The sequence below is a fragment of the Diaphorina citri genome, unplaced genomic scaffold (assembly GCF_000475195.1).
Source record: "Diaphorina citri unplaced genomic scaffold, Diaci psyllid genome assembly version 1.1 scaffold66, whole genome shotgun sequence".
NCBI lineage: Eukaryota > Metazoa > Arthropoda > Insecta > Hemiptera > Psyllidae > Diaphorina > Diaphorina citri.
Genome location: NW_007377503.1, coordinates 214265 through 286353, shown reverse-complemented (window position 1 = coordinate 286353; position 72089 = coordinate 214265). Strand labels below are relative to the sequence as shown.

General features: G+C 33.7%; 1 protein-coding gene across 1 annotated transcript; it reads right to left on the bottom strand.

Annotated features, from left to right (window-relative positions):
* Positions 1-12742: 12742 nt before the first annotated feature.
* LOC103519615 (homeobox protein DLL-3-like) lies at positions 12743-51069 on the bottom strand. The gene is made up of 6 exons (XM_026831088.1): positions 50980-51069; positions 32134-32514; positions 15721-15987; positions 14962-15158; positions 13670-13933; positions 12743-13501 (listed from the first exon to the last, which is right to left on the bottom strand). The coding sequence occupies exons 2-6, from the start codon at positions 32459-32461 to the stop codon at positions 13178-13180; spliced, it is 1380 nt and encodes a 459-aa protein (XP_026686889.1). The 5' UTR covers positions 32462-32514; positions 50980-51069; the 3' UTR covers positions 12743-13177.
* Between the last annotated feature and the right edge of the window lie 21020 nt (positions 51070-72089).

Below are 72089 nucleotides of genomic sequence, written 5' to 3'. Positions count from 1 at the left end.
CAACATTTTTGAATTTCATCCATAATTTTCGGCACTCTATTGGGATCCGCCTTAGACTAAAGTTTATATGTATTTTATATACCAGACTTGATACACGTTCCAACACTTAACACCTATGGTACTGTATATCTCTTTTAAGTCAATCTGTCAATATTTCACTTTGGAGGAAATAAAATCTCTATCGTTTCAAAGCAGTAAATCTTGTAGAAACTTCCATTTTGTACATTTATGAAAAACACTTTTGAATGTTTTGATGATATTGGAACTGATTAATTAGTACTTTATGCACAGTGCACTTTCAATTCTGTTTTCACCTGTACAATACAGAACTCTGTATCTAATTGTTATTTTGTGACTTTACGGTATTGGCCTTTACCTACAATCTTCTCACCAGAATGAAGGAATACTGGAAAGTTTCATGTGTAAGATCAAACATAGGTACTCTTCTTGTATTGAAGAGATAAGTTAGAGGCATGTGTTCAGGTGTTTTGTTTCATTTCGTCACAAATAGATTGTTACCACGTGTTGCATTGATTTTATAGGAATGACCGAGAAGCGAGAGAATATCAATAATTTTATTGCTATTAAAACCAGCAATGATCTATTCCTATAAGAAAACCAAACAAAGTAGGAATAAAACAAATCGATAAAATTATTTGTGGAGTTTTTAATATTACCTTTTTATTATTATTTTTTGTTTTATTTTCAATCAAGGAGTGATATTTCTTGGCCCTCGTTTGCCCTCTTCGATCTCTAACATGGATTGTTTTGTGAATTTGAACAATTTGAATAAGAGAGAATCAACACATCAAAGATCAATGGAATGTATATTGATCAAGCCAACAATCAAAGGCCAGAAGTTCTTCAGCTAAAAGCAAATATTTGTTGTAAACTATGAACCAAGACCGTGAAATCCTTCAAATAAGTGGATTTGTATGCTAAAATCTTCTAAGCCTAAAAAATTTCCAATCACATCTCATTTGACTTTCTAGAACTCTTCGTTTCGGGCTTTTCCACATCACAGTAATTACAAATTTAATCTATTTGAGGTGGAAAGATTCTACTGAAAATTTCCCAACTGAGTGGTTCTTGTACTAGAAATTTTCCCCTGAAGTGGAAACGTAAGGACTAAATAAAAGTGGTTCCTCAGAAAAGAAATTTATATAGAACTCGATTGATGATAAAGATGTACCTCCTAGCTTTACTAGAGAAAAAGGCTACATTATTTGAAGCCATTAATTCAAAACTCTTGTCACCAAGTATAACTTAACATCGTAAAAGAAATTACAATAAAACTATTCAACTTGGTGATAGTTAAACATTATTTTATTTCTATGAACTGGACTCTCCGAAAACTCGAAGTGGTAACTAATGTCAAAGCCATTTCTACATTCGTATTCTCTTGATGAACTGATTATAGTAACTTGAAATGAGTCTTGAGATAAGTCACAGAAGGTACAGTTGGTTAGTATGTCATTCAATCTACGATTTGGCTTTCCAGTAAAAAAAAAGCGCCCGCCCGGCGCCTCAATGTACTAAACTTACCCGTTCACTATAGACCTCCAATACGTAGTTCTACATTCGTATTCTCTTGATGAACTGATTATAGTAACTTGAAATGAGTCTTGAGATAAGTCACAGAAGGTACAGTTGGTTAGTATATGTCATTCAATCTACGATTTGGCTTTCCAGTAAAAAAAGCGCCCGCCCGGCGCCTCAATGTACTAAACTTACCCGTTCACTATAGACCTCCAATACGTATGTATTTAATTTCAGAATAAGGATCCCACATTCACTTGGCGCTTGAAGAACGACTCGACTTTTAATGTGGTTCGTATTTTCTTCTCTTAATTGCTCTATTCTCTTTTCTAATTTGTTTTCTTAATATTGATATTTTATTTATCAATTTCAAGAATATTGTTTCCTCGGTGTTTCTTTAAATCTTAGAAGTTCTGTTCCTCTTATTCAAGATGTTCTTCTTTTGTCGAGAATTAAGTGTAGTGTAAAAGATAAAAGGGAAATATTTGAACCACTTTAGTAATTGTGAGAAACAGAGTTATTAGCATTTTGACAATGTTGTTAGATAAGAGCCGTTGTATTCTCAAGATATTATTGAAGGAGAATGAATGAAACTGTGAAAATTTATTTAATTATATAGTTTGACGATATATTTATGTAAATTTGATAAAATTGTATCCGGTGATGAGATTGTATTGGTAGTTGGAGGCTCTAATTGCTTCATCCCGACAGAGGAAAGATACTCAATACTGATGCTTGTGTACATATGAGTTGCAGACTTTACAATTAACATGCAGAATGCAGAGATTGAAAAGATTGAGATCAGCACTTCTCACTTGGAAGATGTTGCATGTCTGAGGATCAAGTTCAGTAATAAATCAATACCGGGGAAAATCTTTACTGGAATGACAAGCAATTTAATGGTCTGACATTTAAAATTATTAGTCCGCTCAAGTATGGAATCAAATTCCATGAAAGTCTTTTAGGAGGATGACTCAATTTTGAACTTACATTCTTCAGGAGGAAAAACAAACAGTCTGTATTTAAATCAGAGGGCTGATGTGACAACTAATGGTCACAAATTAGAACGGAAGTCTTTCAAAGGGCAGCAAAGAATTTGCAATTCTAATAGTAGACAAATAATCGTTCTCCGTCCAATATAATCTTCAATTTTATCATGATTGTTCAACCAAAACCATTCCCTTTGAATTTATTCAAAACACGGCAAGTAAAAGACGCCGAAAAAAATGTAGAAAAAAACCCTGAACATTTTGGTGGAATAATTAATTGAATAATAAATAAAAACCTACACGCCACACTCCACACCTCAATCTCGCGCTTAGCAAGACCTTAGTGACAAGTAAACTTCTAACCTGATAACGATGATAGTGTTAATTATCTCGTCTATAATTTTATTATTACCCTTGAATAATATTCCTTACTAGTAGATATAACCTACTAGCGAGCTTTAGATAGGTATACTAACTCTGAGATCAAGATACTTAGATTCTTGTAGAATATTATAAATTTGGCTAGTTTTATCAGCATTATACCACTATTTAAGTTGAATTTCTATCGCTAAATCGTTAATACCAATTGTGTGCATAGTAACTCATTGATTTTAGCAATACTAATAAGTTGTTGAAGTTTTTACCTTTCTAATTTCTCTTGACTCTTAGGGAATTGAATCAAAATTTAACCCCTTGGACGCTCTGAAAAATACTTAATACTGTCAGTGAATAGCACCCTTATAGGTTCATAATTGATTCCGAAAATGATAAACTAGGTGTAGGCTGGGACCTTATAGGATCAGTAGGCTGGTACCTAATTTGTTGCATTAGAAGGCGAAAGAACTAAATTTTGATTTATAAATTAGGATAGATTTAGAGTTCTGATAATTAAACAAATTAAAGGTTTATTATCATCGGGAATTAGAGCAGACTTTACGCCGACTATAAATTTAAAGTCTAACAATGTTTCAAATAATTGAGCGCAAATGTGTTACTTTCCGCCTTCGGATATGAAAATTTTAAATTATCAATATTTATGATTTTACACTGTATAAAAAATAGTATATCATTGGCGTAGGTATACGTTTTCAAGTGTTGAAGATAAGTTTGGTTTGATAAGGAGAGCAATAAACATCACAGCTACCTTTATATCTAAAAGTATGGAAGGGAAGAGATAACTAGAACGATGTACTGAACGGAGAGGAGTGTTCCTGAAATGAACGAAAATCCTCAGCTTGTACCTATTGATAAGGAGATTGGGATCCTCCTAAGCAGATAAATTGAACATTCCGAGATAATCTCAACCACTGACCCTAGATTTGGACTCGTACTCTGAAAATTTGCTCTCAGAGATGCTCCAAATTATACTGCGGGGGTGGGATATACGCCAGTGGTTCATGTAGAGTTGTAGACTAACTACTTATAAATAGATTAGAGAGACAACTTTACTAACTTTTGGTAGATCTTGCAATAATCAAAAGTTATCAGGTGTTTGGGCAGTACCTACCTAATTATCTACTTATGCCACACCGTAAACATTTCTTTTCCTCTAGTTTCTTCGGGTAAGGAAGCAACAAAAGTTTTTCTAAACATATTTCAAACAATATATTATCATGTTGCTCCTAAATTTTGAATGGACAAATCAAGATGAATATTTCAAGAGTATAATGCGGTGTGTTTGTAATGGTTTTGAAAATGATTTAACACCTCTCGTACTTCCTCCCTTTTGTTTTTATCAAGAAAACATTTAAACTTAATATTAAAGTAGCCAATAACTGGGAGGCATTCGGTTGTCTTCGATCTTGATTATTCATCTTGATACCCCAAACCCCCGGTACCTATTTCTTCTTCTTTACTTATCTGATTTGAACCCAAGTGCTTGGAGATGCACGCATATTTTATTTCGTATAACTATCTTCCGACAGGTTTTTGTCAAAGATAATAAAAGTGATAACAGAATTAAAGGATTATACTTAACACTTTGATTCATTTGAAAATCAAGATGGCCAGTAATTATTGCTTTTTATAAAACCATTAACCCGGTTGAGGCGAGTGTAGAAGTGTGCTGAGAAACACTAGGGCGATTCGGAAAATTTCAGGGAGAAACTTTTGTCAAAGATAATAAAAGTGATAACAGAATTAAAGGATTATACTTAACACTTTGATTCATTTGAAAATCAAGATGGCCAGTAATTGTTGCCTTTTATAAAACCATTAACCCGGTTGAGGCGAGTGTAGAAGTGTGCTGAGAAACACTAAGTAGGGCGATTCGGAAAATTTCAGGGAGAAAGGAAAATTGGCTTGTGTTTTCTTAGATGTTGTGCCGAATTACGAGTAGGTATACTTCATTAGTACCCGTATCTCTAAAATTAGAACCGTATTAAGAAATACCTTTAATCTTACAAAGAAACCAACGATATATTCAGAGAAAACTGTTTTTGATCTACAATATATTCATCTGAGAGTTAAAGAAAAAAAATCGTGTTAAATCGTTTTGCCTGGACTTATAAACCTCTAATCCAATGTAAACATGCGAAATAAAATGTCTGCTTCAAATTATTTGCTAGAATACAGAACCTCAAGGTCAGCGAAAAACATGGGTAGCTTTCAATTAATTTAAATTCTTTTTAAAAAGTGAAGGAAAAAAAATATTTCGTTTTAAAACACGATGTGTTTGTTAATTATGAAAAAATAAGGTCACATAGTAAAATATAAAGATTTAATGATAATTAATTATTAAAATCATGCTAAATTATAGATAACTAGATATGTTTGCATGTCTTCAAGATCACTCTGGAGATTTAATGATAATTAATTATTAAAATCATGCTAAATTATAGATAACTAGATATGTTTGCATGTCTTCAAGATCACTCTGGAGATTTTTTTTCAACATAAATGAAGTCTTAGCACAACACAGAAGTAAAGTTGTCAGAATTTCAAAGACTCACGTGTTAGTTAAGCTTGTATACCTCTTCTGAGACTTCTGGAATATTGTCTTCTGGTTTCCCTTCTTATTTGACATGATACGACGAAAAAAGAATATTCGCTAAAGCGAATCTATTGTTCAATATGTCTACTTGTGTTTACTGATGAAAAAAAAATATAACTTTTGAAAAATTTTATAGTATTGAAGTACTAAACCACCCTTTTCTAAAAAAAACATTGGTGACAAATTCATTGTATTTGGAAGAGTTGTACTGCATAAACTTGGTCCTTTGGAATATATTCACCTAACTCCTAACACCACAGCTTCCAAAACCCAAAATAATTTTAAAAGTAACTATGTAGAAATGTATATCAATAAGATATCCTAGACAAACAACACATTTTTACTAAAATCTAGATACAAGTATACCAAATAAGATCAGTGAAACTGAAGATATGAACTAGCAAATTATAATAATTACAGCGAGAAGAAAAAAAGTTTCAAATGAAAAGTTCATTTTATACAATCCTACTTGAATGAGTATTTGATTTAAAAACTAATCAGTTTAAAATAAATGCGAGCACAAGAGTAGTTAAATTACTTCGCTATAGTAGGATAGAATTTTTTCCAAACATGTAACCAAGACTGAATTAAACTTGGCATGTGCGCCAGTCACTGATTACTACTGAAATCTGAATTCAGTAGTTTTGTTAATTGCTAACAAACCTAGTTTAATTTCAGTCAGTGGAAACTGATTTGCCGAACCAAATCAATATTTTTTACCCAGGGATTTTTTGCTTGGAATATCCAATACCAATAATATACTAACTAATTAGAGCGATTAGTATTAATGTCTCGATCAGTAGGGATTGTGGGTACTATTCTGATTGGTTTGTTAACGTAAGGTCTCATTAGCCCGTCCTTCCTTTATTATTACGATAGTAATAAAAAAAGGTATAAGGGACGGGCTATTGTATTCACTTCGGTGTCGTCTGTCTGTCTGTCTGTCTGTCGGTCGGTCTCTCTGTCCCCATAGAAGGACTTATCCAAACCTAGTCGACCTACATATCAAATTAAAGGTCTTTTTACCAGGAACACGAAAGTGGTGGTGCAAATTTTGTCCAGAAATCCATAAATCCAACAAAAAAACTGGTTCTTTGGGGGATTTTTTTCACATTTTCTCACACAAATGAGCTCTGATCTTGAAAATTGTCGCGACGACCTATGAACTCAAAGCGAGAAAGTTTTAGATAACACTTCAGTCGATATTTTAAGACCGATTTTAACGTCACCTATGTTAAGCTACGCCGTGCAAGGCCAATAAATGGATGGGTGACTAAAAGTTAACTGAGTAATTGTGGGATTTTTTTTTTTTTACATTTTCTCACACAAATGCGCTCTGATCTTGAAATTTGTCGCGACAACCTATGAACTCAAAGCGAGAAAGTTTTAAATAAGACTTCATTCGTTAATTTTGTCGCGATGACCTATGAACTCAAAGCGAGAAAGTTTTAGATAACACTTCAGTCGATCATTTAAGACCGGTTTTAGCGTTACCTATGTTAAGCTACGCCGAGCAAGGCCAATAAATGGATGGGTGACTTGAACCTTATATTGGGAATAAAGGGAGAACGGGCTCTAGTCTTGATTTTAAATCATTACATGAAAGTAAAATCAAATCAAGAATGATAATAAACTGAATATTAAACAAATTAGGTAGATACATAGGTACTGATCGAATAAACTACGGGCTAAATAATTCCCGGAGGGACGGGCCCAGCTTGTTTTTTAGCCCAAATGGTACCTCTAATCTTTCAAAGAATTCATCCATAATCACAAATGTCGAAAAATTTAGCCAGGTACTTGAATATCGCAAAATTTTAGAGACAGACACACAACTAGTTGTGTGGAAAAGCTCCTCCAAGAAAACCCTGCCACTGAAAAGAAAGCCACAAAAAAAAAACTAGGATAAGAATGAAATCTAAAATCCCGAATCCACTATCCCATTGAGATTCCAGAGAAATTCTTCATCCTTGGTGTTTCAGCAAGACAGGATCCTAGAGCTCGTGGCTAGACGATTCTGTAGAAATAGCAGTAGTTTGCGTGTACGTCGCTCAGCGGTGCTGTATGTAGATCAACTTACATTATGGTTCATTGTACTTATGCAGATGAGATATAGGGTTGAACCTGTGGTTTATGAAGGTCTAGGGCCCAAGGAAAAGATTTAATTGAGAGACAGAATTCCGAAGAGCACAAAATTTCGCGTCGATCAAGATGAAGTGCCGAAAAAGGGCGTAAATCAACTTTAGCCCTTGTTCCACTCTGCCTTTCAATTGGAAGCCATTTATACTGATCTACGTTAAGCGAATGTCGTTCCCAAAGTTATCGACTCCCCAAATTTCACAACACCTGTCTGATTGATAAGAACCAAACACGTCCTCGATCTTTGAAGAGCATGACTAAAGTCATCATCATCAACATCATTCAATTGCCTCATTCCCTATTTCCTCAGAGCGGGTTGACATTTCCTATAGCCTCGTTCTATGGGCTCGTGCCTAGTTTGCGTGTACGTCGCTCAGCGGTGCTGTATGTAGATCAACTTACATTATGGTTCATTGTACTTATGCAGATGAGATATAGGGTTAAACCTGTGGTTTATGAAGGTCTAGGGCCCAAGGAAAAGATTTAATTGAGAGACAGAATTCCGAAGAGCACAGAATTTCGCGTCGATCAAGATGAAGTGCCGAAAAAGGGCGTAAATCAACTTTAGCCCTCGTTCAATTGCCTCATTCCCTATTTCCTCAGAGCGGGTTGACATTTCCTAGCCTCGTTCTATGGGCTCGTGCGATTGAAATAGATTGTCAGAGTAGATATTTCACAAAATTAATCACCTAATAAGTAGGTAGGTCAGGATTTCTAGTGACTTTTTCTAGTGTTGTGTAAGAGTTTGCATACACCCTGTATAATATTTACATGGGTAAAAGTCAAGTATTTTGCACGCTTCCAACTACAATCCTGTTTCTAGCTGTAAAATGTGACGTGCTAGCCTGTCAATCAAAAGTGTCCATGGAACTTTCATCGGCCCAATTACCTCTGTGATTCTGTACACAGGTGGTAACATTGCGACTTTACGCCGACTATAAATTTAAAGTCTAACAATGTTTCAAATAATTGAGCGCAAATGTGTTACTTTCCGCCTTCGGATATGAAAAATTTAAATTATCAATATTTATGATTTTACACTGTATAAAAAATAGTATATCATTGGCGTATACGTTTTCAAGTGTTGAAGATAAGTTTGGTTTGATAAGGAGAGCAATAAACATCACAGCTACCTTTATATCTAAAAGTATGGAAGGGAAGAGATAACTAGAACGGAGAGGAGTGTTTCTGAAATGAACGAAAATCCTCAGCTTGTGCCTATTGATAAGGAGATTGGGATCCTCCTAAGCAGATAAATTGAACATTCCGAGATAATCTCAACCACTGACCCTATAGATTTGGACTCGTAGGTACTCCGAAAATTTGCTTTCAGAGATGCTCTAAATTACCTATACTGCGGGGGTGGGATGTACGCCAGTGGTTCATGTAGATTAACTACTTATAAATAGATTAGAGAGACAACTTTACTAACTTTTGGTAGATCTTGCAATAATCAAAGTTATCAGGTGTTTGGGCAGTACCTACCTAATTATCTACTTATGACACACCGTAAACATTTCTTTTCCTCTAGTTTCTTCGGGTAAGGAAGCAACAAAAGTTTTTCTAAACATATTTCAAACAATATGTTATCATGTTGCTCCTAAATTTTGAATGGACAAAACAAGATGAATATTTCAAGAGTATAATGCGGTGTGTTTGGAGTTGTCAGAATTTCAAAGACTCACGTGTTAGTTAAGCTTGTATACCTCTTCTGAGACTTCTGGAATATTGTCTTCTGGTTTCCCTTCATATTTGACAAGATACGACGAGAAAAGAATATTTGCTAAAGCGAATCTATTGTTCAATATGTCTACTTGTGTTTACTGGTGAAAAAAAAATATAACTTTTGAAGAATTTTATAGTAATGAAGTACTAAACCACCCTTTTCTAAAAAAATATTGGTGACAAATTCATTGTATTTGGACGAGTTGTATTGCATAAACTTCGTCCTTTGGAATATATTCACCTAACTCCTAACACCACAGCTTCCAAAACCCAAAATGATTTTAAAAGTAACTATATAGATCAATAAGATATCCTAGACAAACAACACATTTCTACTAAAATCTAGATACAAGTATACCAAATAAGATCAGTGAAACTGAAGATATGAACTAGCAAATTATAATAATTACAGCGAGGAGAAAAAAGTTTCAAATGAAAAGTTCATTTTATACAATCCTACTTGAATGAGTATTTGATTTAAAAACTAATCAGTTTAAAATAAATGCGAGCACAAGAGTAGTTAAATTACTTCGCTATAGTAGGATAGAATTTTTTCCAAACATGTAACCAAGACTGAATTAAACTTGGCATGTGCGCCAGTCACTGATTACTACTGAAATCTGAATTCAGTAGTTTTGTTAATTGCTAACAAACCTAGTTTAATTTCAGTCAGTGGAAACTGATTTGCCGAACCAAATCAATATTTTTTACCCAGGGATTTTTTGCTTGGAATATCCAATACCAATAATATACTAACTAATTAGAGCGATTAGTATTAATGTCTCGATCAGTAGGGATTGTGGGTACTATTCTGATTGGTTTGTTAACGTAAGGTCTCATTAGCCCGTCCTTCCTTTATTATTACGAATAGTAATAAAAAAACGGTATAAGGGACGGGCTATTTGTATTCACTTCGGTGTCGTCTGTCTGTCTGGTCTGTCTGTCGGTCGGTCTCTCTTCCGGCCGCGCCCATAGAAGGGACTTATCCAACCTAAGTCGAGCCTACATTATCAAAATTAAAGGTCTTTTTTTACCAGGAACACGAAGAGTGGTGGTGCAAATTTTGTCCAGAAATCCATAAATCCAACACAAAAAACTGGTCTTTGGGGTATTTTTTTCACATCTTTCTCCACACAAATGAGCCTCTGATCTTGAAAATTGTCGCGACGACCTATGAACTCAAAGCGAGGAAAAAGTTTTAGGGGATAACACCTTCCAGTCGATTATTTTAAGAACCGATTTTAACGTCACCGTATGGTTAAGCTTAGCCGTGCTGAAGGCCATAAATGGATGGTGACTAAAAGTGTAACTGAGTAACTTGTGGGATTTTTTTTTTTTTTTTTTCACATTTTCTCACACAAAATAATGAGCTCTGATCTTGAAATTTGTCGCGACGACCTATGAACTCAGAGCGAGAAAGTTTTAGATAACACTTCAGTCGTTATTTTAAGACCGGTTTTAGCGTCACCTATGTTAAGCTACGCCGAGCAAGGCCAATAAATGGATGGGTGACTTAAACATTATATTGGGAATAAAGGGAGAACGGGCTCTAGTCTTGATTTTAAATCATTACATGAAAGTAAAATCAAATCAAGAATGATAATAAACTGAATATTAAACAAATTAGGTAGATACATAGGTACTGATCGAATAAACTACGGGCTAAATAATTCCCGGAGGGACGGGCCCAGCTTGTTTTTTAGCCCAAATGGTACCTCTAATCTTTCAAAGAATTCATCCATAATCACAAATGTCGAAAAATTTAGCCAGGTACTTGAATATCGCAAAATTTTAGAGACAGACACACAACTAGTTGTGTGGAAAAGCTCCTCCAAGAAAACCCTGCCACTGAAAAGAAAGCCACAAAAAAAAAACTAGGATAAGAATGAAATCTAAAATCCCGAATCCACTATCCCATTGAGATTCCAGAGAAATTCTTCATCCTTGGTGTTTCAGCAAGACAGGATCCTAGAGCTCGTGGCTAGACGATTCTGTAGAAATAGCAGTAGTTTGCGTGTACGTCGCTCAGCGGTGCTGTATGTAGATCAACTTACATTATGGTTCATTGTACTTATGCAGATGAGATATAGGGTTAAACCTGTGGTTTATGAAGGTCTAGGGCCCAAGGAAAAGATTTAATTGAGAGACAGAATTCCGAAGAGCACAGAATTTCGCGTCGATCAAGATGAAGTGCCGAAAAAGGGCGTAAATCAACTTTAGCCCTCGTTCAATTGCCTCATTCCCTATTTCCTCAGAGCGGGTTGACATTTCCTAGCCTCGTTCTATGGGCTCGTGCGATTGAAATAGATTGTCAGAGTAGATATTTCACAAAATTAATCACCTAATAAGTAGGTAGGTCAGGATTTCTAGTGACTTTTTCTAGTGTTGTGTAAGAGTTTGCATACACCCTGTATAATATTTACATGGGTAAAAGTCAAGTATTTTGCACGCTTCCAACTACAATCCTGTTTCTAGCTGTAAAATGTGACGTGCTAGCCTGTCAATCAAAAGTGTCCATGGAACTTTCATCGGCCCAATTACCTCTGTGATTCTGTACACAGGTGGTAACATTGCGACCAAAAGAAATAATTGTGTGCATAAATTAATACATAGCTCGAGACCTTGATAGCCCGAAGCAGAAAAGATCCGAACTTAATTTGGGTAACATGATGAGATCATGTTTTTTGTCGTCAATTGTAACCAGGAAGAACAGCGTTCTCCTAAAGTAGCTGAAATTGAAAATTGAGAAAAGAAGGAAGTTGTGCATTGAATTTAATGATTTAAAAATTTATATTTTACATTTTACTGTTTTATTATATTTCTCAAAACAATTTTACTAGCCTAGATGAGTATCACAAATTTACAAGGCAAAAAAACTGAATAAATTTATAAAATTAAACGTTACATTTTTCTTTAAAGAACCAAAATCAAACACTAACTAGTTCAGATAGCAGCAGAGAAAATAATAAAATTAAAAACTACCTACATAGGGATTTTTTGAACTAGGTAATTACCTAGGTAATTTTATGTACCTAGGTATGTACATACCAGCCTTCATTTACTTATTTAAATACTCGTACCATTTAGTAATCTTCTTATTTTCTCACAACGGAAAATATCGATTTTATATAAGGAAAAACAATTTGTTTATTCTAGGCTTTCATTTCAAATTTAATGTTGTTGATACTCGAATTAAATTTTCTATAATTTATTTATTTTTTATAATTATAATTCCAGTGAAAAAAATCCATTATAGCTAGGTATTGCTTACAAACAAGAAAAAAGATAGAGATCATTTTGAAAGTAAGGTTTACAAAGAAAGCGGTGATAATAAAATTATTGAAGTAGGTTTTATTTAGAACAAGGAAATCTATACACGAAATTTAGCACCATCATTGATATCATTTCTATTGAATTTGCACTCTTTCAATTGGTATTGATAAAAACAGCATGAAATGTGGAAAATGTAGAAAAATGAAATAATATCCACTGGTATTACGGAAAGAAATGCAGTTTGGTTAAAGATGATCAAGACCTAACAAGAACAACTTTGTGCATTGTAAAACAAAACTAGATACCTACATATCTACGTAATAATAAAACTAAACAAAAAATGTATTCAGCATCAATATACGAGCCAGCTCAGTTATAATAGCGAATTAGGAACAAGGGAAAAGCTATTAGAAGAAATGAATGAAAAACCAACTTGGTGTAGTTGATACAGAAGACAAATAATTTTTTACTAAGGATTCGAAATAGAACCTAAATGAATTTCTTCTATAGTAAGGAGACTTTACATAATTCGATTACTATCGTATTTGGTTAGGGGTAGAGGGAGAGGTAATGTTTGGTTTCGGAAGGACGCAAGGCTCCAACAGTTTTCCCTGATGTCTTTCCTATCATCTGTATCTTTGCTTTCATCTTCAATGTTAATATCTTCCTGACCTAACTGACCGTTATTCTCTAGACTACATTTCTTATATGAACTGTTGGAATTCTCATCATCTGTAGTGACATTGATCTCTTCTGATTCGTCAGATGAGGGATAATGCTGATCTGCATCATCAATATTATTGTTATTATAGGAGAGATGGGATAGAGACTTGAAGGCGCTATTCTCGCCTCCCATATGTCTCCATTGGACTTATAAACCTCTAATCCAATGTAAACATGCGAAATAAAATGTCTGCTTCAAATTATTTGCTAGAATACAGAACCTCAAGGTCAACGAAAAACATGGGTAGCTTTCAATTAATTTAAATTCTTTTTAAAAAGTGAAGGTGACATTGATCTCTTCTGATTCGTCAGATGAGGGATAATGCTGATCTGCATCATCAATATTATTGTTATTATAGGAGAGATGGGATAGTGACTTGAAGGCGCTATTCTCGCCTCCCATATGTCTCCACAGTGAAGGTGTTGAAGGAGATGATGAATCAGATGTTACTTGACCTTGGCCTGAAACATTTGCAGCATTCGCTCTCCTGGATTTCAGCAAATTCATTCTTTGGTGACGTCTCCACTTTGCTCTTCTATTTGAGAACCAAACCTAAAACAGAAATAATCGAATATGGAGATGAAAAATCCGCCTCATCATAATCTATCCGAAGCTATCAGTTGAAATCTACAAAATGAAGGAAGGGTTTGACACTAGCAGCACATTTGTACAAGGATAATAAATAAATCTCTAATTTATATCGCATATTATCTAAATACCCATTCTAAATCATTGTAGAACAATAAATCACGCGATACATAACTTGTTTTCATCTACTCTAGCCGCCCCTGATTTCAGATATAAGCAAATTAAGATATCTCTGCAGAAAACTTGTGTACATATTTCTTAGATTTATTTGATTCGAATTGATTTAAAGCTTTGCGAAATTAACGACAGAAATTGTACATTAGAATTTTATATTAAAACGAAAACATTGAAATCGAATTGATTTAAAGCTTTGCGAAATTAACGACAGAAATTGTACATTAGAATTTTATATTAAAACGAAAACATTGAAAAAAAAAAAACATCCAACACACAAGACCGAGTTCGCCTGTATAAATTTATACAAAGTAGTAAGCTTCTAACTTAACTGAGGAATACAAATATACAAGTAGATGCATTGCTACATACACTCCACTATCTGTTTTTACTATCATTTTATGTTCTATGTTCACTTTACCATTAAAAGAGAAACGACAAAAGAGTAAAAACATTCTTGAACATCAAAATTCAGAATATTCTGAGGCTCTTCTTACTGATTTAAAATGACCATCAGTTCTACCAATCCTCAGGTCCCAAGTATGTGATGGTGTTGGGATGATGGTCAAAAACTTCCCACAATGAGTAGTAAAAAGTACGAGTATCAAGTAGAAAATAAAATACATAAAAGTAGAATTTCTTTCTATTCTAGGTAGGTAAGTATGTGATGGTGTTGGGATGATGGTCAAAAACTTCCCACAATGAGTAGTAAAAAGTACGAGTATCAAGTAGAAAATAAAATACATTAAAGTAGAATTTCTTTCTATTCTAGGTAGGCATTTTCTTTTTTTCTAGATTTAGCTCAAAATCGTTCTTACCTGGACTCGGGCTTCGGAGAGGCTAGTTTTGGCAGCTAGTCTTTCTCTTGTGCTGACACACGGATAATGACTCTTGTCAAATTCCTTCTCCAACTCATCCAGCTGACTTGGACTGAAAGTTGTACGATTTCTTCTAAATTTGGGTTGCTCTGAGCCACTGCCGCTTCCTACGCTGTCATCATCTTTAGCATCGCCATCTGAAACAAAGCATGGAGTAATTGGAGTATGTTCATTATTGATGTGAACATGATCCGAAGTAGGAGAAAATGAATAACAGTGTCCAAATGGGACTGCATTAAGCAGAAAAGATTCATCCATAAGGCAATTCCCCTTACCTTGTGGATGGTTGCTTTCTGCTTAATGCTGTCAATTTAAAACACCACTAAAGCAGAAAAGATTCATCCATAAGGCAATTCCCCTTACCTTGTGGATGGTTGCTTTCTGCTTAATGCTGTCAATTTAAAACTATCAAATTTATTATAAATATAAATTAATAAACTAGGTAATTAAATTCATTCGTGAATAGGTATTCCATCATTATGAATGGATGTGCCAGAACTATACCACAATCTAATTTCAACAGGATAACAGGATGAAAGTTTCTAATGCAACAAAGAGGGGAATAAGGAGAAACAGAACACCACTAACCACTATTACCAAAACAGGCACAATAAAATAATATAAAATGTTGATCTTTAATATAAGTAATTGATAGATTCGGGAAAAAAAATCAATAGGTAATAGAAACTGCTTCCTTACCGAAAAGTCTCGGCATAAGTCCCCTCGGAGATCCGGCAGCACCTGAGCTAGGAGTAGTCCCTGGTCCTTGGTTCGACACCACGGGAGGATTATTCGGATTCCAAATCCCCGGATTCGGCCAATGAAAGCTGGCGTAAGGGTGGGCCGTGTGGTAAATGCCGTAGCCGGCGGCCCTGGCAAATTCTGCCGCAGCTCTTTCTGCCGCCCGATTCCGTAATATCCTGTTGATACTACTGACAGATGGGGCTGTTGCGTTTGTACATACACCTGGGGGACAGAGGAGAAGAAAATTTGTTAAACTGGATTAGAAAAATATGTAATAAATTGCAAGTTTTTATGTAATTAGTTATTTCTATTTTTGGTTGATTTGTAATTTTTGCAACTCTACTGACGTGCTTGATAACGAAAATTGGAAACGACTACAACATGTTATGATTATATTCTTGGAACGCAACATGAAAATACAATACCAGCTTCTTGAATAGTAAGGAATAGGTTGGGACAGAGGAGAAGAAAATTTGTTAAACTGGATTAGAAAAATATGTAATAAATTGCAAGTTTTTATGTAATTAGTTATTTCTATTTTTGTTGATTTGTAATTTTTGCAACTCTACTGACGTGTAATAGGTTGAAATAGAGCTGAATATCCAATGGAAATTAGTGTATTCTGTATTTATTTATTCAAAAATATAACAGAACCAACCTATTATTATTTATTCAAACAGTGCTCCTGAACTAAACTTACAACTCTAATAGGTACCTGGGTATAAAGTAAGTATTGAAAATAAAGATGGCCGTCTATTGACTTAGTAACTTTTATGCATCACGTTGTCAACAGACACTGACGTGTCAAAATTACTTTACAATTATTGGTGGATGTGCCAAAATTACTGATTTATACTCATTAGATATTGATTTCGTTTTAATCCAAAAGAAATTTGAGCATTTATGTTTCAGTTTGAGAAAACTCAACTTTGTCTTTTTCTTTATTTTGGTGAATGTGCCAAAAATTACAAACAATAGATTTTGATTCTATAATCTACCTTAATCCAAATCAAATTTGAGCTTCAATAGATAAGTTCGAGAAAACTCAATTTCTTCGTCTTTATTTTGGACTCTCTCACATATCTATCTAATATCGAAGGAACAATATCGCGCATTATATTTTCTGTGATCAAATGACTGTGAAAATGATGCGTTCTTCTTTGATATTTGTCGAGTATGAAAATAGCTTAACCTGTTAAAGCGAGTCTAATCACAGATCACACTACCTGCAATCATCTTCAGGTTGTAATTGGACGTAATTTTCATAGGAAATATATGTGGGACGGTTTCTAACACTGGCAATGTTCTGTTACACTTGAGAAAATTTCCTAAATGTTTCCTCCACGTAGGTACTTGGGTATTAATAATCAGTGAATAAATTCCTACATACAGGATCCTCTGTACCTTCGATAATTTTCATAGGAAATATATGTGGGACGGTTTCTAACACTGGCAATGTTCTGTTACACTTGAGAAAATTTCCTAAATGTTTCCTCCATGTACTTGGGTAATAATCAGTGAATAAATTCCTACATACAGGATCCTCTGTACCTTCGTTTATGTCCGAGTCCATAATAAAATTATAAGTAGGAATAAAAACTTATAAAGAAATAAATATAACTATTTATCAATTGATTATAGACTTCTTGGTTTATGCATATCGTTACAGAACAAATTGATACCTAAATTATATCAACACAAATTTAATTTGTAATGCATTGATGTCATTTGTATTCGCAACTTACTGGATTGCAGAATGCATCATTGTAGGAGTGGTCTTATGGATTCATATAGCTCACGAGACAGACACTACATTTCATTATTCAGAATAGGAAGGAATAAGGAAGGTACCTATTAATTTATTAAACAATGTTAAATGTCTCAGAATCCAGTACTGTTCTTCAGGAAAATCCACAAACACAAAAGGCATGACATTCTGTCAAGTACCATTTTCTTATCAAACCAGATATCAGATCTGCGAAAACCTATGAAGTTGTAAACTATTTCCACATTAATAGATTCCAAGATGGAAAATCAACGTTGGCTTGGTTTCTTGTGTTGTCTAAATAGCAGTAGTTACCTACATCTGTTTGAAGACATTCGTATTGATATGAATAGAAAACGGTGCATCACACAATCAGCATAAATCACAAAAGAACAGCTAATCTCAATTTAATCTAATATGCTTCATTCTGTCACACTATCTTCAGTATGTATGTGATTAGAGTTCAATTTGCAAGAAGTGTAACAATATTCCTACGAACAACAATAATAATAAATGTGGCATTAGCACTGGAATATCAACTCTGAGCCGCTGACTATATTTTCTATTTTATTAGAACAGATACGTATAGGTAAATGTTGGATCTTGTGGACATAAAAAGCATGTGATTTTTATTCAAATGTGACAAGCATAAAGACCGCTATCTTGACACATTCTGCATTTCTTCAAGTCGTCTTCAAATTCTTCATCTCTGTTATTTTTTATGAGAAGCAAGAGTTAATAAATCAAGGCGAGTTGATGGGATAAATAATTTAAAAGCTATATTAAAAAGTTAGAACTTTCAAGGGTGTACACAACACTTGGTAAAACAAATTAAAATCAATAGGGGAAAATGAAAACAGATCGCCTTTTTTGTGTTACAATATTACTCAAGCTGTTTTCATTTTCCCCTATTGAATTTAAAAGCATTCAAAATAGATAAACAGAGACCAAATTTCAATCCGAAGTGAGAGCTAATTAGAAACATAGATCATCCGCAAACACACCGGGAGACTGGAAGTGTTATAATAATGGATACTAATCATTTCCTGACCGACCAAAATACATAAACCTCGTGGATTTCAGAGGAACCTGCAAATGATGAAAAACAAACGTCCAAAATGAGTAAGTAGGTATTCCGAATGGAATGGAATATGCAAATTTGTATTACATACCTTCCATATAGAGAAAATTGAACTTCTAACTAGATTTAAGCAATCTGCAGTAAAATACCAAGAGCTTCGCATGCACGAATGGCATTGCATGAACTTCGGAATGATATCTACCATTAGGAATGGGGTTCTGTGTTGTTCATTTGAAATTACAGCAATTACCACTTCAGCATATGATTTTCGATGGTCTTTTCGATTTCTTTATGGTATTAGCTTTGTAATGCCTCGTAATTGTTCTGCATTTGAATGCTTCTGACATGAGGAAAAATAGTGTTCAGTTTAGAACACATGTGAATATTAATTTTGGTTGGGTTGATATTGAGCTCCTTCCTTGTCGAGATGAACCGTGCCAATTGAAGTAAAGCGAAAACATGCAATGATGACCTATGACTTGGTCATTCTCCAAAATAATCAAAGGGGTAGCTGCTAGTACCTTCTAAATAGCCTTGTATTTTTTATCAAATATATAGGTATTCAATTTATTCCCATACCACCTTTAAAAAGATAAAATAATAAAGGTATCAACTTATTATCTACTGTTAAATCCTTGTCGAGATGAACCGTGCCAATTGAAGTAAAGCGAAAACATGCAATGATGACCTATGACTTGGTCATTCTCCAAAATAATCAAAATGGTAGCTGCTAGTACCTTCTAAATAGCCTTGTATTTTTTATCAAATAAATAGGTATTCAATTTATTCCCACACCACCTTTAAAAAGATAAAATAATAGAGGTATCAACTTATTATCTACTGCTAAAACGTTTTGACTTGGCGGGGCAGAGCGCTACCGCGCTCCTTAGTACCTTTCTAACTTACATTTTACTAGTTCATGGGAAAAAAATAAATGTCTAAAATTCTAAACGAAGAACATTTTAATTTGTCTACTTATTGAATTAAAATTCATAAATGAATATGTAACGGAAAACATAAAATAAGCCGCTAAATAATAAACAATTCTGATCCAAACTATGAAATACATATCTTGAAGTACTACTAGATACTTACATTGACTGCTATTCATAATTAATTTGTTATACATAAAATATATCAATTTTCAGTTATCTTTTCACATTTTAATTTGTCTACTTATTGAATTAAAATTCATAAATGAATATGTAACGGAAAACATAAAATAAGCCGCTAAATAATAAACAATAATTCTGATCCAAACTATGAAATACATATCTTGAAGTACTACTAAGATACTTACATTGACTGCTATTCATAATTAATTTGTTATACATAAAATATATCAATTTTCAGTTATCTTTTTATTAATTAAATATGTTTAGCACTTTATTAAGGTACCTACTGATACATATTGATATAACACTCCATTATTGCCCTCTACATGATGATTATACCTATCAACAAGAATGTATTAATTCTGAACTTCATTAATAATCAATAATACTCGTCCTATTAATTTATTACAAACATATTCAATCATATGAACATGGTTTTTATAACCATTCAACATTTCAACCATAGTAAAAAGGTTCGAAGTTGAATGTAGTCTCTTTGTTCGAATAGCTGTGTTTTTTTATTTCCTGCATATTTTACTACCTGTGTTTTGATCTTACCGACATGATTTGCATAAAGTTCTTAATTACTTCATTTGATATTTTGCTACAGATGTTCGAAGTTGAATGTAGTCTCTTTGTTCGAATAGCTGTGTTTTTTTATTTCCTGCATATTTTACTACCTGTGTTTTGATCTTACCGACATAATTTGCATAAAGTTCTTAATTACTTCATTTGATATTTTGCTACAGATGTTAGGGACTGATTTTATTGATTACTTGATTTCAAACAGATGTGATAAAGGGATTTTCTTTGCGGTTGTCTTTATTTTATTTATTTTTATCCCTAATCTTGGAAATCAGGCTGAGTTCCAAATGATGGAGAAGAAAAGCAAGATAGAGAGAGGGAGGGACTTGGTATTGTTAGTGAATGTGCCAGAATCACCTGATTATGAATGACTACATAAAATTAAAACAAATACATAAATAAATGGTTGTTCAGTTAGTAAGAAATGAATATCTAGTAGGAACAAGATCCCTAGCAAAGCACACACCATAAGCCAGGCATAGGTACAAGTACATATACCCGTACACTTCCTACTTGTAATGACTTGGAAATTCACATGAAATGAAAACCATGTTAGACATACAATCAATTCCAATATACACCCATATGGTCAACGCAGACATATCATATCTAGAAGAGAGAGAAAAAAAAATCACATATATTTTGATTTGGTCTAGCTTAAGCATAGAAAATATAATCAGATTCCATGATTTCATTGACAATTTACGGCTACATTAGGAACAATCACACATCTAGGTTTGAGTGAGTTCCATTACTATCACCTAGCACTTCCATTCCTAGTGGACTTGATTTTCACACTCCGACTCATATCATATTTTATCACTTCATAGTGGTGTAGATTTCTGGAAATTTTTTGCTACTGTATTTACATATTTTTAAAGTTGAGTTTACTTTACAGTCGACCTAAGTCGATCGATATCACCTAGAACCGATGAAAAGGAGGTAAGATTAAAGGATTGGATTCGGATCGAAGGATGGTGGAATGAAAGAAAAGTTTATACGTATTTTAGACGATGTTGAAGGTCAATCGAAAACAGTGTAAGCGTAAACGCTGCGCTGCTTTACAATTTTGGAAAATTGACCAATTATTTATTATACAAAATTATAAGGAAGAAATTGACATTACCAACTTAAAAGTTTAGTAGGTATGATCAATTTAATATCCAGCTGATACCTACTTCAGAAAAAAACTTGGAATGCTTATACTTTTAACTGAACTGAAAGGTGTAAAGAATATTGTCCCATTCAACATCAATTCGATGTGGTATTTATTTTAATAAGGTAAAAATAATAATGATAAATGGAATGTATTGAAATATTTATATATATTTTTAACAGTATTTACAATTACTCTTATTTCATATCGAATGAATACATTGGAATATATCACCATATCTCTCTCACCTACCATTTTCCAATGTTTTTCACAAAACAAATTTTAGTTTTTCTTTTCTAAAATTTTAAATTTGATTGCCTCTATTTTTACTAGTGTTTTGTTATAATCATGATCTGCATAGTTTTTACTCTTCTACCATGATCTGTATACCTACTATTCTATCTGATACATAATAGGTACACTTGTTACCTATGTTTGATCAATTCCACCTGTTTGATAAGCCTCTGATTGATTTCCACGTCTGTCGGGTAAATTAAAGTTAAAGCTAGGTTGAATGTAAATTTATAAGCTCTTTGGTGTCTGGAATTGCTTGACGCTCACCTATGTCCATTATGAAGAAATGTTACGGGCAGATATTTCTTTTCAATTTAGCAATGATTTGAAATTTATTCGCTGGCGCATTCTACCACTCACACTACTTTATGTTTTAATAAAAATAAAATCATGGATCAATAATTGATAAAATAGTATTAGGTGCTATCTATATGGTGGCTTTATTTCTTCGTCCTCTTCAGTTTCTCAAGTTTCAAACTGATTAGGTAATAGACAGACATGTCTTTCAAGATTTGCGAAATTGGGAAGTTATCAACATCGTGGAAATACTCGCAGAAGAAAATACCAAGACGTAGAACATTTTTAGAGAGGAAATCGGAAGACAAACACCAGTAGATCATCAGCAGAGCTTTTCCAGCCAACCATATTTCTTTCTCACCTACCCAACAGATTTTGTGACAAACTCATGTCAGGTTCGAAGAGGAGTTGACATAATACGGTTTAGATTGAGTTTTTATTTATATTACATTAGATTATTATGTTCTTAAATCCGAAGCAATTAAGTCCTACGGATCTATTAGAATCGCTTTGGCTTTACACTCTTCCAGTGGCGATTTCTCCATGGAAACTTCGGCGAATTTGCCGGTAGGGTGGAAGAGCTCATTAAGTGAGAATCCTTCCGTTAAAGCCTTAAAAAAAATAAAGAAACTAGGGAAGAACGTCCGTTCCTCTCTCTATGAGTTATTTCTCAAACCGCCTTAGATACCATCCAAGGCGCACTCCTTATTTACAAAGTCTCTAAAATTCCTTAGTATTTAAGGAGTTTTCCTTCGAATTTAAGGAGTTTGCTAAGAGAAAGGCAAAACATTGAAATATAAATCACTTCTCTTGTTTTTCTAAAATAAGCAGGTCACTAAGAAAACGTAAATAACTCTATCTCGTATAATGGTGTTTATGATTTGAATTTTTTAGAAACTATATTTTTTTCATGTTCTATGATATTTACCGTCAACTAAACATTTAACAATGGCAAATAATGGTAAACAAAATGTAGGTACGAGTAGTTACCTACCTAACTGGTATCAGTTTACCATTGGTATAATGTGATAAATATTTCAATGGTATAATTTACTGACCGTGTTGAAAATTTGCCTTTTAATTTTAATTTACTCGGCTGAAAATACTTTGACTCCTAATATTAAATTGGGTATTTCTTTACTTTATAAAGTGTACCTTCTCATACTAAATTATTCAAAATATCGATTAACGTTATTAGAGCTAAGGAGCTAGCTACAGGAAATTTAATGAATTGTGAACTTCTGACCTGACATAGAAACTGCTTCTCTTGTAATCTACAGAATGGACGCCTTAGCAACAAAGTTTCGCATCTTGGATCCCCCGCAAGTCGAATTGACTTGGAAAACAAGGAATTTTTCTTCCATCCTTAATATTATTATGTGTTTACTATAGTTTCCCCTTTGGAAAATCTCGTGACACTCCACTGATGACTCTTGACTTTGAACATTTCAATACTTATGACTTATGATTCGCACTCACTTGGGTTTGATGTCATTTGTACCAATAGAAGAGTTCACTTTTTAATACACCAAGGAAATAAAGATTAGGATTAGAGTTATCTGGTTTATACTACCCCATGAAAAGTAAAATGTCCATGTACTTAATACTAACACTGTCTAATAATCTAATAGATTTGTACCTACCTATATCTAAATAAAGTAATAGATTTGTACCTATATCTAAAAAAATTTATAGATTTGTCTAATCTTTATACAAAATTTAGATACCTAGGTAGATTTTTCTAATCTCTAAATAAAATTTCACTTTTGTCTGCACATTGATTGCTTATAGAATCGTGAAATTTTATTTAATTAATATGTCTATAGATTTGTCTAATGTTTTTCTAGGTTGAAATACATCTAAAATTGGTGGTATCAAAGGTACAAACACAAAACCCCAAGGTGGTAACATTGTCGTGATGGTTGATTACCCTTGGAAGTCAAACAATAAGACAGAAGCCAGGCTGCACTTTGAAATGTGTACGCGAAACAACCATTTTGCTCCATTATATTTTATTCATAAACACAAAGGGTATTTCTTGTTTTGTCCTATTTTCACTGAATAATAAGTAAAATCATTCACCCATTGAAAAAAAAGGCAGGTAAACTATTTTCTTTCATATCCTTTTCTTTTTAATGTTTACTTTGAAGGGTCAAATAGGGAAATATAATTAAGGGGAGAACCACACAGAAAAACAAAATGGCGTCGTTGATCACGCAGTCTAGGTTAAAGCTTTTTCTAAAATAAGCAGGTCACTAAGAAAACGTAAATAACTCTATCTCGTATAATGGTGTTTATGATTTGAATTTTTTAGAAACTATAATTTTTTCATGTTCTATGATATTTACCGTCACTAAACATTTAACAATGGCAAATAATGGTAAACAAAATGTAGGTAGGAGTAGTTACCTACCTAACTGGCATCAGTTTACCATTGGTATAATGTGATAAATATTTCAATGGTATAACTTAAGTACTGACCGTGTTAAAAATTTGCCTTTTGATTTTAATTTTCTCGGCTGTAAATACTTTGACTCCTAATATTAAATTGGGTATTTCTTTACTTTATAAAGTGTACCTTCTCATACTAAATTATTCAAAATATCGATTAACATTATTAGAGGTAAGGAGTTAGCTACAGGAAATTTAATGAATTTTATTGTGAACTTCTGACCTGACATAGAAACTATCTCTACAACTTGATAACTGACAATAATATTTTAAATTTAATAATTGTCAACATTGTACTCTCTAGTGATGCTATTATCAAGGATACCATTGCTAGTTACATTAATTTCATATTTTAAATTTAATAATTGTCAACATTGTACTCTCTAGTGATGCTATTATCAAGGATACCATTGCTAGTTACATTAATTTCATAAAAAAGTCAAGTAAATCATTGAAAATGGAAGGAACTGATTTCCAGGAAATTATTATTAAATTATTTTCTCAGCTTGACATTTCGTCTTGATTTTTGAGTGAGTAGCCAAGCATAGACTGGTCGGAAGGTTCAGAATCAAATACTTGGTTCAAGATCATATTTTTTGTCGATTACTTGGGTCCTTGGTTCCTTGATCGGATGAGTTAGATTCCAAAATATATGATTCATTAACACATTTTTCTGTTCATTTAGGACAGATCTTTAAAAGATAAGAGGTTTCACTTCATAACCTAGAACAATGCTTTCTTCTTAATCTACTAATTTCAGAGTTCCTATTTACACTGTTTCACTACCTACACCCAGTGTTATTCTTAGGCACCCTGTCAATCGTCAATGCTCTATCAAATCGTTATGTCGATTCGTTACAGACATGAAAATCTTTTCAATGTATCTAATTTTAAACAATCACACCTATCTACTTGTGAAATGACATTAAATTTCGAAAATCATTGATGCTCTGAGTGTGATCTTCTATGGATTTTCATTCAAGTTTTCAAGTAGGTAGCTACCTGCCTACCTACCTAGTAGGTGATGTACCTAAGTCATTAATGTACCTTTACCTAACCTCTAAGCTAAATTTATCATGTAAAGATCTACTTGTGAAATGACATTAAATTTCGAAAATCATTGATGCTCTGAGTGTGATCTTCTATGGATTTTCATTCAAGTTTTCAAGTAGCTACCTGCCTACCTACATAGTAGGTGATGTACCTAAGTCATTAATGTACCTTTACCTAACCTCTAAGCTAAATTTATCATGTAAAGAATAAAACTTTTTAGAGTAGGTATTAATTTTATTTTATTTTTTGATATAGAAAAAAAATCATTTTTTTTTTTCTTTTTTTTTAACTAAGCAAGTCAGGTGCGAAATTTTCTCCATCAACTTGTAATCACATAAAAATCATTTCTTGTCTGATGTAAGCACAATTGCCCGGGCTGTAGCATGTCCCATCGAAGGACCATGCTCTAAATTTAATTTGTAATGCATTGATGTCATTTGTATTCGCAACTTACTGGATTGCAGAATGCATCATTGTAGGAGTGGTCTTATGGATTCAGATAGCTCACGAGACAGACACTACATTTCATTATTCAGAATAGGAAGGAATAAGGAGGGTACCTATATTAATTTATTAAACAATGTTAAATGTCTCAGAATCCAGTACTGTTCTTCAGGAAAATTCTCAAACACAAAAGGCATGACATTCTGTCAAGTACCATTTTCTTATCAAACCAGATATCAGATCTGCGAAAACCTATGAAGTTGTAAACTATTTCCACATTAATAGATTCCAAGATGGAAAATCAACGTTGGCTTGGTTTCTTGTGTTGTCTAAATAGCAGTAGTTACCTACATCTGTTTGAAGACATTCGTATTGATATGAATAGAAAACGGTGCATCACACAATCAGCATAAATCACAAAAGAACAGCTAATCTCAATTTAATCTAATATGCTTCATTCTGTCACACTATCTTCAGTATGTATGTGATTAGAGTTCAATTTGCAAGAAGTGTAACAATATTCCTACGAACAACAATAATAATAAATGTGGCATTAGCACTGGAATATCAACTCTGAGCCGCTGACTATATTTTCTATTTTATTAGAACAGATACGTATAGGTAAATGTTGGATCTTGTGGACATAAAAAGCATGTGATTTTTATTCAAATGTGACAAGCATAAAGACCGCTATCTTGACACATTCTGCATTTCTTCAAGTCGTCTTCAAATTCTTCATCTCTGTTATCGCTCCTTCAGGTCCTAGAAACCTCAAAAAACACTGAAAAGACGTCCATTACGGCAAAATAATGATCTATAAGTAAAAAATTAAGACCCATCTGCGAAGCTATAGCATGATCAACATTTTATCAACATGAATCAGATGATCAACATTTTAATGTTGATAATCTGAGTCTACATTTTATTACTCAACATAAGAACATCCTCCATTTTGAAATCTGAATTCTTTCAAAATTTTCCTCAGTACAGAAAGGTTTCTAGTGTTGTTCAACCAGAAATTACACGATTATTATGAAATTGAACAAAAGCATATAGCGTATACAGGATGTCCCAGAAGTTCTGTACCCTTTTATCTTTTGAATGGCCAGGAATTTTTGAATTCTGATCGATCCTAGGACTAGGAAAGGGCATATGGCTCATCCAGTGAAGCCATTAAAAACCCGGTTCGTCCCGAGATAATTCTAGATAATCCAATAAGATATTGGATATTAGAAATAAACGAATGTCCTCACTCTTCGATCCTTAGGAAAACATTATAGACTCATCAGAAGAAAACAGGTATCCTCTTACAGGAAATCTAGAGAAGTAAATATTTACAAAGCACAGACTCGTCAAAATTTCAAACACCTGAATCAATTATATTGAAAGAGTTAAACTTGGATAAAAAAAAACGCTGATTATTTCCACCCGGTTCGGCCTTGGAAAGTGGCATTTTTTAAAAATAAAAATGGCCAATTCTCGAGAAATTCGAATGAGAATCCATATTTTTTACTTCATTTTTGAAATCTCCGTTAAATTTCACATTAAATTTTGAATATCTTGCTATTTTTGGTAAGTGGTAAGTACGGGAGGTGAGAGATTTTTCACAAAGTGTATCGATAAGGGGGCCATTTCATCATGACCTATTTCACCCCCTGTGTGACATAATACAGATCAGAATTCGAAAATTCCTATCCGTTCAAAAGATAAAGGGGTACCTTACAGGATTTGTGAGACACCCTGTAAGGGGATAGATCCCGAGATAATTCTAGATAATCCAATAAGATATTGGATATTAGAAATAAACGAATGTCCTCACTCTTCGATCCTTAGGAAAACATTAGACTCATCAGAAGAAAACAGGTATACTCTTACAGGAAATCTAGAGAAGTAAATATTTACAAAGCACAGACTCGTCAAAATTTCAAACACCTGAATCAATTATATTGAAAGAGTAAACTTGGATAAAAAAAAACGCTGATTATTTCTTTGTTGGCTTTATAGTAGACAGAAGGAAAAGCTCGTCAGCATTACCTACTAAAACATTCAGCAGGAAATCAAATCTGCACAGGAGGACTAAAGATGGCCTATGATCGAGTTATGTGAGTGAAAAGATTGACAAATTCATATTTCGTGTGAATTGAGACATGAATTTGAACAGAATAACGTTTTGGGTTGATCAAAGAAAATCTAATCACAAATCTAATGGTTCAGAGAGAGGCACAGGTGACAAGAGTAGTTCTGGATTCATCTCGAATTAATCAACAATTTTCTTCGAGGTTGGTGAAGCTCAATCAAGTCTATAAAAAGGAAATATTGAAATCCCATATCTTCGTGTGAATTGAGACATGAATTTGAACAGAATAACGTTTTGGGTTGATCAAAGAAAATCTAATCACAAATCTAATGGTTCAGAGAGACGCACAGGTGACAAGAGTAGTTCTGGATTCATCTCGAATTAATCAACAATTTTCTTCGAGGTTGGTAAAGCTCAATCAAGTCTATAAAAAGGAAATGTTGAACTCCCATATCAGGAAATAACAAAATAACCGATTGAAATCAAATGTAAAGATAAAAATCTGGTGTGAACATCACACGACTTTCTATTACGTAGATATTTGAAATTAAAAAAAGATACTCCCCATGTAATGAGGGATCATTTAAAAGTGTCTTTAGTTTAGTTGATATCTGGATGAGTGACTGTCCGATTTTTACTGAATTGTTACAGTCGCGTCCTTGGACCATATTGGGATAGCATACCAAATTTCATCTCTCTACGACAAACCGTTCTTGAGTTATTTTGTTCACAACTTTCTATTTTTTCCCATTTAAACCTGTAGTACGTAACGTACAGACCATGGGCTAAAAACCACTTTTTGACATCAGGGGATCCCAAAACGGATATTTCCAACCATTTCCCGATTTTGAAAACTTGGACCGATTGTAATACTTTCATTACTAGTATAGCGTCAGGGGATCCCAAAACGGATATTTCCAACCATTTCCCGATTTTGAAAATTTGGACCGATTGCAATACTTTCATTACTACTATAGCTCGCTAAAAATAGAAAGTAAAAATTGTGTATTAAAAACTTTTGAAGGCACTTTTGAGATATTCTTTTTAATAAATAATATAGGAGCTCGCTAAAAATAGAAAGTAAAAATTGTGTATTAAAAACTTTTGAAGGCACTTTTGAGATATTCTTTTTAATAAATAATATAGGTACCTATATATGTAGTTCCCTCAAAAACCCTGGAACGTGGCCTAAGATAACTTTTTGACAAAGTTCAAAGTTATATTTGGTTTTCAACAAAAATAACTTGTTTTAAAATAAATCCTCAATTTCTGAACGCAACCAACCCTCTCCAGTCTCCTGGGACTTTCGGTGGAGGTTACTAATTAATCGCTACGTTTATTACAGAGGTAATGCAACCAAAGCAAACCCACAGCGTACTCTTTGTAATCTGGAATCCATAAAATGGAAAAATATATATAAAAGGAAGCAAGATCTGCACAGATTCCTACAGTTTACAATTGATCATTCGGTGAATCATTCTCACGGATGCTATTGGTGGACTAGCAGCTAGGTAGGTGTGAACAAGGTATTAGATAAATAGAATCCCATGGTCCATGACATTAGAATATTCCCCTGGGTTTTCATTCCGACTATGTTTATATTATTTCTTCATTATACATTATCGTACTTGGAGTTAATTATTGCAATAACAACGATAAGTACCTGGTAATGTTATACTAAACTTATCAAAGCGAACAGCTCTATCTTGCCTTGCCTTATAAGTGTGCAATATTATATTTTTGTATTGAAATAAAGGCTGCTATAATGAGCCTGATTGACTCATTGACTCGTTAAGGTCAGAACAACGATAAGTACCTGGTAATGTTATACTAAACTTATCAAAGCGAACAGCTCTATCTTGCCTTGCCTTATAAGTGTGCAATATTATTTTTTTGTATTCAAATAAAGGCTGCTATAATGAGCCTGATTGACTCATTAACTCGTTAAGGTCAATAGAAATGTTACAGCTGAACAAATAAATGTCGCAATAACAAGAAAATGGCTACACCCTCTACCAAACATTTGATATTGCTAATTCTAATGAAATTGTAAAAGCAATTCGCAAGATAAAATTCATACATCTCTAGCATTCAACTGCTAATGTACGCAGCTTTAACATTTGACAGTTTATCTACTTGTGATGATTATACCTCTGCATGTGTGTGAAATTGTCACGAAAACTTCTCCTTTTTACAGCTAGAGTTTTTATGGAGTATCTTTTTTACAACCCGTATGGATAAATATGTAAATTAATAATACCAGATATTACTTTGTTTTAATTAGCCGTAATTAATGTAGAAACTAATTTCATTAAACATTTCATGTTAAACAGTCATAGTATACAAGCATGCACTGTAGATAGTGTTACCAATTGATTCACGTATCAATATCAATAACTTTATGGACAACTTTTATACTGGATCGATTAAAATTTATTAAAACCGTCAGTTGATATCCCGTGACTGGGGAAGTCTAGGTCAGACCTCTTAGATCACTATGGTAGTCATAGTCACATTATAAATATATCTACTGTTCTAGAGGCGCTATGGTAGATTTTCTAACATCTTTATTAAGACATGAGCTTAACCTTGCATACAATTCGAAAGGAATAAAGAAAAGGATCTGGCAAAAAGCCCTTTATGTGTTTTGAAATCTCTGTCTGATTCTTTAATTTAGTGTAAAACTTTTAATCGATGAGACAAATTATTGTTTCATTGCACACAATACTCACATGAATTTTCAATCTTCATATAGATTTAATATTTTAATCAATAATACCATAGGTACCTACGACTTTTTACAGACACACTTAAACTTGGTTTGAATAAACCACCTAAACTTGGAATGAAATAGCAATTTCCTGATTTTCAATAATTAATTTTAGTAGGCATTAGAATCATTAGATAATTGACATGAAGGTTTAGCAACCAGGATGCAGCCAAGTTTTGAGGCTTATCATGACAACTTACGAGTAAAGAAAGTTTAGGGTTATCTTTATGAAATGTAAGTTGGATATAGAACAGAAGCTCAAGTAATGGACTAGTGGCATTCGAATGAAAAAGATAATAATTTTGAACTGTAGAACCAAATTATTGTTTCATTGCACACAATACTCACATGAATTTTCAATCTTCATATAGATTTAATATTTTAATCAATAATACCATAGGTACGACTTTTTACTGACACACTTAAACTTGGTTTGAATAAACCACCTAAACTTGGAATGAAATAGCAATTTCCTGATTTTCAATAATTAATTATAGTAGGCATTAGAATCATTAGATGATTGACATGAAGGTTTAGCAACCAGGATGCAGCCAAGTTTTGAGGCTTATCATGACAACTTACGAGTAAAGAAAGTTTAGGGTTATCTTTATGAAATGTAAGTTGAATATAGAACAGAAGCTCAAGTAATGGACTAGTGGCATTCGAATGAAAAAGATAATAATTTTGAACTGTAGAAAGTATCTAATGGCTACTGAATTAACTAGAAAGGAAACCGAACTCAGCTTTAGGAAAGTGCATATAACCTACAAAACCTAGGCAGAGATATTCCCAGAAAACCTCCCTCCATCGTTACTTCATTTCCTTGAAAGAAAATTATGTAAAACGATATCTAAGCAGGTTTAACAACTCCCCTGTACATGGAACGTTAGTGCAAAATGGCACGGAAAGTACACTTCTGGCTAATATCTATGAAACTCATTATGATTTTATCAATAAGCTATTGCTATTAGGATAATTATCGTTCTAATTAGGAAAATCGAATTGAGGACACGAATAGTTTGGGTGCAGAATTTTATCACTTGTGACACTACTGTACACATTGTGAGGTTGTTGAAAAAATAAATGAATGATAAAATAATAAAATGTAAATCGTCAGTTCACCACCTGATGACATGTATATACGAATTCTAATAGGTTAGGTATGAGGTATATTTTATAACATTATAATAAATGCCTAAGATACCTTGAACAATTGATTTGCTACTAAAGATTACTAATATCTCTGGAATAATAAGAATTTATTGAAGAGGAAATCTTACCAGGAACTTGAGGGTTGGCAGCGGCTGCAGGAACATTGACAGAGGGATGTAGTCCCAGGAGGGGATTCAGGGCCGGGGCCCCGGGCGATATGTGAAGAGGGGAATCTATTTTCCAATTCGACCCCGACCCTCCCACCACCACAGCGGGATTGTTCTCCGAGTTAGGCCCCTCCGAGGGCTTCGGGGATTTCTTCAAATCCTTACACAGGCTGGACACGCTGAAGTCGCTGCACTTGGAGGTGGAAGTGGTTGTGTTGGAGGCATTGTTTTTGTTGGTGGAGGAGGCTGTGGTGGCAGAGGTTGTCATAGCGGTGGAGGTGATTATCATACTCAGTGATGCACACTGGACGTCATTGGGTCACCATCATAAGTCGGGCATGTCTGAAATGAGAGGTCAGTCAGATTATCAGGTGTGTTTCCATTTGAGCAAATGTCGTTCCTCAATTAATGCACTAAATTTTCTTCAAATTACCTACTAACCCCCAGATCTGTAGTCTGTAGTACCTACTCTGCATTATCAACTAGTAGGTACACCAATAAAACTTAACTTCATACAGAAAATCAGAATGATAAATATGTTATTATAGACACCTGTCAATCTTTTATTCTGTAAAATTAGTGGATGTGCTGAATTTTCGATTCTCCAGAATGAATTCTCAGTCATACGATCTCCCGGGCTTCTGTCAATCTTTTATTCTGTAAAATTAGTGGATGTGCTGAATTTTCGATTCTCCAGAATGAATTCTCAGTCATACGATCTCCCGGGCTTTTACCCATCACAAATGGCCGCGAGGAGCTAAAGTGACAGGTAGATGATATTTGCTAAAAGTTCACAGTAAATAATTACTCATACATCAGCACCTATGTGGAGCATGCAAAAATTTTCATTCTTACAGGGTGTAACAAATAATAAGGATTCATTCGGTAGGTACTCGTCTGTCATAGTAAATAAGACAACCCTGTCATTTTTAAGTTTTCAAAGTTAATCTTAATTTGTAAGATTTCTTTAAGGAAAATTTTTTCATTGTGTCGTTCCTCAATTAATACACTGTGTTGAGTTTTGTGGTGGTGGTGCATGTTTGAGACATGGTGGTGGTGGTGGTAGTGGTAGGAGGGGGGGGGTGTTTAGACGTTTATCGATGCAACTAAGACTGATATTATTGTATATCTTTTATGCTAGTAAGTAGGTAACTTTTCTCTTTTGGTTGTTCTCTCAAAAGCCTCCTTGAAAATAAGGACTAAAACAAATCAGCTGTTGTCGAACTTTGAGTAATAACTAATTACTTACCTTATGTACTAGAAAGTTACATTTCGTAAGCCAGCTTACACAGCAGCAAATTCATACATAATTTTACGTTCAAGGTCCGTGTAAGACTAACGCGGGGGTGTATTATTTTGAACACAATATCTTTATTGGATTAACAAACACATTGCAAAATGGAAATAGATAAACGAACTGCGAACATGAAATGGTAAGCAAAATAGGAACGTAGCCCGGGCTTCAAACTAAGCATTTAACTTTCGATTTAACAAACGATTCAACTTGAAATTTCAAGAAAGTTAAGTGATAACATGAGGCAATCAAAACTTGAATAGCAGTGGTTTCTGAAACATCTTTCAATGCTAAAACAATGAAACTAAACGGTTAATATCCTTGATTTGACTGTGATAAAAATTCATTTTGAAATCAATAAGAAGCTTAGCGCCGTATCAAAAAACTTTCTGGTTGGGTTAATTAAAACTCGCTGTTCTTTATTATGCATCGGTACACAGACAAAATAAGATCAAATTTTTCTCAATCGACTGTGATAAAAATTCATTTTGAAATCAATAAGAAGCTTAGCGCCGTATCAAAAAACTTTCTGGTTGGGTTAATTAAAACTCGCTGTTGTTTATTATGCATCGGTACACAGACAAAATAAGATCAAATTTTTCTCAATCATCTGAATCGACGTGAATTTAATTTAAATCCATTTCAGTTTCATTAGAATGTTTGCTTTGTGGAATATGAGTGGCGTTGGTATACCTATGCTTGTACAGTAGCATTTTAAATCGTTTAACTTGCTTGTGAGTTTTTAAGCATTAGATTTCTGTCAGAACATAGGCACTAGGCAGGTAGGTTTTTGGTCAGTAGAAAACAAAACGATCATTATTCCAAAGTAAAAGTATCAGTACAATGCAAAGTTTGATGATTGCCAAAGGAATAAACATTTTGGTATTTCCGACACATCCACTAATATTGTTGTTCATACCAAAATGTATGCTCAAAGTTTATCACATTAGAATGTTTGCTTTGTGGAATATGAGTGGCGTTGGTATACCTATGCTTGTACAGTAGCATTTTAAATCGTTTAACTTGCTTGTGGGTTTTTAAGCATTAGATTTCTGTCAGAACATAGGCACTAGGCAGGTAGGTTTTTGGTCAGTAGAAAACAAAACTAGATACCTAATTAGGTACTCCATAAATAATGAAAATCATTATTCCAAAGTAAAAGTATCAGTACAATGCAAAGTTTGATGATTGTCAAAGGAATAAACATATTGGTATTTCCGACACATCCACTAATATTGTTGTTCATACCAAAATGTATGCTCAAAGCTTATCTATATCTTTATTGGATTAACAAACACATTGCAAAATGGAAATAGATAAACGAACTGCGAACATGAAATGGTAAGCAAAATAGGAACGTACCTGTATCTTACTGAACTTGCCTATGCATATAATACGATTAACTGAAACTATACCTATGTCAAACATTTCCTGAAATATGCTCATGTTACCCCTTTAGCTCAGGCTGGAAAGTTGCAAGTTAATTGATTTTTCTTTTTATTAAATAGAATTTCAAATTTTATCTTCTATTAAATAACAATCAACAAATCAACTTAAAAGCTAATTCTAACTTGTTTGGAGGTGAGCTCTTCTAATTGAATTAAAAAAAAAAATCACTGAATATTATTAACAAGAACTTTACTGTGCAAATGCACTTTATCCAATTTGAAAAAGGAACTATTTATTCCCCCTGGTAAGGTGAAGATAAAACATGGGAATTTAATTTGACAAAGTCAATTTTATTAGAGCCCATGAGTCAAAATTTCACTGAATATTATCTACAAATTTAATACCTTTTACTGCCAGCCAACCTACCCATCACAAATGGCCGCGAGGAGCTAAAGTGACAGGTAGATGATATTTGCTAAAAGTTCACAGTAAATAATTACTCATACATCAGCACCTATGTGGAGCATGCAAAAATTTTCATTCTTACAGGGTGTAACAAATAATAAGGATTCATTCGGTAGGTACTCGTCTGTCATAGTAAATAAGACAACCCTGTCATTTTCAAGTTTTCAAAGTTAATCTTAATTTGTAAGATTTCTTTAAGGAAATTTTTTTCATTGTGTCGTTCCTCAATTAATACACTGTGTTGGGTTTCATGACGTGACTTGGGCTCGAACTAGCAACCTGCAGGTCCAAAGTCAATCATACTAATCACTACAATACTGAGGTTAGTGTAATAGTTCTTCTGCTTCTTTTGAAGTTTGTGTAACATTTCTATAAATAAATTCTCTGTTTGCCCATTTTCAATATGAATATTGCCCATTTTTGTATTTTTATAAATTGTTTGTTAATTCTGATATTTTATTTTATTTTTAAAACGCAGGAACTTTTTCCTTCCTTGTGTAAGTTTTGTATTAGTGTAATAGTTCTTCTGCTTCTTTTGAAGTTTGTGTAACATTTCTATAAATAAATTCTCTGTTTGCCCATTTTCAATATGAATATATATTGCTAATTTTTGTATTTTTATAAATTGTTTGTTAATTCTGATATTTTATTTTATTTTTAAAAAGCAGGAACTTTTTCCTTCCTTATGTAAGTTTTGTACTTAATAGGTATCTACTTCTTTATAATAAAATTTAGGAAAAAAAATAACTAATTAGTAACTATTTGTTGTTATTTCTGTTTTATCCGATTTCCAGACACAAACTACCTACTCTTCTTCCTCAGCTTTCAACATTAGAGTGTTGATAGGTGGTATTTGTGTACCTAAATGTTCAACATTTCAGATCTTGGAAGATCAATAAATCATGAACTGAACGTTTTGTGAGACGCTATTGATATCTCGTATGACATCTGGTAACTGAGATAGGTACCTCCTTATAATTATGGAGTCATTATGAAATTGGAAGCCGAGAATTTATTACCCATAACCCATTCAATATGAATATCTCCGAGCAATGTATTTTATCATTTCAGAGTGTATCATTTAATTGTATTCAAGGTGTAGGTAAACATTTGAGCTCCTCTGTGTATACGGCGGCTGGAGGCTTGCATGCCAAATGGAAAGAAATGAAGAGTCTGTAATTGGATAGGAAGTAGCAGACTTTCTAGTGGATGTGCTCTAGCTCCCTGTGTTCTGTGTTATAAGATGTAGGTACTCATTGATAATACGAGCAACATGTTTCAAAGTTATAATTTTTGGGGCCATTTCTATGGAGTATTTTATTGTTCAGAGTAAGTACTGTAGAGTAGAGTTAAGAGTAAAATATCCCAATAAAAATTCAATGTAGATTTTAGAGAGAGAAAAAAAAAAAAAAATTGTTTTCAAAGCGATCAGCTTCCTAGTGACCCAAAAGACCGAAATTAACACAACTCTAACCCAAACAAATGAAGCCAAACTGTTCATATATTAGTGGATGTGTCAAAACACATAAGTCAAAATAGTGGGGCAGATTTTCTCTATTCTATTCAATGGTGGATGTGACAAAAATCCCAATTTTCTTCCAAGTCACAACATTGGGTCTGATATTTTTTTTTTCATTATTCCACTAAATGGTGGATGTCTCAAACCTCCTTCCCTTATAGAACCCATATAAGACTCCCCATTCTACTAGAAAGTAGATCGATCAGTCACAATAGAGGGACACATTTACTCTATTCAACATAAATTAAATGGTGGATGTGCCAGAACTCCCAATGTTAGTGGATGTGCCAAAACTCCCTGCATAATTCAGAATCGGAATAAAACTAACCAATAGAATAAGCCTAGAACATCGGAATAAACTTAGAATCGAGTGAATAGAGTAAAACCATTTCCGTCAGTAGATTAAATAGTACTGCCCATTTACATTTTGGTGGATGTGTCGAAACTCCCTTTTCGGTTCTATTTTCTGTTGTGGTGAAAATCTACGAAAGGAATTTTAAGACTAATGCCACTTGGGAGACATTCAAGACAGGATTTCAAAAAATCTTGGGAATTTTACTTGACCATTAAATAACTCGATTTAGAGGATGTGCCTCAGCAACCAAAGCGTTTTCATTGAAAATAAAAATAAATATGGTGGATGTGACACAATTACCAAACTTATTTTACAAACATAATGTCTTGTTTTTCAAATAAAAACAATATGAAAACATACACAATATCGAAAAGTTATCTTCTTTTATTCTTTTCAATATTAGATATGTTCCTCTCTCTGAATACCTATCTGAAATTAATTTTCATTGGAACATAAGAAAAAAAAAAAAAATTAAAATTTCAGTTTTCCACGTTTCCCCCGCTAGTTTTACCAAGAAGTTGGAAGTGTTTGAAAACTTTGCCCAGGTCATTTCTGTTTCAAGTTATCTCTGAGAAGTATACAAGACGTAAAACGTGCTACAAGCAATGGAAGCAAGTTTAACTCGAGGTATAAACATAAATTGTTGATTGGTGTAAATAAACCACGCCTTGCGCTAGGAGCCCCACCAATAGATTTCTTTCTATAATTAATTTCTTTTTAATGTTACCTCCGTGTCTGTGAACGTAATTATTCAATGTTTACCCCGAAAATGATCGCATTACTGAGGGGATCTTTTAGAAGGGCAAAGGCAACACTAAAAGGCGAAGACCAAATTAGATGACCTTCTTGTGTTTAGTTCATGTTTAGCCTCCGTGTCTGTGAACGTAATTATTCAATGTTTACCCCGAAAATGATCGCATTACTGAGGGGATCTTTTAGAAGGGCAAAGGCAACATTAAAAGGCGAAGACCAAATTAGATGACCTTCTTCTGTTTAGTTCATGTTTAACAAATTCAACAATGCTATGAGTACTGCGACTAGGAAAGTCGTTGTACCTACTAGTAGTTTTACATAGTCTTTTTGGAAAATTACCAATGTTATCTCTCTCTCTCTACGATTGACACTAAAAGGCGTCATGATGGACAAAATCTTGATGCGGTCTTCATGATGTCTTTTAGTGTTGCCATTATAAAGTAAACTTTGAAATGTTTCCTTCACTAGGTATTTTTGTATAATTATTCCAGAAATCGAGAGCTTTTTTTTACTGCAAACAGAATGTACCTAATTGTGGATTTACCTATTATTCTTTTCTAAGCAAGCATATACCAGCCAGCCAATTAATGTGTTCCCTATATGACCATGACTATTAAGGGTACTAAACGTTTGTTTTCATTAACTATACCTCCGACGAACTTACAAGAATGGTTTTCATTATTTTTTATGTTATAAAACAGAGCTGAACTTTCTACGAAAATGCTATGAGTACTGCGACTAGGAAAGTCGTTGTACCTACTAGTAGTTTTACATAGTCTTTTTGGAAAATTACCAATGTTATCTCTCTCTACGATTGACACAAAAAGGCGTCATGATGGACAAAATCATGATGCGGTCTTCATGATGTCTTTTAGTGTTGCCATTATAAAGTAAACTTTGAAATGTTTCCTTCACTAGGTATTTTTGTATAATTATTCCAGAAATCGAGAGCTTTTTTTTTACTGCAAACAGAATCTACCTAATTTTGGATTTACCTATTATTCTTTTCTAAGTAAGCATTACCAGCCAGCCAATTAAATAATAATAATAATAATAATAATAATAATAGTGCGTATTTATACTGCTCGCATAGGACTGAAAAGTCCCTTTACTCCAGCAGTAGGCTACTACTATTAATAGTAATAGTGCTTATTTATACTGCTCGCATAGGACTGAAAAGTCCCTTTACTCCAGCAGTAGGCTACTACTATTATTGTGGTCAAATTCTCAAATTATATTGAGGATAAAATTCCATACCTCGGCTGGGATTGAATCCACACCCTCCTGTTTACCAGACGACCACTATAACCATGACTATTGAGGGTACACGTTTGTTTTCATTAACAATACCTCCGACGAACTTACAAGAATGGTTTTCATTATTTTTTATGATATAAAACAGAGCTGAACTTTCTACGAAAAGATTGTATCACTACGCCCTTTTGAAAAGTAAAATAGGTATGAATAATGTGCATGAAGTAGTCATACCATTGCTTCATATTTTATTCCTCTCTCTCTCTCTCTCCCTGAATTGATTTATTGCTTGGACTTTTTTGTCCTCATTTTTTTCCAATATTATTTGCTTAACTTAGATAATTCCTGACCCTTTTGAAAAGTAAAATAGGTATGAATAATGTGCATGAAGTAGTCATACCATTGCTTCATATTTTATTCCTCTCTCTCTCTCTCTCTCCCTGAATTGATTTATTACTTGGACTTTTTTGTCCTCATTTTTATCCAATATTTGCTTAACTTAGATAATTCTTGGTAGACAGAACCATACAATTTCACCTATGGAGGTTTACTACTAAAACACTAATGTAGAGACAGAGCCAATGAAAATTATTCGTTCTCGGAACTGCTGGCCTGTTCAAATCAACCTGTTCAAATAATAGTGACACTTTTTTGACTCTATTTAATTACTAAGCATAAGCACACAATAGTAAAACACTAATGTAGAGACAGAGCCAATGAAAATTATTCGTTCTCGGAACTGCTGGCCTGTTCAAATCAACCTGTTCAAATAATAGTTAATTACTAAGCACACGATAGGTGCGACCTTATGACCTTAGGAGGGAAAAAATTAGTTGAATGAGGCAGAAGAATATGGAAAATGAAGGAGAGAAAGGGGAAAAGGCATCTACGACCAAGTGAAGAATTCCTTAAAGAACGGACTTGAATAAACTTTGTTTGTTTGTGACGTCAGTCACGTTAACATGTGATTGCAATTGGTGCTTGACAAACCTTTTTCTGTGATGAAAACCTCCCCTTCAAAATATCCGAATCATAGACTATTCCAGTGTACTTCTTAGCCATAATTACTCAGCACCCACTAAAAATAGTCTGCATGAATTTTCGTGCTCTACCAACTGCATCTGTAAAATTTTCCTGACGTACGTACACCTATTGGACGTAGAAAACACCTCTAATTGTACGAAGAGTATTACAATAGGTACCTATTAACAAAGTTGAACATACCTAGTGTCATGTTTGAGACAAAGGAACTAATTGAATGAATCGGACATTATTTCCAAGTGGAACGCGAAATTCAGTCATGTAAGGAAAGACATTAACGCTTCTTACACTCGAAAATCTTACACGATATCCTTTCACTGTAGTGGTTCCAAGTTTTCCCTGAAATTACAAGTTGTAACTAAAAGAGACTTACACTTATGACAGAAAAAGGTACATCCTTTGAACTTTTTAAGAACTTATAATCAGCACCGAAAAATCTGGATATTTTCGATTTTGACGAGACATCAATTGAAATTTGTTTAAAACTGAAGAAAAATGGGAGTCAAACGTAAATACTTACTAGAAAAATTCCTAGTAGATGTCCAATTTTCTAGTATACGTATGTTCCTATTAGTGGATGTGTCAATATTCCCTCAATACTATTCCTAGCAAAATAAATAACATTCTAATTTACCTACATTGGTGGATGTGCCAGAATTCCCTTCATACTACAGCATACAATTTTCTAATTTGTATTGGTGGATGTGTCAATATTACCTCAATACTATTCCTAGCTAAATAACTAAGATTATCGATTATGTATTTTTTTGTTGGAACAATACGTCCATTTTATTAGGGCTTTTAGGGAGTCTTTAATTTAAGTTTTGTGAATAAAGAATGTGAAAATTCAAAATCCAAGCACTAATGTAAATACTAGGTACGAGCTACGAAGAGAATAACAGATAGAAAGGAGTTCTATTTAGTTTTTAGCGATGCACATTGCATTTGTAAGTTTTCAAACTTGAATTTTCCGCCATTATAAAAACCATTCGCTCCTAGAAAGTTTGCAGGTCGCAAGTTCTCTTTCCTTCGCAATTATGAACTCTTCTGAAGGTTTAGACTTGGAGTTTTAATATTCATATTTCTAATATGCTCATGAATAAACAGAAAAATGTAATGTTTCCGGTAGGCTGATACTCTGCTACGAACACTTGCAATGGCTCTGAATTTATTACATTATTATATTTCCATGATACATTTAATGCAAATTTAAGTTACCTACTTACGTTCACTACTTTTTTATTTATTAGTTTTCGTAAAGGAGAACTTCTCACTACTTACTCCAGGAGGTGAAAACGTCCGTGTACAAAATAAGCTAAGAATATTAGCTGATAGCTTTAGCTGAGAACTGATCTTTTTTCTGGTAGGTACTTTATTGTATAGAGTTATGGAGAGAAATTTATTGAAATAAGAGGGATAAAAATAAAAATGTAAACAGAATTAAAAATAAATGAGAGAAAACCATTACATTTCTTCATTGATGAAAAGCCTGTCTCAGGAATTGACGGAGTTGGTTCAATTTTAGTTCATTTGACACATCCATCAACAAACAAAATATTTGAGCCATCATCATCCGAGATCTAAAGACAGCACACAATAGAAACATTGTGAGGATATTTTCTTGTTAGTGGATTTGCCAAATGAACTAAAATTGAAATTATGAGCAATATTGAAATGCATGAATTTACCTACATTGGTGGATGTGCCAGAATTCCCTTCATACTACAGCATACAATTTTCTAATTTGTATTGGTGGATGTGTCAATATTCCCTCAATACTATTCCTAGCAAGATAACTAAGATTACAATTTATATTGGTGGATGAACCAGAAATATTCTACAATCTACATAATTTGTATTGGTGGATGTGTCACTATTCCCTCAATACAATTCCTAGCAAATAAATTTCTAATATTAGTGGATGTGCCCATTCTCCCTTATTGGTTTGATGTAGAAATACTAGACTAGAATATTTCATTTGAGCCTTATAATTTATATTGGTGGATGAACCAGAAATATTCTACAATCTACATAATTTGTATTGGTGGATGTGTCACTATTCCCTCAATACAATCCCTAGCAAATACATTTCTAATATTAGTGGATGTGCCCATTCTCCCTGATGTAGAAATACTAGACTAGAATATTTTATTCGAGCCAAATCAAATAACTATGGGAGTGAAAAGAAATTAACACAGAGTATTAACCGGAATAAGAGGACTGAGAATCGGAAATCCCCTAGAAGGTTCACGGGAGAAGAATCTGTTTGATCGCTTGAGATTAATTTGTAACAAAACAGATCAATCAATTCAGAAGATAACTAGATGAATTAATTGTCTTTAATTGAATTCTAATGCCTGACTGGGTCTTGTTTACATTTGATACGGTCTCATCATTTCATTGTAGTCTCTGTAGACGTAGAAGGTAGAAGCCTAGATGGTAATGGTAAAGAAGTACCTACCTAGGTAAATAAGGTACCCAAACTCAACATGCCTTGTTAAAATGAAGATAAATTTCAAGGGGAAAGTTTATTCCCTTGGGAAACCTAGCTAATAAATCCCAAAAAATTATCAGAGATTTCCCTTGGAAATTTTGATTTTCATGGAAAAAGTCCCATTTTTTTCTTATTTTTCATTAACCCTTTCAACCATCTCCAAACTCAACATGCCTTGTTAAAATGAAGATAAATTTCAAGGGGAAAGTTTATTCCCTTGGGAAACCTAGCTAATAAATCCCAAAAATTTATCAGTGATTTCCTTTGGAAATTTTGATTTTCATAGAAAAAGTCCCATTTTTTTTCTTATTTTTCATTAACCCTTTCAATCATCTGAATTATATTTTGACCACGGTTATCATTCGACTAACTCGCTCTCGAAGGGTTACACGATTGGTAATTAGCTCCATAGTTTCTGATATAACTATTTTACATGTAAATTTCAAACTTATGAACCGTACCTACGAGTACGTGGTATCTAATATGAAATTTTATGCTAAATTTATACGTCAATCATTCAGAATACAGGTCGTATCTAAAAGAAAATTCTCCCTTAAAGGATATGAGTGTACTTCTTTAGGGGATTCTAGGGGATACTCTATAAGAGTGACCTAAAATACAGGATAGTTTTACTAGAACTTGTTGCTGTCTTTTGAGTTTTCAATGAACTTACTGATGATGATCTGTGTACCCATTTTCTATTTCTTGGGGCCTGTGGGTGTTTTGAATATTATATTATTCGTCCACCATAATCCATATTTTTTTTTCTTCTCTTTAGAAGGGCTTGGTAATATTTTAATAAAGGCTATTAGATTGTACAATGTGTATATTTTGATTATTGAATGAAGTCAATGAAATAAAAAATGATCAGTTTTCCTCGAAGTTCTCAATAGTACCTAAAAGTCTTCAATAGTTAGTGAGCATTCTCTCCTCTACAGACAGTTGTAGTCTGAATCAACCTGTATGCATTCAGTAGCAAATTCATTTCACATAAACATAAGAAACGTATAAAACAACAGGAATCATACTGACCTGTTCTCTTGGCCTATCAGGATTTGAATCTTAGACTACACGGCCAATATTTTCATCAATTAACATGTGAATTAGTACGTGGGATGGAGTTCTAACAGTTTCCATAAGTAATAACCGCTTTTGTGATAACACTCCTGATTTACTTTCAAATTAGGCAGTGCCGATTTTGAATTCGTCGGCTGTACGGACATCCGCTATATGCTGCTAAAGCTGAATGGATATATTGTAGGTACATATGAGAGATGCTTGAATACCTACTTTTTTACTTTCTATTTCTTTTCAAATACCTACGTATTCTGCAAATGTAATAGAAAGTCGTGTGATGTTCACACCAGATTTTTTTGACCACGGTTATCATTCGACTAACTCGCTCTCGAAGGGTTACACGATTGGTAATTAGCTCCATAGTCTCTCATGTAACTATTTTACATGTAAATTTCAAACTTATGAACCGTACCTACGAGTACGTGGTATCTAATATGAAATTTTATGCTAAATTTATACGTCAATCATTCAGAATACAGGTCGTATGTAAAAGAAAATTCTCCCTTAAAGGATATGAGTGTACTTCTTTAGGGGATTCTAGGGGATACTTTATAAGAGTGTCCTAAAATACAGGATAGTTTTACTAGAACTTGTTGCTGTTTTTTGAGTTTTCAATGAACTTACTGATGATGATCTGTGTACCCATTTTCTATTTCTTGGGGCCTGTGGGTGTTTTGAATATTGTATTATTCGTCCACAATAATCCATTTTTTTTCTTCTCTTTAGAAGGGCTTGGTAATATTTTAATAAAAGCTATTAGATTGTACAATGTGTATATTTTGATTATTGAATGAAGTTAATGAAATAAAAAATGATCAGTTTTCCTCGAGGTTCTCAATAGTACCTAAAAGTCTTCAATAGTTAGTCAGCATTCTCTCCTCTACAGACAGTTGTAGTCTGAATCAACCTGTATGCATTCAGTAGCAAATTCATTTCACATAAACATAAGAAACGTATAAAACAACAGGAATCATACTGACCTGTTCTCTTGGCCTATCAGGATTTGAATCTTAGACTACACGGCCAATATTTTCATCAATTAACATGTGAATTAGTACGTGGGATGGAGTTCTAACAGTTTCCATAAGTAATAACCGCTTTTGTGATAACACTCCTGATTTACTTTCAAATTAGGCAGTGCCGATTTTGAATTCGTCGGCTGTACGGACATCCGCTATGCTGCTAAAGCTGAATGGACATATGAGAGATGCTTGAATACCTCAGAAGGATTCCCTAAGAAAAACAGCCATACACAAGGTAAGTGTCTTTGCCCCGTAGATAGTCTTACTCCATGTTCGGACCGGAATAGCAGTCTTGACGTTCACGAATACAAAAATATCGTCAATACCTTAATTGGCTAACTAATTGATGTAAACCTAAACACTGTATTTCTATTCTTCGTCATAAAATGTGAATATTTTACAGGAAGAGGATCGACATGAGCACCAGGAGATAGCAAGCCACCGGAAAACGCCCACCATAGGTGTATTTTCCCATCGAGAAACTGACCACTGCTCCAATATAAACTGATTGGCGCAGTGGTCCATTTCTCAAAAGTAAAATATACCTCATATTTGTCTCAAATTTCCTTCGTCTTCAAACTCCACGCCCGCCACTGTTCTTGGAACAATGGCCAGATTAAAAAACATGGTAGAGAGACTCATAAGCTTGGTAATGGTAATTAAAGAGAAAACACTAGAGTTACCAATCACTATTCTCCTCAGTAAAATAATTAACAGCGAGTCTTATTCCTACTTAGCGCTATCTTTCCGATCTGAAGTCTGAATTCCCAATGAGGGAACTTCTGATAATTACCCACCTATCATGGACAGGGAATGGCGAATGTTAATTTATTCGTTCCCAAAACAATAGTTTGCCTACGAACGAAAAAAAAAAGTATAATCTGTAATATATTTTTTATTCGGTGCTGTGTGGAAAAAAACGTTAGTAACACGAATTATGTGGTTAAATGAAAGTTAAACATAGGTAAGTAATGTACCTATAAGAAGTTATGTATGTACAAACCTCGATTATGTATCTGATAATTACCCACCTATCATGGACAGGGAATGGCGAATGTTAATTTATTCGTTCCCAAAACAATAGTTTGCCTACGAACGAAAAAGAAGTATAATCTGTAATATATTTTTTATTCGGTGCTTTGTGGAAAAAACGTTAGTAACACGAATTATGTGGTTAAATGAAAGTTAAACATAGGTAAGTAATGTATAAGAAGTTATGTATGTACAAACCTCGATTATGTATACAATCGGCATTCTAAGTCAACCATAAGGACCTGTGGTGTTATCCTTTCCAAGCAGAATGAACCCTTTGAAAAACTGCCAGCTAACGGTTAAAGCTGTTGTGTTGTATCGTGCACATTTTCTGAATAAACATCAAAGCATAACACTCTAATTAAGAGGGGGAACAAGAAAGTTTCGAGGTCTAAAGCATGCTCTAATTTAATTGTAAAGATTATACAGTTTTCTCCCGTTTTCTGGTTAACTCACTCTTGTCCAAAAGGTAACAATATCGAAGGGTTAATATCTTCACAGCCTCAGTATACTTTCACGAGCATGGCTCTCAATTTTCACACTTTGTGGTTAAAGCTGTTGTGTTGTATCGTGCACATTTTCTGAATAAACATCAAAGCATAACACTCTAATTAAGAGGGGGAACAAGAAAGTTTTGAGGTCTAAAAAAGCAGAAGCTTGAGGGTAGTTAACTATTAATATGGACGCCCGACCTTTCAACTTCATTTTCTATACGAAATATTCTAAACTTCTATTCTATGTGGTCTTTTTTCTTTTCCATAGTTTTATTTCGAGTTTAATAACGCTCCTTCAGGTCCTAGAAACCTCAAAAAACACTGAAAAGACGTCCATTACGGCAAAATAATGATCTATAAGTAAAAAATTAAGACCTATCTGCGAAGCTATAACATGATCAACATTTTATCAACATGAATCAGATGATCAACATATCATCTGATTCTACATTTTATTACTCAACATAAGAACATCCTCCATTTTGAAATCCGAATTCTTTCAAAATTTTCCTCAGTACAGAAAGGTTTCTTGTGTTGTTCAACCAGAAATTACACGATTATTATGAAATTGAACAAAAGCATATAGCGTATACAGGATGTCCAGGAATTCCTGTACCCTTTTATCTTTTGAACGGCCAGGAATTTTTGAATTCTGATCGATCCTAAGACTAGGAAAGGGCATATGGCTCATCCGGTGAAGCCATTAAAAACCCGGTTCACATGCTCTAATTTAATTGTAAAGATTATACAGTTTTCTCCCGTTTTCTGGTTAACTCACTCTTGTCCAAAAGGTAACAATATCGAAGGATTAATATCTTCACAGCCTCAACTTTCACGAGTATGGCTCTCAATTTTCACACTTTGAGCAAAATTTTCACAAAAGATATGTGATAAACCAATAGATACTCGTGTGAAATATTCTAAGCATATTGAATATTTGTCATAGTAGTGTTCTTAGTTAACAATCGGCATTCTAAGTCAACCATAAGGACCTGTGGTGTTATCCTTTCCAAGCAGAATGAACCCTTTGAAAAACTGCCAGCTAACTAGGTATTAGACTGTTGAGGGTTAGGTAGCTGTTATTCTCTCTGTTTATTGTCTTACAGGTAAGCGCTAATCTATTCCACATTTTTCTCATTCAGATTAGTTCACTTTTATTCCTTTATATTTTTACTGTACTCTCAAAGTATCTCCGTTCATTTAGATTTCGGTACTGATGGTATCTTTGGGATCAACCAATATCTTTGGACATGAAGGTGCTAATCGCCTGTGAAAAGAACGGATGATATGGTGTGTCACTCATCTCCCGAGATAAAGTTTATCAAACCAAGTAAATCTATGGGTGGTAGCTAGCAGTCATAACATGGAATGCAATTGTCTAGGAATTGGTATATTTTGTTATCAATGATGGCATATAATAATTCTATCATTATAATTATTTTCACTGCAAGAATTATATTTAAGAGGAATAAAAATGTATTGTCAGCTCCCATGGCGTAGTGGTCACTGCGCTCGCCTTGCACGCGGGAGACCCGGATTCGATTCCCGGCGAGGTCAAGAAATTTGTGTCATGCAAATGATTGATTCCGTGACTGGCTGTTGCGGGGCCCACTCAGCCTCTTGAGGAAAATGAGTAGCTATGACATATAAATGCGCATAGCGACCGGTGCCAGCATGGTGGACACTCAGCCTCGTGAGGAAAATGAGTAGCTATGACATAGAAATAAATGCGCATAGCGACCGGTGCCAGCATGGTAGGTAAACATGTGATTTTAGGATTATTAGATATTGGGAAAATCTTACAATGCTGCAGTGAGCACCAAAGTTGTGACATAATAACACAAAGAAACTGCATTTACATTAAATTACATTTACAAAATGTATTGCTTAATGTGGTAAACCGATGTGATTTTGGCACATCCACTAACACTGGAATTTGTTTCTACTATATAGTGGATTTCTTCCTATAGTAAATCTTTCGATAAGTGTAATTTTCATCTAGTAATTTAGGTATCTCTTACCTACTTGTAGATTTCGGGCCAATTTCACAGTGGTGACAAAAATCTTTGAGGCAGGAATATGAAAAAGACCTTTTAGGGTTGATAGGGGTTTGTGGCCTGATCTCGCAAATACTTAAGTTTGTATAATTATATGCCCATTTATGTCTTTACAGTTTTGTTGTATTTAAAAATGGCTCTCTATTCATAGACCTCATTATTTAAAAGTTACTAGAATACTCACGGTTAATGGCCAGAGTTTAAACTAAGTTCAACTTAGAGCCAACCAAATTGCTTAATCTAGGAGTAAACTAAGTTTAAACTCCGATTATGTTCCTGGCCATTAATAAGCTAAATTTACATTGGTAACTAGGTAGTAGATGGGGGCCCACTCAGCCTTGTGAGGAAAATGAGTAGCTATGACATATAAATGCGCATAGCGACCGGTGCCAGCATGGTGGGCACTCAGCCTCGTGAGGAAAATGAGTAGCTATGACATAGAAATAAATGCGCATAGCGACCGGTGCCAGCATGGTAGGTAAACATGTGATTTTAGGATTATTAGATATTGGGAAAATCTTACAATGCTGCAGTGAGCACCAAAGTTGTGACATAATAACACAAAGAAACTGCATTTACATTACATTTACAAAATGTATTGGCATATCAGGAAATAACAAAATAACCGATTGAAATCAAATGTAAAGATAAAAATCTGGTGTGAACATCACACGACTTTCTATTACGTAGGTATTTAAAATTAAAAAAGATACTCCCCATGTAATGAGGGATCATTTAAAAGTGTCTAAAAATTGAACTTTTTTTTAAGTTAGAAGCAACATTGACTTTAGTTGATATCTGGATGAGTGACTGTCCGATTTCTACCAAATTGTTACAGTCGCGTCCTTGGACCATATTGGGATAGCATACCAAATTTCATCTCTCTATGACAAACCGTTCTTGAGATATTTTTTTCACAACTTTCTACTTTTTCCCATTTAAACCTATTCGAAGCAACATTGACTTTGGTTGATATCTGGATGAGTGACTGTCCGATTTTTACCGAATTGTTACAGTCGCGTCCTTGGACCATATTGGGATAGCATATGTGGTAAACCGATGTGATTTTGGCACATCCACTAACACTGGAATTTGTTTCTACTATATAGTGGATTTCTTCCTATAGTAAATCTTTTGATAAGTGTAATTGTCATCTAGTAATTTAGGCATCTCTTACCCACTTGTAGATTTCGGCCATTTTCACAGTGGTGACAAAAATCTTTGAGGCAGGAATATGAAAAAGACCTTTTAGGGTTGTTAGGGGTTTGTGGCCTGATCTCGCAAATACTTAAGTTTGTATAATTATATGCCCATTTATGTCTTTACAGTTTTGTTGTATTTAAAAATGGCTCTCTATTCATAGACCTCATTATTTAAAAGTTACTAGAATACTCACGGTTAATGGCCAGAGTTTAAACTGAGTTCAACTTAGAGCCAATCAAATTGCTTAATCTAGGATTAAACTAAGTTTAAACTCCGATTATGTTCCTGGCCATTAATAAGCTAAATTTACATTGGTAACTAGTAGATGGTGGGTTATTAGTGGATGTGCTAGAGGAACCTATCAGTGTGGTGGATAAAGTCTAAAGAGACTTATCAGACTAGTAGATGAGCTAATGAGACTCATCCGTCTCATATTGGCATTAACAAGATATGTTTTCTATCCTCCAGTACTGTCATTCACATTTCGGTTCTCCTTGAGAATCAAATAGAAATAGAGCCAAACTTTAACTAGTTAAACATAGGTAAAAGGAACCTATCAGTGTGGTGGATAAAGTCTAAAGAGACTTATCAGACTAGTAGATGAGCTAATGAGACTCATCCGTCTCATATTGGCACTAACAAGATATGTTTTCTATCCTCCAGTACTGTCATTCACATTTCGGTTCTCCTTGAGAATGAAATAGAAATAGAGCCAAACTTTAACTAGTTAAACTTAGGTAAAATCAGATTTGAGTTGAACTTGTAAAGTTAAAAAAAAAATTGATTTAATGCAATCTAATTGGCTAATCTTCAATGGTAAAATCAACCAATTTGACTAGTATCTCGAGTAAACAAACAGTTTGAATTGCTTAATCCAAACAGATTAACTTTAATCCGAGTTTAACTCTAAATGTGAAATAAAAGAGGAGAAGTTTAAACCATTTAACTTTCTTCTTCATTAATTTTAAAATTGTAGCTTAGTTTTCTAAAAGAAAAGCAAAAACTGTACTATCAATCTTCAATGGTAAAATCAACCAATTTGACTAGTATCTCGAGTAAACAAACAGTTTGAATTGCTTAATCCAAACAGATTAACTTTAATCTAAGTTTAACTCTAAATGTGAAATAAAAGAGGAGAAGTTTAAACCATTTAACTTTCTTCTTCATTAATTTTCAAATTGTAGCTTAGTTTTCTAAAAGAAAAGCAAAAACTGTACTATCAATAAGTATTTTTTCATAAAACAGGAACCAACCTGACTAAATTAGAAATCCAAAACAACTAATGATCTCTGTAAAGCTAGCAATTTGTTATTACCAAACAGCCTAGATATTGTCTATTAAGAGCCAAGCTCACTTACCTAAAATAATTTTCCAAAAAACAAATGAATCCGAAACACTTGACACTTAAATTTATAAACAAACACTCAAAACTGACAGTTAATAAAACTTATTATCCATACACAACTAATGAGTGAAATCATAAACAAAGCACAACTTCAAGTAAACGGATTAAATTTAAGATTATATAATTATCACCGGTATAATTATATTGAAAACATTTTATAAATAGCAAAATAGTATTATTTTATTTAAATAAATAAACACCTAACAAAAATCAATATTTTATAATTTAGAGGAAAAGTAAAATATTTATCTAAAAAATAATTTGAAAGAATAAATTGGAGGTATAAAAAAATTAAAATGAATTTTATGTTTGTAAACAAACGAGGATGAAAAAACACACTTTAAGGGCCCGATACAAGCAAACACTTCTGAGCAAGAATTATTGAAACTGAACTAAAGAGTAAGTAGGTAGGCAGAGTGAAGCGCTGAAGATATGAGTATGCTCGCCCTGCCCAGTCGTTGCTTAACAGGATAAAAGGTAGGGGTACCTTAGACGAAGTCATACAAATCAGTTGTTAGGTTCTTCTCACTTGAAATAATCTTCTTTTCCTCTCTTATTCTTTCTCTCTCACTCCTCTGTACTTCTCTCTCTTACTTCACGGGTTATATTGCTATTATAATTTCCAGCTATTCAACATGTTTTCACACAAATGAGAAATTGTTCACCTGTGAGAAATGGTGCGCCGATGAGAGATAGATGAAACTTCAAGTCTTCCTTGTGATAATTAAGATTTCCCAAGGTCCCCAAGACCTTTAGAGACTACCGCAAGAGCCACAAGTTGTTTTGACTTATGTTATTGGTGGAGATGCCCTATTCAACATGTTTTCACACAAATGAGAAATTGTTCACCTGTGAGAAATGGTGCGCCGATGAGAGATAGATGAAACTTCAAGTCTTCGTTGTGATAACTTATTAAGATTTCCCAAGGTCCCCAAGACCTTTAGAGACTACCGCAAGAGCCACAAGTTGTTTTGACTTTCTATTTGCTTATGTTATTGGTGGAGATGCTAGTTACACTTTTTTGAAATTTCTCTTTTATATTTACTTTGTTTAACTTTTTGACATAGAATGAACAGAATGCTATAACCTCCCTTTGCTTACAAATACCCATCATGTCGAGAGAGTTTCAGACTACTTTTCGTGATACTATCAGCTGCTCCTTAGATTTAGCTGTTTTCTCCGCAAGACAATAAAGTGACAACTATATATAGAATGAACAGAATGCTATAACCTCCCTTTGCTTACAAATACCCATCATGTCGAGAGAGTTTCAGACTACTTTTCGTGATACTATCTGCTGCTCCTTAGATTTAGCTGTTTTCTCCGCAAGACAATAAAGTGACAACTATCTAGCAAGCCTGCGCTAGAGACAATAGTTGATACCACTCAACAATCAACAACTTTCCTGATTGGAGAAAACAATTAATCTTCAGGTACGTACAAATTTATTCGTTCGTTGAATCTCATACTCAGTTTACACCTCTTTCAGTGTGAAGAGTCTCAGGTACTTGATAACTTTATAATTATGTACAAAATGCTCTGCGGCTACAAAATCAACACCTCGCCAGTTAAAGTTCAAAATTATACAAAACTGAACAGCGAGGTAAAGATTCTCAGATGTTTACAATACAGTCCCATACACTGATTTGGCCTCGGTCCAAGTACTGATGAATTTGTCTTGTACATTTGGTGCTAAGTGAGTCGCAGCTCAATATTAATTCTCAATATATTACTTTGACTGGCTGATATCGGTAGTCTGGGACTGCATTTTATACTAACAATTATTTTTTGATGCATTTGAATGTTTCTTTCTTTCTTTTTTCCTTTTTCGTTCGATTTATATGTTTGGTACAAAGCTGCGTCCTTATAGGTAGATAGATTTAGTTTTTAATAAGTTGTGTTTCTGAGGCTAGTGATATTTAAATGGCCATGAAGCCAAACTGTTCATATTAGTGGATGTGTCAAAACTCCCAATTTGCTTCTTGGACATAAGTCAAAATAGTGGGGCAGATTTTCTCTATTCTATTCAATGGTGGATGTGACAAAAATCCCAATTTTCTTCCAAGTCACAACATTGGGTCTGATATTTTTTTTTTCATTATTCCACTAAATGGTGGATGTCTCAAACCTCCTTCCCTTATAGAACCCATATAAGACTCCCCATTCTACTAGAAAGTAGATCGATCAGTCACAATAGAGGGACACATTTACTCTATTCAACATAAATTAAATGGTGGATGTGTCAGAACTCCCAATGTTAGTGGATGTGCCAAAACTCCCTGCATAATTCAGAATCGGAATAAAACTAACCAATAGAATAAGCCTAGAACATCGGAATAAACTTAGAATCAAGTGAATATAGTAAAACCATTTCCGTCAGTAGATTAAATACCTAGTACTGCCCATTTACATTTTGGTGGATGTGTCGAAACTCCCTTTTTGGTTCTATTTTCTGTTGTGGTGAAAATCTACAAAAGGAATTTTAAGACTAATGCCACTTGGGAGACATTCAAGACAGGATTTCAAAAATTTTAAAAATCACTGAATATTATTAACAAGAACTTTACTGTGCAAATGCACTTTATCCAATTTGAAAAAGGAACTATTTATTCCCCCTGGTAAGGTGAAGATAAAACATGGGAATTTAATTTGACAAAGTCAATTTTATTAGAGCCCATGAGTCAAAATTTCACTGAATATTATCTACAAATTTAATACCTTTTACTGCCAGCCAACCTACCCATCACAAATGGCCGCGAGGAGCTAAAGTGACAGGTAGATGATATTTGCTAAAAGTTCACAGTAAATAATTACTCATACATCAGCACCTATGTGGAGCATGCAAAAATTTTCATTCTTACAGGGTGTAACAAATAATAAGGATTCATTCGGTAGGTACTCGTCTGTCATAGTAAATAAGACAACCCTGTCATTTTCAAGTTTTCAAAGTTAATCTTAATTTGTAAGATTTCTTTAAGGAAAATTTTTTCATTGTGTCGTTCCTCAATTAATACACTGTGTTGAGTTTTATGACGTGACTTGGGCTCGAACTAGCAACCTGCAGGTCCAAAGTCAATCATACTAATCACTACAATACTGAGGTTAGTGTAATAGTTCTTCTGCTTCTTTTGAAGTTTGTGTAACATTTCTATAAATAAATTCTCTGTTTGCCCATTTTCAATATGAATATATATTGCTAATTTTTGTATTTTTATAAATTGTTTGTTAATTCTGATATTTTATTTTATTTTTAAAACGCAGGAACTTTTTCCTTCCTTGTGTAAGTTTTGTACTTAATAGGTACCTACTTCTTTATAATAAAATTTAGGAAAAAAATAACTAATTAGTAACTATTTGTTGTTATTTCTGTTTTATCCGATTTCCAGACACAAACTACCTACTCTTCTTCCTCAGCTTTCAACATTAGAGTGTTGATAGGTGGTATTTGTGTACCTAAATGTTCAACATTTCAGATCTTGGAAGATCAATAAATCATGAACTGAACGTTTTGTGAGACGCTATTGATATCTCGTATGACATCTGGTAACTGAGATAGGTACCTCCTTATAATTATGGAGTCATTATGAAATTGGAAGCCGAGAATTTATTACCCATAACCCATTCAATATGAATATCTCCGAGCAATGTATTTTATCATTTCAGAGTGTATCATTTAATTGTATTCAAGGTGTAGGTAAACATTTGAGCTCCTCTGTGTATACGGCGGCTGGAGGCTTGCATGCCAAATGGAAAGAAATGAAGAGTCTGTAATTGGATAGGAAGTAGCAGACTTTCTAGTGGATGTGCTCTAGCTCCCTGTGTTCTGTGTTATAAGATGTAGGTACTCATTGATAATGCGAGCAACATGTTTCAAAGTTATAATTTTGGGGCCATTTCTATGGAGTATTTTATTGTTCAGAGTAAGTACTGTAGAGTAGAGTTAAGAGTAAAATATCCCAATAAAAATTCAATGTAGATTTTAGAGTAATGCGTTTTCAAAGCGATCAGCTTCCTAATAGTGACCCAAAAGACCGAGATTAACACAACTCCAACCCAAACAAATGAAGCCAAACTGTTCATATTAGTGGATGTGTCAAAACTCCCAATTTGCTTCTTGGACATAAGTCAAAATAGTGGGGCAGATTTTCTCTATTCTATTCAATGGTGGATGTGACAAAAATTCCAATTTTCTTCCAAGTCACAATATTGGGTCAGATTTTTTTTTTTTTTTTTTTTTTTTTATTTATTTTTTTTTTTTTTTTTTTTTTCATTATTCCACTAAATGGTGGATGTCTCAAACCTGCTTCCCTCATAGAACCCATATAAGACTCCCCATTCTACTAGAAAGTAGATCGATCAGTCAAAATAGAGGGACACATTTACTCTATTCAACATAAATTAAATGGTGGATGTGTTTTCACACATATTTAAGGTGATACAACTATATCCAGTTATTTTTGCGCCTAACAATACTGACTTGGAAATTTTTTTTTTCAGTGTAGCTGGAATATAGCTGCTTATGTTCTATCACCTATGTCTATTATGAAAGTATCTTAGTATCTCCCAGAAAGTTATTGATTTAAGAGCGAAAAAATTCTGTACATGCTGAAACCATGTCTTACAATGAAAGTTTCAAGTTTCCTTTCTCAACTCTTTTGCCTGTGAAATTCCCACACAAACATTCCAAATGTAATAGAAAAGTAGGTATTCACAACTCCGTATAGGTACTAAATTCGTTAGGTCATTTAATTGTAGGGCATACGATTAATTGTAGAGCTGTAATTCATAGTATTAGCCCATAGGTACTCATAAAGTAGAACTAAGGAGCCACGTTTAAAAAATAGTAAGAAAAAAGAAATCAACAAGTCATCACATTATTTCCGGTTCCTTTTGAATCATCATACGTTCAGAATGTGACCGATTCAGTTCCCTGGTGCTCAAAGTAGCTATCTGCATAGTGTTCTTGTGATGCTATCATCGGTTTTCCAAAATAGGAGAAATTCCGCGATAGTTAAAAAAAAAAGTGTTTAGTTTCTACTCCCCTATGAGTTAATTGCTTATCTGGATTCTGATTTTTTTTTCCTTTTTTCAAACAGGAAAAAACTTGGTTCATCTGTAAAAAAAAAGGTCATTTCCATGAATTATTGCATTTTCTTTCAACTTTTTGCATTACAAAGACGACAAACGACTAGACTACCTAATGAATTTATAATAATGCATTTTCAGTAGTGGAGATGTCAACTTCACTCTTCCAAAATGGACCAGGGGGTCAGATACAATGAAACTCTCAAACATCACACAAATGAGGGTTTATATCCACAACCTATTGTAACTTTTCTACCTAGAAAAAGTCCCGAAATTCCCAAAGTCCCCGAAGAGGTCACAATAATGTATTCAATAAATAGGTAGCTCAGTTTGAATAACTGCATTACCGTATAATTATCGTCAAGTTAATACTTATTATGAATATAGATGACCAGCTCAAAACTTTCAAGAAGACCCCAAAGAACAATGAGAAGAAAAAAAAATCACATTCACCTGTCTCTAGGTTCCAAATAAGAGGATAAATCATACAGGGTGTGACCGTGACGAGTATTTGGATGGGTGTGACAGGGTCACTTTCTGCTGACCAATTATAGGACTAGGTGTATTTTCTTTTCGGAAAACTTTCGGAAACGGATTCGATTTCGATGGTGCGCCATCTTGGAGATTAATTTCCATTCAGCAATGAGATAAATTTCCTATCCATTCGCCATTTCTATTTCCAAAAGGGAACCGGTTCTGTTTCTGAAGTTCCGTGAAAGGAAAACCGTGATAGTTATTGAGGATATAATTAGAATTAGATAAACGGTATTTAGTTAACTTCAATTTAGTAGGTATTTGCGTAGACTAAAAATGTTTTTTTCTTCTTGCTGTATCACAGAGATGAACTTATTCATTGTCGTTTTGATAGCACGATAAAATTAGGTAGGTGAACACGAGCAATTGAAATCAAACTTTAATAATGCAACCAAATAATGTTTTTCATAACCCCAGAATAAAGTATAGATTATATTGTTTAGATATGTTGTAATACTATAACTACCTACTTAAGTTTGTCTGCAATATTAAAGTTCGTATCAGTAATAAGCTATTTCTTGAACTATTTTTTTATACATATAACAATAAAATAAACAATAATAAAAAATTCCGACAGTAATATATTTATCATAAAGATCTTTCTGAAGCCCTGTATTTAACTTTTCATAGTAATTTACTACTGTTTTCGGAGATGAAAAAAGAGAAGAGTTACGAATCACCTGTTTACAATGCTAATCAAATAAATATAAAAAAAAAATATATATACAAACATACCTCAATATGTCCGATTTCAAATTTGACACACAGAGAGCTGTACTCGAGGTCCAGTCCAATTCTATTAAATATATGTTTAACTTGCCTATTTGTTATTTGAACATCTGCGTTGGTTTTTTTGGACTTGTGTTTAAATTCATATTAAAGTTGGTACATCTTTCGTTTTCCGTTTTCAGAGATGGATCATGGATCAGGTTGTTTGAGTACATTAGGCACGCTTGCAATGCTTGATGTATCAATAAGAAAGCAATTAATCAAAACATTGTCAACCAAGGTAAAAATGCAACCTGCTCGTTACTAATTTGGTAAAATTGAAACCGCAAGTACACAGACTGGATCGTGCCATCATATTTTATTCATTTGATCTGATTTCACCAAGATGGGAATGTTGAGGAATTTCGGTAAGGCACCTGTGCCACCTGCATAAGATACCGTTTTACATTAGATGTCAACAAATCTAATGTGCGATGAGTTGATGTCCCATCTACGACATAAATTTCTTCAATGTGCGGAATGAAGATGATATTCCTTTAAAATTTCAATTTCTTTAGATGAACTTGTAGCCAGGTACTTTTGAATGGATTCAATAAAATGATACACAGGGACATTGGTGTAGGCATCTCCATATCACTTTCAAAATCAGGGTAAATTAATGTGTGACATATCTTACATCCGAGCATCATCAATTCCTATCCCCATTTTCAACCCTATTATTCAAAGTATCAACTATGTTAAATATTAGTATGCTCGTTCTACAGGCATGTATTTCTCTTCTCCAATCTAAAGATTATTGACACATAAAAAATGAAGATGTACAGGTACTCTGAGGCACTTCAAATTACCATAATGAGACGATGAACATCAAAGAAGGAAAAGGAACGGCTGGTTAAATTTACAGAAGAACCCTAAAGTTCACTCTTGGATACCAATCATGTCATTATTTTAATAATTTAAAATAGGTAACATGCAGATAAAGCGCTGGTTGTATTGAAGTATATGGTTAACATTAAAGATCCTATGAGTTATATTTGATAATAAATTTAATGTAAGTACATATTACCCATCAAACTCATAGATGGGTAAATATTTATAATGGAACCGTTTAGTCGGACATCACACTTCTTTCTCGAAATTCAAAGTTTTGTCTTCTGTGGCTCTTGGTTTAACATCATGAATTGAGTGAGGGCTTTGATGGAATAAAGACGTCAATCAACTTACGCCCTTTTTCTATCCAGCCCCTCAATTATTCCTGAGTTATTAGATTTTGGATTATAAAAAGAGGAACTAATGTTTGAATTTCCTTTGAACAATGTTATAATGGCCTTCCTCTGACCCAATTATTTTATGTCGCTACTGTGGTTTGAACCACATACTGTCTCGGTTAGTTTTTTATTGTTTCAATACACCTATACTTGTATTTTCCTGTCAAAAAATAGACGCCTATATTCAGTTGATATGGGAGAAATGGTCATTTTTCCAGTGGTAAGTTTTCCGAAAGGAGACCATTTCTAGCAATGATATCTACTAAACATAACATGTAGTGCACTATACAGCTAGATCCTCTAGTCACGAAAAGATATAACCAGGTCGCAGTGACATAGGGCGTTTATTGTAGCTGATGGCCCTCCTTATAATCAAACTCATAGATGGGTAAATATTTATAATGGAACCGTTTAGTCGGACATCACACTTCTTTCTCGAAATTCAAAGTTTTGTCTTCTATGGCTCTTGGTTTAACATCATGAATTGAGTGAGGGCTTTGATGGAAAAAAGACGTAAGTCAACTTACGCCCTTTTTCTATCCAGCCCCTCAATGATTCCTGAGTTACCAGATTTTGAATTATAAAAAGAGGAACAGAACTAATGTTTGAACTTCCTTTGAACGATGTTTTAATGGCCTTCCTCTGACCCAATTATTTTATGTCGCTACTGGGATTTGAACCACATACTGTCTCGGTTAGTTTTTTATCGTTTCAATACACCTATATACTTGTATTTTCCTGTCAAAAAATAGACGCCTATATTCAGTTGATATGGGAGAAATGGTCATTTTTCCAGTGGTAAGTTTTCCGGAAGGAGACCATTTCTAGCAATGATATCTACTTAACATAACATGTAGTGCACTATACAGCTAGATTCTCTAGTCACGAAAGGATCTAACCAGGTCGCAGTGACATAGGGCGTTTATTGTAGCTGATGGCCCTAACTTATGCCAATACCAAATACAGCTAGCTCCTGCTTTAGTGAGGAGGGAGCAGGATTACGCATTTTGAACATTGATAAATATGAAGCAAGCTACTTGATTTGTTGAACCTGACGTGATCTCAAGAACCTAGCTGCAAATACAGCTAGCTCCTGCTTTAGTGAGGAGGGAGCAGGATTACGCATTTTGAACATTGATAAATATGAAGCAAGCTACTTGATTTGATGAAGCAGACGTGATCTCAAGAACCTAGCTATTCCACATCTTGTCTTCAGAGACAGACAGACTCCAGGATCCCCTTTTACCGTGGTTATTTGAGACAAGTGAGCCAAGAAATCTCTTACCACACGAAAAAATCCAGTCTTTTTATCACTTGCTGGTGAACACTGAACGCGTTGGGTAATTTGATAGGATAGGTGCTGGTGCTCTTTTGTCTACCAAAAGTGAAGAGCTGAAATTAGTGTAGCTAACATGTCTATACCTAAAACTTTATGTCTTTGACGTAGAGGTATCATGAACATGGAAGATAATATAGAAGAAATGGAAAAAATGAAGATTACTGAAAGCACATCATTACCTACATGAAAAAGAAAAAAAAAGTCTTGAACTCGAAGTAAAGAGATTAATTTGATTTGGGATTTAAAATCTTTTTCTTTCCTTTCTCCTGTGCAACTTTCTTGACAAAAAGGTCAACCATAAGTCACCGAGTCCTCCGCACAAGTCCTGGGAAAATGTCACTACTTAAGAGCTGAAATAATACCTCTGAATTATGAATGGCTTATGAAGACTCTACCATGACAATTCAAGATGTAAATAAACCTTTACTAGTAAATTTATCAGCAATATTGTGCGAATGTACCTAAGCTTGCACTTGAACACAAAAGATAAACTTACGAGTAGGTATAACAATTGATAAGGTTGTTTCATTTACACAATTCATCTTTTAGGTACTTACCTTCTTGTCATGTAAAGCATAATATGAAGAACATAATAAATGTACTCGTATAATATGTTTATCACAATAAAGGTTTGTAATAAAATGATACGTCACGTCATTTTAAAAATATGAAAAAGCTTTGCTCGCTTAAATAAATGTACAATACATGAGGAGGTTCTTTAATATGTTTTGATCGATTAAATTATTGAGACAGCTACAAACGACATGTGATTTAGAACAAAGTGTAATGTATGCTTAGCATGAATTTAAAATATCACCTACATCGTGGAAACAAAGTTTAAATTACAAAAAGAAAATCAATAGTCCTGCATGTAGGGAAAAGTCAAAAAGATATTTTAGATAAATGGGGTTATGGTTTATGAAACGCATTATCTATACCTATTCAAACTATGATTATTTTCGATACCTGCCTTCATGAAAACTCTTCACTATTTGAACATTTGCCCAGGATAGTAAAGTCAGATTAGTGAACGCGTTGGGTAATTTGATAGGATAGGTGCTGGTGCTCTTTTGTCTACCAAAAGTGAAGAGCTGAAATTAGTGTAGCTAACATGTCCATACCTAAAACTTTATGTCTTTGACGTAGAGGTATTATGAACATGGAAGATAATATAGAAGAAATGGAAAAAAATGAAGATTACTGAAAGCACATCATTACCTACATGAAAAAGAAAAAAAAAAAGTCTTGAACTCGAAGTAAAGAGATTAATTCGATTTGGGATTTAAAATCTTTTTCTTTCCTTTCTCCTGTGCAACTTTCTTGACAAAAAGCTTAACCATAAGGTCCATAAGTCACCGAGTCCTCCGCACAAGTCCTGGGAAAATGTCACTACTTAAGAGCTGAAATAATACCTCTGAATTATGAATGGCTTATGAAGACTCTACCATGACAATTCAAGATGTAAATAAACCTTTACTAGTAAATTTATCAGCAATATTGTGCGAATGTACCTAAGCTTGCACTTGAACACAAAAGATAAACTTACGAGTAGGTATAACAATTGATAAGGTTGTTTCATTTACACAATTCATCTTTTAGGTACTTACCTTCTTGTCATGTAAAGCATAATATGAAGAACATAATAAATGTACTCGTATAATATGTTTATCACAATAAAGGTTTGTAATAAAATGATACGTCACGTCATTTTAAAAATATGAAAAAGCTTTGCTCGCTTAAATAAATGTACAATACATGAGGAGGTTCTTTAATATGTTTTGATCGATTAAATTATTGAGACAGCTACAAACGACATGTGATTTAGAACAAAGTGTAATGTATGCTTAGCATGAATTTAAAATATCACCTACATCGTGGAAACAAAGTTTAAATTACAAAAAGAAAATCAATAGTCCTGCATGTAGGGAAAAGTCAAAAAGATATTTTAGATAAATGGGGTTATGGTTTATGAAACGCATTATCTATACCTATTCAAACTATGATTATTTTCGATACCTGCCTTCATGAAAACTCTTCACTATTTGAACATTTGCCTAGGATAGTAAAGTCAGATTAAAGCTCTATGGCTAGCAAGTGTAGCTATGCTTATACATAATGTATGAATAATCCTGTTATTTGAAAACCATATTGTTTAACAAAATCACGTCTGTGTATCAATTTAGTAATGTTAACAAAATAGGCAGTCAGGTACAAGCATTGACTGACAAATAAGTATAATGTTTCAGATTATTAGTAAGTTTCTAGGGAACGGTTCTGTGTTATAATATTGGGTGAAAGATGTTTGTTTATATTTCATCGAAAGTGTCTGATTTCATAGCCAGAATGTTAATGTTAAGGTGTATTTACAATATTTACATAGAGTCCGAGCACAGTCGGTAGCTGCTAGTAAATAGCTACAACTTGGGAGTTTAGAGTAGCTGTCTTCGTGGATAAATTTTTCATTTTCTGTGATGGATAGATCGTCTCGTTAGTTCAAATTAATGAAGATATTCATCTCTGTCTTAAAATCTTATCGGTCATTAATTATGGCCACATATTTCATAAACTAGCTCTAACTTCAATACTCAAATCTCAATTACGTTTAATCTATCCATCTAACTCACAGCAAGGTAGAAAATTTACATTTTAAAATTTTTATTGAACTTTTACACTGCCATTTCCATTTGGTGTGGTTTATATGAGTTAGTGATATTGATTTATTGTAACAAATAAATATGCTATCCTATCCATCAGAGAGTTGATATAACTTCATGACACCCCTTGAGCTCTCTATTAGTTTTATGAAACCTACAGACATTTCCACTTCTTTGACATCTCAATATTTCATTATTAGCTCTGTTAATTTAGTGTTGGTACCTATCATATCACTTTCTATATGAAAAATTGTTACTTTGTTACCCACCTTGTTCTTAGTTCCACTTCTTTGACATCTCAATATTTCATTATTAGCTCTGTTAATTTAGTGTTGGTACCTATCATATCACTTTCTATATGAAAAATTCTTACTTTGTTACCCACCTTGTTCTTAACTTTACCTCTAACCTTAATATTTCAAATTATTTACTACTCGACTTAATGGCGAAGGAAACACAATATAAAATTATGAAGAAATCCCCGAAGAGGTCACAATAATGTATTCAATAAATAGGTAGCTCAGTTTGAATAACTGCATTACCGTATAATTATCGTCAAGTTAATATTATGAATATAGATGACCAGCTCAAAACTTTCAAGAAGACCCCAAAGAACAATGAGAAGAAAAAAAAAATCACATTCACCTGTCTCTAGGTTCCAAATAAGAAGATAAATCATACAGGGTGTGACCGTGGCGAGTGTTTGGATGGGTGACAGGGTCACTTTCTGCTGACCAAATTATAGGACTAGGTGTATTTTCTTTTCGGAAAACTTTCGGAAACGGATTCGATTTCGATGGTGCGCCATCTTGGAGATTAATTTCCATTCTGCAAAATTTCCTATCCATTCGCCATTTCTATTTCCAAAAGGGAACCGGTTCTGTTTCTGAAGTTCCGTGAAAGGAAAACCGTGATAGTTATTGAGGATATAATTAGAATTAGATAAACGGTATTTAGTTAACTTCAATTTAGTAGGTATTTGCGTAGACTAAAAATGTTTTTTAGTCCGTCCTCCCTTTACTATTACAATAGTAATAAAAAGGTATAAGGGACGGACTATTGTATTCGCCTCGGTGTCTGTCACTCGCTCGCTCGCTCGGTCTGTCTGTCTGTCCCCATAGAAGGACTTATCCAAACCTGGTCGACCTATATATCAAATTAAAGGTCTTTTTACCAGGAACACGAAAATGGTGGTGCAAATTTTGTCCAGAAAACCATAAAGCCAAAAAACAAAAAAAAAAAAACTGTTTTTTGGGGGATTTTTTTTATACCTTTTTAGTCGGACGGACTATTGTATTCGCTTCGGTGTCTGTCTGTCTGTCTGTCCCCATAGAAGGACTTATCCAAACATAGTCGACCTATATATCAAATTAAAGGCCTTTTTACGAGGATCACGAAAATGGTGGTGCAAATTTTGTCCTAAAGCCAAAAAACCAAAAAAACTGGTTTTTGCGGGATTTTTTCCACATTTTTTTCACACAAATGAGCTCTGATCTCGAAATTTGTCGCGATGACCTATGAACTCAAAGCGAGAAAGTTTTAGATAACATTTCAGTCGATCATTTAAGACCGGTTTTAGCGTTACCTATGTTAAGCTACGCCGAGGAAGGCCAATAAATGGATGGGTGACTTAAACATTTTATTGGGAATAAAGGGAGAACGGGCTCTAGTCTTGATTTTAAATCATTACGTGAAAGTAAAATCAAAAAATCAAATCAAGAATGATAATAAACTGAATATTAAACAAATTAGGTAGGTACATAGGTACTGATTTTCTCTAATCACGATCGAATAAACTACGGGCTAAAAAATTCCCGGAGGGACGGACCCAGCTTGTTTCTTCTTGCTGTATCACAGAGATGAACTTATTCATTGTCGTTTTGATAGCACGATAAAATTAGGTAGGTGAACACGAGCAATTGAAATCAAACTTTAATAATGCAACCAAATAATGTTTTTCATAACCCCAGAATAAAGTATAGATTATATTGTTTAGATATGTTGTAATACTATAACTACCTACTTAAGTTTGTCTGCAATATTAAAGTTCGTATCAGTAATAAGCTATTTCTTGAACTATTTTTTTATACATATAACAATAAAATAAACAATAATAAAAAATTCCGACAGTAATATATTTATCATAAAGATCTTTCTGAAGCCCTGTATTTAACTTTTCATAGTAATTTACTACTGTTTTCGGAGATGAAAAAAGAGAAGAGTTACGAATCACCTGTTTACAATGCTAATCAAATAAATATAAAAAAAAAATATATATACAAACATACCTCAATATGTCCGATTTCAAATTTGACACACAGAGAGCTGTACTCGAGGTCCAGTCCAATTCTATTAAATATATGTTTAACTTGCCTATTTGTTATTTGAACATCTGCGTTGGTTTTTTTGGACTTGTGTTTAAATTCATATTAAAGTTGGTACATCTTTCGTTTTCCGTTTTCAGAGATGGATCATGGATCAGGTTGTTTGAGTATAGGTATTTGGACTTGTGTTTAAATTCATATTAAAGTTGGTACATCTTTCGTTTTCCGTTTTCAGAGATGGATCATGGATCAGGTTGTTTGAGTACATTAGGCACGCTTGCAATGCTTGATGTATCAATAAGAAAGCAATTAATCAAAACATTGTCAACCAAGGTAAAAATGCAACCTGCTCGTTACTAATTTGGTAAAATTGAAACCGCAAGTACACAGACTGGATCGTGCCATCATATTTTATTCATTTGATCTGATTTCACCAAGATGGGAATGTTGAGGAATTTCGGTAAGGCACCTGTGCCACCTGCATAAGATACCGTTTTACATTAGATGTCAACAAATCTAATGTGCGATGAGTTGATGTCCCATCTACGACATAAATTTCTTCAATGTGCGGAATGAAGATGATATTCCTTTAAAATTTCAATTTCTTTAGATGAACTTGTAGCCAGGTACTTTTGAATGGATTCAATAAAGTGATACACAGGGACATTGGTGTAGGCATCTCTATATCACTTTCAAAATCAGGGTAAATTAATGTGTGACATATCTTACATCCGAGCATCATCAATTCCTATCCCCATTTTCAACCCTATTATTCAAAGTATCAACTATGTTAAATATTAGTATGCTCGTTCTACAGGCATGTATTTCTCTTCTCCAATCTAAAGATTATTGACACATAAAAAATGAAGATGTACAGGTACTCTGAGGCACTTCAAATTACCATAATGAGACGATGAACATCAAAGAAGGAAAAGGAACGGCTGGTTAAATTTACAGAAGAACCCTAAAGTTCACTCTTGGATACCAATCATGTCATTATTTTAATAATTTAAAATAGGTAACATGCAGATAAAGCGCTGGTTGTATTGAAGTATATGGTTAACATTAAAGATCCTATGAGTTATATTTGATAATAAATTTAATGTAAGTACATATTACCCATCAAACTCATTTAATAATAATAATAATAATAATAGTCCTAGAAATCCGGTATTGCCTATTTCATCCCGTTATTACCAATTTCATCATAGGATCTCTCGCAATCTGGAATATTCAGAAGTTGATCTCGAAAAGGAGATTTTTTAATAATAATAATAATAATAATAGTCCTAGAAATCCGGTATTGCCTATTTCATCCCGTTATTACCAATTTCATCATAGGATCTCTCACAAATCATACAATAAGTTAGCCGTGTGTCAGGCAATGAACCTAAAAAATAAAGAACATAATTAAGTTTATTAAATCCTCGGGACCAAAACTATCTTCAGGTTCAATACCATTTCATCCCCTCGAATGGAATCCAAAAATTGTGGGAAAGGGGTTCACTTCACGCACATGAAATGTTGAAATGTCTTCGATCTAGTTACTACTGGATTCGAAAAAGACCCGGATGTGGGAAAGGGGTTCACTTCACGCACATGAAATGTTGAAATGTCTTCGATCTAGTTACTACTGGATTCGAAAAAGACCCGGAAAAAAGTAAAGGGCTCAAATTATTAGAGCTCGCTTTTAATTAAATAACGTTCGCTTGTCCTGGGGAAACATTGTCCCGTGGGAATCAAAACCAATAATCAGCTTTCCGTGATTGAAACTTGTGACCAAATAAATCCTCTTCAGGTCTTCAGTGCCATGTTTAGAAAGCTGTTGTCTGAAACAGTGGTTTGTGATAACTACCATTCTATGAGAACTTATGAAAGGCATCGAACAAAAAGTATCTAAAAAGTATAACCTCTGATTTAAATTTCAAAAAAATCGATTGAACGTTTACTATCCTTACAAAGGTGATAACTACCATTCTATGAGAACTTATGAAAGGCATCGAACAAAAAGTATCTAAAAAGTATAACCTCTGATTTAAATTTCAAAAAATCGATTGAACGTTTACTATCCTTACAAAGCAATTTCTATCAACAAACTTTAACATAATAAAATGTAATAATTTTATTTATCACAGTTATAATGTATTACTTTATCATTCGAGCTTAAAAGATCTAATAAAATCGAAACGCTTTCTGTGTTACTTTTCAAAATTATGAGCTATATCAGAGATCCGACCAAGAACTCAAACCTGAAGAGGTTGCACCTAAAATCGAAACCCTTTGCTAGATACTCAGTTATAATGTATTACTTTATCATTCGAGCTTAAAAGATCTAATAAAATCGAAACGCTTTCTGTGTTACTTTTCAAAATTATGAGCTACCTATATCAGAGATCCGACCAAGAACTCAAACCTGAAGAGGTTCCACCTAAAATCGAAACCCTTTGCTAGATACTTTCCTAACTGTACCTGAACAATATTAATAATTATTTCACAATAATCTCTGAAACACAAGTAACTATTTCAGTGTGTTCTGATTTTCTCAATTAGGAATTCCTATGGAAAGGTTGGAGATTTGGTTAAATTGCTAAACCTTACGTGTTTCGTTCTACAAGAAGTAACTGGTTTCATTAAGGTTGGAATAATAATAAAAATAATATTGTTTTATTCTTTGTTCTGATTTTTTGACTTCTGAAAATTAAAACTCCGACAAGAGAAAACATTTAGGGAGCATATGCTATCCAACTTTTTAAGCTTTGAAGAAATCTGAAGTCCAAAAGTATGGGGTTTCAAAAAACCCAAAGTCCAAGAAATAAGACTGTTTTATCCTACTGTAATTCTTCTATTCCAACTCATGTCATGCTTCTAAATATTTTCAAGACGAGCAGCGGGCTACTGTTTGAAATTTCAACTCTGTTAAAAATTCATAATATTTTAATTATGTATTAAATGATTTCTGTTGTTTCTCCCCTCGAAAAATGAACCCAACAATACTATTTAGGTAGGTATTTTATTCATTTTTTCTTTCATATTAAATACATAAATGTTGAAGGTAGGTTTGGAATGTCGCTCAAGCCAGGGTGGAAAGAATGAAATTATTATAATAACTTGTGAATTGCGTGATGATGAAGAAAAAAAGCTTCATGATACTGGTAGCAGTTGATATAAATCAAAGAACCAGACCCGACGGGCAAAAAACAATTAAAAATCCTAATCAGATTGAGTATTTAGTAGAGAGCTGACATAAATCCAACAAATCTTTGCTTAAAGAGTACGAGGATAATCCATTGAAACCAGAGTTTCAACTTTTTTCTTCTTCGTCCTTAATGAAAGTTCCTCGATAAGCTCATACCTATGTATACGTACTTAGAATATTATACCTACCTCCTGGGTAATACTTAAATACTTAGGTATAAAGCTCGACATTAGCTACCGCTAACATAAGAAGATACAGCCTATTTTTTTTCTTTTTTTTTTTACTTCCTTGGCTGAATGATTAATTCTCATCAACACTTGGAAATTTTAAATCTTCATCTCAGAATTCCAAGGGATGTAGTTACATAGAAATGAGCGGAGGACTCAAGATTATAACATCAAAGTAACCTACCTGTGAAATATTGAAATCCATACGAGTAATATAACATAATATTTTTCCCATTCAATTAAAAAATAATCTATGTAAGTATTACACATGGATAATTTTATTCAAATTGGTTTCACCTTTGGGCGATCTTCCTCAAGCAGGTTAAAATCGTTCTCAAAGTCCAAGATCACTACTGGTATACGTTTTGTATTTAATATCATAATAATAACCAATCAGCATGATCCTATTAGATATTTAGTTAAAGGCACAATATGATGAAGTTTCTACGATAAACAAAAAGGAAAATAGCATGAAATCATATTCATGCACAAGCCTTGGTAGCACAGAGAACTAGGTATGTTACATACTATAAATTTAATGTGATTTGCTTAAAGTCATAAGCTGTTTTTAGCACGCAACGTTTGAAACTTTACCTCTAACCTTAATATTTCAAATTATTTACTACTCGACTTAATGGCGAAGGAAACACAATATAAAATTATGAAGGCATAATGTAAAGGTTAAATGTTATAAACTGCCCAAAGCCAGATGAAAGGACACAGAAGTGACTTAATGGAAAATGGGAGTGTGTGTGGAATCCGTGGGATAACACTGCAGAATAGTTTAACAAGGCTGGACAGGACCTACGCCAATGGAGGCGATTTAAGTATCTAGGTACTGTTGGAGGAATTTTAAGTAGCGACGTTTTAAAGATCCTAAAAGAGTCATTTTCACCGAAAAGAAAATCATTAATAAGTTCTAAATATCTCAACTATGATGTTGTAATATTGTTTTCAATGGTTATGGGTCTGTGCTATGAGAACGATCGCTACAAACGGCGAAGAAAATTAGCTTGATGGTTACTACAAGTAAGAGTAAGAGCCTAGTGTGTGAAAATATCATGGAAGAAAACCAAAGTCAAAGGAGTAACTATCACTAATGCAAAAGGTGCCAGTAATGATTCCTACATCCGATAGAGACTTTTCAGTCTTTACTATGATTTTTCAGTTCTACTAATAATTTTAAAGCTACATGGTAATATAGGCTCTTAACTTCGTGTGTAAACTTTTCTCATACATTACCATCAGAATTATCAACTTCAAACTTTATAGGTACATGTTCCATCAAGTCTGGTGAGCTCCTAGCGAGATGAATATGAATTATTAAAAAATAAAATAAAGTGAAAAAAATACGAATACCTAGGTCATTTCATATTTGCATTCCTCTTGCTTAAACAGATGGAAGAATCGGCTAGATGACAGTCAACTAATAAACCAAGCTAGGTAGCTGTATGAAAAACTGATTTACATTATAAATAAAAGAAGCCGCGAACCCAGGCACTCTATGAATTGGATTCTAATTTACAGTTTACAACTGAGCTGCTGCGTACAACAAGTAGCGAGTTGCTAACTTATGAGTTGCTCATGCAAAATAAATACGCTGTATACAGAATTACCTATACGTTTTAATAATATCTACCTATGGGCACTTCAGCTCTTGAGATGAATTGATTGGGAATTCCACTGACTTGTAAACGATTTTGGTGGCACCTGACGGTTGGGCATATTCTCATTAAAGAAGTATTTCTAAGTAGTTTTGAAGAACTTTCAGTGATACTTTACAGGCTTTTATCAACCAATTAAGAATACTTGAAATGCCAAAAAACTTCTCAACACGCTATGCTTGCTGTTCAGTGGTCTAAACGCCAAACTGATCTATTCAGTGAACTATAGCCGATGGCGAGTTGCTAACTTATGAGTTGCTCATGCAAAATAAATACGCTGTATACAGAATTACCTATACGTTTTAATAATATCTACCTATGGGCTCTTCAGCTCTTGAGATGAATTGATTGGGAATTCCACTGACTTGTAAACGATTTTGGTGGCACTTGACGGTTGGGCATATTCTCATTTTAAAAGAAGTATTTCTAAGTAGTTTTGAAGAACTTTCAGTGATACTTTACAGGCTGTTATCAACCAATTAAGAATACTTGAAATGCCAAAAAACTTCTCAACACGCTATGCTTGCTGTTCAGTGGTCTAAACGCCAAACTGATCTATTCAGTGAACTATAGCCGATGGCCCCCTTCAAATGTTAAGAAATGTTGAGCTTGTGATCTTTAGATGAATGTGTTGCAAATTAGTCGGTAATAACGATTCTAAAGTTTCAGTCGGCGTCTTGTAAGGGGACTATGATACACGGTGCAATATCAGTCATAAGAATTAATGAAGATTGAAAGAGAATAAAAATATTATGAAATCCAAGTTTGCGAAAAATGTTCTCCGCACAATGTGCGATATCAAATTTATTGCAATGCCTCAAGAAGCTAAACCATAAATACCAAGTTTTTGCAACACATGGTGAACTGTGAAAAATTACTTCCTAATGTTGCCTTTCTATTTATAGCCATAGGCTTACATGTGTGCTGAATAAATCATCAAAATAATGGTGCCATTTCAGGACCGATCTAGTATGGGCTTCGGAAGATTTCCAGGAGGCGATATCAAAACCTCTCAGGCAATCAGATGTCTAATTAAATTCACATTCATCTTTATAGAAATTAAGATAAAACGATGAAGTGGACGTCTTATTATAGCGATAAGAGTTCTATTAAAAAAAGCATACTGACCCATTTCCTTGCAAAGATTAGTACATATTCCTCGTGTGTATTACTAAAAGTTTCATAAAATGCTTTAATTTATTGGTGCTTTTTTTAAACTTTAGAACACCTTTCAGGATTCGGCCAACTTTATCATAGAGGTCAACCGAAGATTCTGTTCTATAGAAACTGACGACCCATTTCCTTGCAAAGATTAGTACATATTCCTCGTGTGTATTACTAAAAGTTTCATAAAATGCTTTAATTTATTGGTGCTTTTTTAAACTTTAGAACACCTTTCAGGATTCGGTCAACCTTTATTATAGAGGTCAACCGAAGATTCTGTTCAATAGAAACTGAATTGTTCTTAATTTTGTCTTCATAAGAGAAAAATCACTGTAAACAATAACCTTCATGATCTTCATTCAATCTATGATTCTCATCAGTACTCTTGTTCAGATATCAGATTTACAGTAAAAACCCTTTCGAAGCAAGAGTTGAAACATATTCAGTATTCAGTGACTAATGAACATTCATCTTGCATGTCCAAATCTTACATCACTGAAATTCCAACAATTTAAGATTTTTCGGAATTCAGAGCTCGAAATTCGGAAGCTGTAATAAATCCATCATAAACGAAGCAACATATTAATCTATAATTACGTGAATTCTGGTTCACCTCTTGGAAACAAAAATTCCAAGATTTTTCATGACCACTCACTATGATAAATAATAAATTGGTTAATAATATTGAAAAATAAAAGTAAATATAGCTCCCATTTAATGATAATTATCTAACAAGAGCCCAGAGCCATAGTGTAACAAAAGTAGCTACATACTGTCAAGCGTATGTTGATGCGTGCCACAACCCAATTATTAAATATTTTATTTATTGAATAAAATAATTCTTAGCTCCATGCAACCCTGAATTTTGAATCAAAATCC

Bases quoted from the DNA above. Each gene is read 5' to 3' on its own strand.
- LOC103519615 (XM_026831088.1), bottom strand. From the start codon at position 32,461: ATGATAATCACCTCCACCGCTATGACAACCTCTGCCACCACAGCCTCC. The intron at 15,988-32,133 runs GTAAGATTTCCT...TCTGTCCCCCAG, and splicing joins TGCCAACCCTCAAGTTCCTG to GTGTATGTACAAACGCAACA. The intron at 15,159-15,720 runs GTAAGGAAGCAG...GCTTTGTTTCAG, and splicing joins ACTTATGCCGAGACTTTTCG to ATGGCGATGCTAAAGATGAT.